A 71,648-nucleotide genomic window follows, 5' to 3' on the forward strand; every position below is an offset into this window, starting at 1 on the left:
GGGTTGTCATTTCAATGAACATGATTTGCTTTGCAATGATCTCAGTATGTTACATCTTCATCAACATTTTGACCAGTGCAGTGCCACTTCCAAAGTGCTCACTCGGGAGAAAGCAGGACATGAGATAAGGACAGGAAAAGGAACAGAATATTACAGCGAAAGATATCCCTAATCCAACCAAGAACTCAGGAGGCAAAGGTGGGTGCGTATACTTTTGGTCTGCACTCTCCGATCCTGTATCACCCTGGATTCTTCTCGACGTATCTTTGTAAAAGGTATATACCTTCTAGTCAATCTCTTGCTACTCCAAGTCCCCTAAGATATCTGATCTAAAGTTCGTGCTAGTTATATATATAGGAAATATATTTTTGTTTGCTTTAATTGATACTAAATTCCTTCCAATCAACTCTGTCATCAACCCTGTACTTTATAATGATTTCTTTTCCGTGCTTTTGGGAAGATTTTATGAAAAAGTGTACGGAATTTGTTTGCAAAAAAGAACCAAAGAACCATCAGTACTGATGAGTAAGATCGTGAAGGTCAAATAATAGAGATGGAAACTATTAAGACCTGTCATGAAATACCACTTGATTAAAACTATACAATTTTTTGATAGTTTTTTAATCAAAACTATCAAACTAGTAGTTTTGAGTACTTTACTATTGAAATGAATCATTAAAAAGGTCATCGGATCCATTACAGATTTAAAGTTTTATCCTTATCTGAATATCAATTGGATGTTGAGCTGGATTGTGGCACAAGGTGATAGTGAATCATTTGCTTTGAGTAGATTATCTTAAACACATTGGCTCTCTTTTCGCCGCTTTTTCCAGAGCTAAAGTCTGTTGTTAACTTATTCTAATCTGTTCTATTGTTCAACCTAATGAGGTCTATACTGCAATAAATGATATAATAAATCTATAATATTATGTTAAATCTGTGAATGTTTGAATACAATTTGTGAATGAATTTTGTATCGTGCTAGTTGAAATTGGAACTATTGGTCTATTTATTTGCTAGATATCTATATTTAGATATTTGCTCTATCTATTTCCCCTATTTATTTGATTTATGTAATTAAATAATCACTCTCTTAATTCCATTTAACTATACAACAAGGTGTATTATTTTGTAAGCAAAGGTATGAATGTTTTTGGATAGAGACACCATAGTATTCCAACTCATAATATGATTTGTCTATATTTGACATTCATTGGTGGCAAGGGATGTCAAATGTCAATACCTTATTTGTCATTCTTGCATTTGTACAGTAAATTGTATATTATGATGTGTGTTGTATGGCAGTTCCTAATTCTACTGTTATAATATAATGTATATTAGCTAAAGACTAATAATGACCTTGTTTGTGGTGATTCGTTGACTAGGATGATTATCATAGTTGTATTTTGGGCAACAATGATATCTATATCTAAACTTATTGTGTACTTCTAATTTGTTATCTGTTATGTTCCCTATATTTCACGGTGAATCTCCTTTGTGAGAATAAGGTGCCCCGCCCCGCCCGCGGCCGACCCCACCCCCACCTGCACCCCAGACCCTTATTGTGAAGGAGAGGTGACTAGGGTTATGTAGGCTGTAGCACACATCTAATTATAATCGTTTTAGGATGCTGGCCTGTGATGATTTCTTGGACGATATTGCTAACATCGAAAAACAGTTAGTATTTTTTTAATCTTTTTTAATTGCTATATAGCTATATAAAGCTTAATAATAATATCTTTAGTTTCAAAACTTATAATTTTGTGTCCTTTTATTGATTAAATGTATTAAGATTGGTAGGCACTCCTAATTTGAGAGGCTTTTGTTGCCCACAGCCTCACCACCACACCACTAACACCACATTACTTCAGTTACTACAACACTGGATACAGTGCCGGATGGAGTGCGGGCAAGGAGGAGGGAGAGAGGGAGGGAGGACCTCTAGGTTACAAACAAGGAGCCCTTCTTGCTAAGGAAATACGTTCATATCAGATATTTGCTGAGACGCTGATCTTAAATATTCATACTCCTAACAGGTACAGACGCTTAAAGGGGTTCTTTTTAATCTTTTGGAATCTTGTTCAATTGTGGTTATTGTTTAATTTTAAGCATCATTTAATTTGTATGCAGAAATATGACGTGGCCATTTTTCATGTTGCAATAACGACTCTTTTTTAATAACTCTTATATGAAAATGTAACAAAAATTATACACAATGACAGATTCATTAACCATAGTGCAATTGTCTATTTATTAATTGTGGCGATATATTAAATGCGTGCAGAATTCATAAAACAAACTCAAATTATGTTTAACGCAATGGTCACGCAAATTCTATAACAATGTAATTAAATTAACTTCGAGTTCTTTTTCTAAGCATGTGAAATGTGAATTTGTCACCGGTAAGGTTTTTAATTCAATCAAAGCATAATGTGAACAATCAAAATGAGTTAAAGAAAATAATCACGATCACATTAAATTATTTAAAATCAAATTATCATGCCAAAACTTAAGGATATGTGGCAGCAGCTGTAGGCTCACATGAAAATCCCTTGTAAGAGCCATGTTAAGGGGACATACACCAAAACCTTTTTTGCCGGGACCCGGGATTTGACTTCATATTATGAAAGTATAGATTACAACTGTAAGATTTGAGGAATTGAAAAATTCTTTTGAGAGTACGCACATTCGAAAAAAAAATTATTTTCTTTTTCGAAAGTTTTGGAAATTTTGAGAAGTCTGTCACTGTAATACCGATATTTCAGTAATTTTAAACGATTTTTGGCTGATTTTTTTACTGAACATTATTAACAATCCGTACAAGAAGCCCTGTAAAGGATTTTATAATTAAAAAATAGATGACGAAGTTACAGACCAAACAAGGTCGAGAGAAGCAAAATTGAAATTTTTGTAAAAATCAAAGTTGTATATTTTACCATTCACCCAGGTCATAAGATATCGCTTCAAAAGTTCTTGTGAGTGTAGCTGATGATCATATCCAACTTTTTGGAACAGGATTTCTCTCAATTTTTAGTTTTAAGGTATGAAATGTGGCCTCAAACGACTTAGTAAAATTCATCGTAAAAAAGGGCCAAACATGGCAGATTTAAGGCTTAAAATGCCTATAACTCAAAAAGCATCCATTTTTTTGAAATAATTTTTACAGAATCGTAATCAGCTTGAGAAGACGAATCTTTTAGTACCAAATAGGTTATTTTAGAAGACAAATTGTCTTAAATAATTTTCTAGTTTGAACACAAGGGTCCCCCCTTGTATAAATTTTGTACAAATTGTACACATTTTTTTATAAATTTTGTGTCTTAAACTATTATAAATTTGGTACTAAAAGATTCGTCTTCTCAAGCTGATTACGATTCTGTAAAAATTATTTCAAAAAAAAATTGATGCTTTTTGAGTTATAAGCATTTTAAGCCTTAAATCTGCCATGTTTGGCCCTTTTTTACGATGAATTTTACTAAGTCGTTTGAGGCCACATTTCATACCTTAAAACTAAAAATTGAGAGAAATCCTGTTCCAAAAAGTTGGATATGATCATCAGCTACACTCACAAGAATTTTTGAAGCGATATCTTATGACCTGGGTGAATGGTAAAATATACAACTTTGATTTTTACAAAAATTTCAATTTTGCTTCTCTCGACCTTGTTTGGTCTGTAACTTCGTCATCTATTTTTTAATTATAAAATCCTTCACAGGGCTTCTTGTACGGATTGTTAATAATGTTCAGTAAAAAAATCAGCCAAAAATCGTTTAAAATTACTGAAATATCGGTATTACAGTGACAGACTTCTCAAAATTTCCAAAACTTTCGAAAAAGAAAATAATTTTTTTTTCGAATGTGCGTACTCTCAAAAGAATTTTTCAATTCCTCAAATCTTACAGTTGTAATCTATACTTTCATAATATGAAGTCAAATCCCGGGTCCCGGCAAAAAAGGTTTTGGTGTATGTCCCCTTAAAGGATGAGGGGACCTTAGAAAAAGTTTTTTTTTTCTCGTGCAAATCCTTTTATTACATTAATCGTTTAAACCACTTTAGTGAAATCCGCAAAGTTGTATTTCATTCGCGCGCCGAGATATCCAGCCAAAACAATTTGAACCTGTGACGTCAATTATGTGAGTTGCTCTGATCCGCGCATATAGAAATACAGGTAAAATGAGCGTGCGGGCCGACTAAATTACTAATTAAGAATAAATTAACAATTTACGATACTAACAAGCCTATAACCAATGGAGAGGAGACTTTTTATGACCGGTTGAAAAAAGAATTATCACCCTACGATAACCATGAGCCGAGATACACCTGGAATAAGATTGAAGTCATACAGAAAGGCATGTAAATTATGTATATATTTATAGCTCCCAACGTAACACCTAGCAACTCCCTGTTCCGTACCACAGTTGATATATCAACATGTCATATCAACACAACACGGTCCTAATAAAAATGGATCGGGTAGGTATGAAATGCATGTCTTCATTCCAGTTGGACAAGCACTAAGCACCAAGCTTTTAAGTTCTAACTCACTATGTGACACTACTTATAACGTAAGCAAGATTTGCAACTATTACACCAAGCAATATTATATTTATACCAAGCATAGCAGACGAACACATCCACATTCGTTACGCTTTACACTCAAGTCACAGCAAACTAAAACGGTAAATTATAAATGAGTGTACAACTAAAGGCCGGTACACGCGCAGTGTCAAACCGCACGTGCGTACTCAGATAGGACTAGAGGCGCCAAGGGCCAGCTAGTAAAATGTCTTCTACTACATCATACATTCTTTTTAATTGTGTCCATATCGGGTTTCAAACAAGTCAAAACAAAATAGCAGTTTGTGGTTTAGTTAGCGAGCAAATAAAAGGGTGCGCGCGCACGTTGGTCTTAACACATAAGTGACGTCACAGCCCAAAATTGCTATCAGCCAATAGGAGCGCGGCGTGATATTGCACGAATTATCGATTTCACAGTCCAGCGTATTTTTTGATTCTACACACTTTCACAGGACTTAAACACGAATATTTGGAAGTAAATTCTAAGGTCCCCTCATCCTTTAAGGTCCGGGAACTTTAACTCTATATTAGTTTATTAGAGTAGTACAACAACTACTGATCTTCCTTAATCATGTAATGATGCATAATAAATCATGTAATGAAATATAATAATATATAATAATAACAACTACACACTACACAGCACTATAAAATTGCAATTGGTGGTTAAAGTCTGATGTTTCTACAGTCTACACACATTATTATCAGCACCACGTGTGTTTCAAACAGAAATAAACAGTTTGGCTTTAATCAGTCATATCTCCATTAGTTCAAACCTCCCCCCCCCCCCCCCCCCCTTTACCTGTCTATCTGCACTGGCCACTGCAGAGTCTTCTTCCAGTACCCAACGTATCTCCTCCTCAACTCCTCCTTCCTGCAGATCAAGATGACTGGATAAAGCACTGCGTATATTAGAGGCAGTGTGAACTCTGTGAATCCCACCAACATTCCAATAACCGCTACCTCTTTATCGGAGTAACTTTTATCCTCGAAGTAATTCAGCAACAATATGAGCTGGCAGATAATGTACGCAGCGTTACAGATGAAGAAGAGGAGAGATACGGAGAAGACGGTGATTGAGACCTGACGGGCGGTATTTGGCATCAGTGGGGAAACTTCGTCTTCTTCTTGTTCCCGGAGTGATCTCCTCAGGTGTTTTACTTGAATTATCATACATGTTAGCATGATTAGCGGGGGGCCTAGAAGGTAGACAGCTTCAATTGAAAGAACAATCCCATTGAAGATACTATCACACTTTTCAGTGCGTTCGCCAAACCCATAATATATAGCCACAGCCGTAATTCCTCCAGGCATAACGAACAAAAACTGGTAGTAGAGATAGATGTATGCACCCTGGTGAACAAGATTTGGTATAAAACTTAGGACAATGGCTGTGAGTATGATGGGCGATGGCATCTGAAACATGAAGCATCATTATGGCAAAGCAAAGGCAAGCTACAATTTTCCGTAAGCGCTGAAAATTGATCCTATGAAAAGGATTAGAGACCTTAATGGAAATGGAAATGGTCATCACTAAATTGAACACTTTGGACCAATTGACACCAGGAAGTGCAGTAAGCATGTAGTAAACCAAGATCTTGTAAAGGACAGTCACATCAACCAGTCCTGTGTACACTAGGATACTGGTCACTGAGAGTACCAACTCTCCTTGTGCTCTGAGAATGTCAGACAAGGCAATACCCATGAACAAATTGGGGATTAATTTGTTTCTGTCCTTGTAGTAGCTTCGAAAGATGAAAATGTTATGGATCACAACTATCACACTCAAAGGTATGGTGAGAGGGGCTAGGTAGAAGAATGCTCCTTTGAAGGCAAAGAAAACTTCACGGTCAGAAATATACTGTATCCGATTCATAGCGTATCTGGTGAGTATTTGAAGGTTATGAGAAAATGTTAAACTTTGTAAACAATAGCTGAATAGCTGCAGTTCAATCGGGAGGTTAAAATGATGAGATACTATTAACGTACTATATCAACCATATCCATAAGTGGGTAGGGGAGGTCTAATACGTATACTTTTTTTTCAGTGACAATAATATGCTGACAATAAACAAAACTCATAATATCAAGTGACTGTATTCTGAGTTATGTCCATAAGGTACAAGGTACGGATTCCACGTAAGGATTCCTGCATCAATAAATCAATGTATTATCTACTCACAGACATGTTTCAACCTTATAACAAGAATGTAAAAAAGTTCACTCATGTACCCTTCAAGAAGTTTTCAAAAGTTTTACACAGGTTTTATTATTATTATTAATTACACCATTAAAATATTCAAAACCCCTAAAAGAAATCAAGTCATCCTAAAATGGTGATCAGTACAGATCAGGACAGCTAGAGTTAAAATTTGTTTCTCCAAGCAACTCTATCATCAGCTAATATCTTAAGCTTATTAAGATCATTCAAAGAGTTAAGTTTTAAACCTCTACGGGTCAAATCATTCACAATAATCTTGAACAAATTCTTACGATGCGCACCGACGCGCCCTTTACAGTTTGTTGTGACAGCAAACTTTAACGCTAATGCAGCGGGGGAGTCATCAGCACTACGCAAGATATGACCTAGGAGCTTCCACCTTGCTTTAGGGACACGATCTGATAGCTTTACTGAGTTACATCTTAGGTATAAGTTTGCATTAGATATTGTTCCATGAGGCCAATAAATGTTCAGTAATGATCTAATGTGTTTTCTATGGCAAATGTCTAGTTTTTCTAGTGACTTTGCAGTAGGGCACCAACTACTGCAATTGTACATGATGATTGATACAATTTGGGCTTCGTATACTGCTATCTTTCTGGTAACGGAGATATTCTGCTGAGACCAGATCTTGGTGAACTTATAGAAGGCATTGTTCCCAGCAATGCATCGAGCAGCTATATCACTTTCACTACACAACAATGACCCAAGAATCTTACTCTTCCGCCAATCTTCATTTCCACGTAACATGGTATCATCACGACCAGGGATTGTTTCTCCAACAGGAGCGAGGAAAACATGGGTAAATTCTGTTTTCTCTGTGTTAATGAACAGGTTAAACTCCTTGAAGACTTCCTTGGCTATTGGTAGGATAGCTTCTAAGGATTCTTTTTCCACGTTCATGAAGTTACAATCATCTGAATACGCTGACTCCAGTGGCATACCTTCTTTTGAAACAGGGGGATTGGGTATGTGTGGGGGAGATTCTGCTAGTCGATGGCGTAGTTCTATAAGAGCTCCTGCAAGGACAAGAGTGAAAAGCTTGCCGGAGAGACTGTCACCTTGAAAGGATCCAAGAAGACTCTCGAATACAGCAGATAGTTCTCCTTCCACTCTGACCTTGAGCATGGTGTTGGTTAAGAGGAGTCTTACTAGCCTGAGGTCGTCGTCTGTGCATCCAGCTTTGACAAGGAGGTCAAGTATTGTCTGGCGTTTGATTGTGTCAAATGCTCGAGACATATCTATGCCCATCTTGTGATACTGGAAGTGTTTACGCGTGACAACCGATATCAACATCCGCTCAGCCCACACTAGATCACCACAACTCCTACCATGTTTGTACCCCGCCTGCGTGCTACCAGTGAAAGCATCAACTTTGTCTTCGATTCTCTTCAGTACAATCATGGATAATATCTTACGAGCACCATTTGATAGACATAGAGGTCGTAGACTAGTGACAGGACCGGCTGGTTTGCGAGGTTTCGGCAAGGGGGTGATGATGGCTTCACCTATAACATCAGGAAATGAATTGGTCTCCAATGCGTTATTGATGATCTCGGCATATTTTGACCAGAATTTTGTACTAGCATTTTTCAACCACTCGTTGTAGACTTTATCTGGACCAGTGGCTTTGTTGTTCTTGAGAGATTGGGCGGCTTTCTTTACTTCATCACATGTGATGGGTATGTCTAGGCAGCGTCCATCCCCTATAAATGCTTGAAGTGGTTCATCCTCACACGTGAACTGCTTTTCGTAGTAGTCTCTGATCACTTGAGCTTTACCAGCATCTGTGGCAACAAAGTTACCTTCTTCATTGTGGACACTGATAGTAGATTTGGGCTTAGTGTCAGCTAGAGTACGCACAGCTTCAAACATCTGTGTCATCTGTTGACATGATGGTTCGAGCGATGTCATCGGCACGTGTGTCAGCAAGGTTCTTGAGATGCTTACGGATGTCTTTCTGTAACCTGTTGATCCTTGTACGGACTTGAGTTCTGTCGGCAGCTTGGTTGTTACAGTTAAGTGCAGCTTGCAGGGTTTGTCTCTCTTTTAAAAGGGCTTCAACAGTAGAGTCACTACTGAAGTTACGGTTTCTGGAGCGTGGTAGGGTCCCGATTACTTCATCAGCAGTTGTTTTGAGGACATCCATCAGGTTAGTGAGATCATCATTAGGGTTTGATGTTACCTGAGAGTTGTTGACTTTCTGTTCGACTGAAAGTTGGTATTTGACTTTGGTGGGAAGGTCAGTGGTGAGCAGGGAATTGTTGTATCTCTTAACTACTGAACTTATCTTTTTTGTAGGAAAGATTTTGTAGTAGGGGGCTAGTTTGATCTTACAAGCAACGAGTCTGTGGTCTGAGTTAGTAGTAAGACCGCCATATGATCTACAATCTTGGAACATGAATCTGCTGCGTGTTCTGCACAGAATATAAACACAGGTTTTAAACCTACTATATATATATACTATACATATTGTTAAATTGATGCAGCTTAAAAAGGTGTGTAACACTACCTCTTCAGTCGAATAACGAGAGCATTGGAGAGTCTACGAGACATGTGCTCTACCTTTGTTATAGAGAACACAGAGGATTTGATAGAGAGGTTTAACTCGGTCAAAGCAAAACACAGGCAGGTTAGCCCACACATGTTTCAATTTAAGGTATCGATGCTTGCAGAAACTTCGATTATTCGTCCTTCATTGTGTAGTTCTGTTGTATATACGTGATTGTCAGGAAAAAGCATTTGTTTCATATGACCTCACAAGTCACAATTGTTTACCCGGCCTTGATAATATGTTAACAATTTAGACTGACGAGTTTCACGAGTATTATATTCGTATTTTGTTTTAATCTACATTTTAATATATTATGACCACGATTTGAGCAAAGTTCTGTTTCCCCTTTTTTTGTATGGTTTATTCAGTGTTGTATATATATAGTTACAAATTACAATCTCAGGTATGCTCTCTACTGAGCAAACAACGGAACAATGATACACAAAGTCCCAGTCCTGACATGTCCTTTTAACACACGTGACTCACACGGATACCCCACCTGGAGTCTCAGTCTTGCAGCAATACCGGTTAGGGTTGTCTCTTTTTAGGGTTGTCTGTTTTTAGGGTTGTCTGTTTTTAGGGTTGTCTCTTTTTAGGGTTGTCTGTTTTTAGGGTTGTCTGTTTTTAGGGTTGTCTCTTTTTAGGGTTGTCTCTTTTTAGGGTTGTCTCTTTTTAGGGTTGTCTGTTTTTAGGGTTGTCTGTTTTTAGGGTTGTCTGTTTTTAGGGTTGTCTCTTTTTAGGGTTGTCTCTTTTTAGGGTTGTCTCTTTTTAGGGTCGTCTCTTTTTAGGGTTGTCTCTTTTTAGGGTTGTCTCTTTTTAGGGTTGTCTCTTTTTAGGGTTGTCTCTTTTTAGGGTTGTCTCTTTTTAGGGTTGTCTCTTTTTAGGGTTGTCTGTTTTTAGGGTTGTCTGTTTTTAGGGTTGTCTGTTTTTAGGGTTGTCTCTTTTTAGGGTTGTCTCTTTTTAGGGTTGTCTCTTTTTAGGGTCGTCTCTTTTTAGGGTTGTCTCTTTTTAGGGTTGTCTCTTTTTAGGGTTGCCAGTTTTTGTTAGCTTAGGTTTCACTTGATTTTATTCTGAAATATGATAGTTGTCGTGGTGTCACTCTTGATTTTGTTTAATTTCGTGAATCAATTTTAGGAGTGAATCAATAGATTTATGTGTAATAAATTCAACCAATACATTGTCTCAATTTAAAACATGTTCACTTCTTAATTTATAGCTTCTATGTAGTATGTACAGAGTTGTCATATGAACTTTACCCCAGATCTAGCCCATTTCTAGGTCAATTATATTCAATCCATGGATCACATCACTAATTGTACGTCACTGATTGATGACGTGATCTGACCCCTCTTTGGGGGCCGGATCAGTTTCCGGTCCCAAAGTCTCCCAGTGGTCAAATGATGCAAAGTTCCCGGGTTTATCCTGTGGCACATTAATGATGGAGGATCTTGAAGCGCAATAACCAAATACCAAATTATTGTACAAAGCTTAACGCGCGGCTTTTACACACGTGTTCACATGTTAGCTTTACGTACGTTCGTTCGCTCCTTGCTCGATGAACAATATGTTACATACCGGTTATGTTAAAATGTGGTTGCGGATAGCTTCTAATTGTCTAATTCCACCAATAATGGAGATAGACAGAATATAAAATTTTCCACAGTTAAATCAGATATTTTTGATTTATTTCATCTATTGCGTGGTATCAAATTTATGTTCCATCAGGCATCATCCTTTAAACTGTTCTGAGATTTAATATTGATAGTAGATATGATGTAAGATTTAGAATTATTATCAAATATACCCAAAAATTAACTCAGTAAGATTATTTGACATTTCAAAGACGATTCTAGTTCATGAACTGATTTGAGGATACTCAAATCAGTTCATGAACAAACAAAATACCTCTTTTCGGACTTAGAATTCCTGTTAATATAAAATATTCATATTCAAATGGGAAATTGAAATCAGAGGCGAGGTGATTGATTGCTTTTCAAGTTCATAAAATATCTTTGCTTCCATTTTAACATTTTGCACAAATCTGACTTTCCTGATGAGATTTCGCACTGTGCTCACAAGGGTCACATTCAAAGTTCAGATTCTTTTTGTTTATGGTTAACTCCGATTTTGTATTCACGTTGTCACAATGTTGTTCTCTACTGTATTAAACATATCATGACGTTGGTGTCAGCATTTAGTAACACATAAAACACGCTTCTTTATAATAACAAGAAATCAACTTCTAGTTTGATAGGTGAAAACATTCTTTGATTTACTCCCAAAGTCGAGATTAAAAGATTTGTATAAAATATTAGACATGTTCGACATCAAAGGTGAAAATAAAGGTAAAATAATGTTTGTCCTTAAATTAATTCCGTACTGATTAATTCCATATAATACTGAAACGTTAATTCCATATAATACTGAAACATTAATCGGTGCTTATTTGGAGTAAACATTCTTTCTAAATATAAAATAAAGAACGTTTTATCTTCCGTACTGACTCCTCTTCTTGAGCACAGTTTATTCCAGGCCATCACGTGTTTTGCAGCATGTCGTTAAGTATATCTTCGTAAGTTCATACCCTTTCTTGTCTCCTGAACATGAAGTGCAGCTGATAGTTACTCCTCGTAAAATACGAAAAAACTGAAACATTTCTCGGTTAGACTATTTTGAGAATGCGTGACGGAAGAGATACTTTTTAGACGGTGGTCAGCAGTTGCCGAAAATATTTTATTTGTAATACTGAAAACTGAATACTCACCTTGTGTACAATAATTGTAAATGCGTAAAACAACACAGTACCAGCAAACAGATGGTTTTAGAGCAAACAAGTGGTTAGCTGCATTCTCAGGATTTCGAATGGCGATATATGGTTGTCGACTGTCGAGATACAGTGTATGTCGATATACAGTGTGATTAGCGATATATTGTTGGGTTTAACCATCTTGCTGGAACCTGTCTGTGGCTTTCTTCTGTTTAAAAAAAGATATCTTGGTTAAGGTACAGAATCCTGTTGTGAATGAGCTCTGAAGTTGTGAAGAATAGTGTCGAGAGTCGGTCGAATTATTGCCTGTGCTTGTATGATCTTACAATTAGTGGTAGCTCGTTGGGATGGTTTGTAATTATAACTGTGTCACAGTGTCACTTGTCGGTCGTTTTCCTGACTATACCTACATTGAGTATTTCCCTGTGATGGAAGGAGAATCAAAACAATCGAAGTAAAAACTGAAAACGGCAACATAGCTACCAGTCTTATAGAGAACTGGTGAACCTAAACGTGTAGGTAGGGGTACAGACAAACATAACGAACAACGTAAAATCAATATTAAGAAGGTCATTCTTCTTATCTTCGCATAATATGCTATCAATTTGCAAAACCGCTTAATTTTATCAGGACATTACTGCACACCCTGAACTCGTCGGTATTTATTCTGGCATATTTTGTGTCTACTTGGGTCATGAAATCTTTGTCCTACAGTCATCTGTACCGGGAATGATGACAATTTTTTATTGTTTCTTGAATATTATCCGCAGAATTTTGATTAACGAGCTCGTAAATCGTCACAAGATGCCTATTAATTTCTGAGCTCCGCTTTGATCTTCTGATTAATGTGATTCCGAAGAATTCCCACTGGTAAGAAAATGCCAATTATGTTGTTAAAGTCGAATTACGTTGAGAAATTTCGGGGATGAGGTAATGTGAGCGGGATTTTTACTAGGTACAGGATTAATAATCCTTAATGTGGTAATCTGTGCCCTTAATAGTTAATACAAATTGCCCAAAATTTATTGACGCTGCCATGTCTTTCACTTCATAATCACTTGATTAAGTTCATTTAAGTTATTGATAAACAAATTTCTTGCACCTAAATTATTTCTTAAAACAGATAGTGATTATGATAGCTATGATTTTATGTAACTCCGGTTCATGTACCTCGGACTAACAGTTATGTATTAAAGCCTGCTGTATCAGTTCTCATAATGGAGATGTCAACCAACACTGATGGTGATGTTGGTGAAGACTATTCACTGCTGGCAAAGGAAGAAACAGAAGTGGAATGCAACAAAGAGGAATATGCTTGCTCTGTCTGTGGGGTGATTTTCTCTTTAGGGGACGACTTAATACGGGTTTATAGGGACAATAACATCACTGAAGTTGACGAATTTTTTTTCTCTGATATGTCGGTGAGAGACGAGCCTCATATTCTTCACGGAAAGAATGTAACAGGGACAAAAGGAAATCGCGGCATGTACGAAATCGCGATTTTTCCCATTTTTTGCGACAAATTTTATATGTCATCTGATGTCGCCTGATTGTCGCGGTATCGCGATTTTTGGCCAAAATAATCGCGATTTTCTTTTGTGATTTTCTTTTGTCAATGTAACGAACGCCAACTTGGTTGAAACTGATTGCTATTCTGCTGAAGAATAGAGTTCGAAATCCATACTCTTAAACCCTCTACAATCTACATCCAATGAGAATGAAAAGAGTTTGTCAAGCGGAAGATAAATTTATGATTCCTAGCTGAAGTGGCTGACAAAAATCATGGAGGAGTTCAACGATTGTGCGAGATTCAGTTATTATACAGCTCAACTTTAATTAATATCAATGAACAGTGCTGACACCTTGAAAATGTATTCCTCGAAATATGGATCAGTGTTTCTAAGTCTACACATAGTGCATCTCGCTGTCTTGGCGCTCACCCACTGAGACATTTTCAACCTTTGTTGTTGTTCTTTCCCTGTTTATCTCGAATCTTCGAACTATTTATGTCAAATACCGAGTTGATTGTTTATAAATTAATAAAGCGGCTCGCTTCTAAATTCTTCTGCGCCGATGCATTCGTTCTCATTTATCATTATCTCATTTTAAAAACAGCCATGCCGTTTATTCGTTTGTTCTGTCTCATTTCCTTTATTTAAAGGACCAGTTAACTGAAAAAAAAGTTATCCTCATATTTTGACAGATTGTGACAAATAGCAAACTAAGCAACGAGTCGAAATTCCTAAATCTCTAACTGCTCTCTAACGCGTGTAAATAGCGTTTGTATTATTTTGGCGATGACGTCATAAAGTCCCTCTTGCGCGCAGAGTAGCTCGTGAGACTGTATTTTACAGGTAAAAAATGGACATAATACAATCTTTTCCCCCGAATAACTCGAAAAGTAAGTAATTTAGGGTACATGTTGCTTCATAAGTTGTATATAAACATGGCCATTCTGCACAATTTGCACACATTCAAAAACCTTTAGGGCCTTCATAGCCCAATTAACAAGATACCCATAGTTTTGCATGATTTCTGGAACCGAAAATCAGTTTTTCGCCAATAACTGAAAAAGTAAGCACTTTAAGGCATATGTTTGTTCGTAAGTCATATATTAATATGCTAATTGCGGTTCTTTTGCATCCTGTCTGAAGACTCCATCACGATCATATCGAAAATGGGCTTAGCACCACGCCCAAAATGGTTTTTGGCGAATTTATCGAAAAGTAAGGATTTTAGGCCATGTGTTGCTCAATAACTCCTATATAAACATGCATATGCGGCTTCGTTCAAGCCTATTTTGAAGTCTCTACGACCTTCAGAAGCAAGGGGTCGGTTACGTTATTGGGTCAATATGGGCGTGGCCCTCCTGGGTTTTCTCCACGGTCAAAAAAATGTCTCCAAACGAAAATCGTTTAATCATAACTTTGGGAAGGTCTGTGCAAAGTTTCGTGAGTATTAGAACATTTGCAGGTTCATTTCCATAAATGTCCATAAATGACTGGACTACACAACTTTAGAGTTAACTTTAGAGAAACTCATAAGTCATTTATCTCAAATTAAGCTGTTAGTGTCCATGATCAACCTCTGGCGACAATGTTTTACCAAATGTAAAAATCAGGAGTAATATAAAAAAGGTGTATTTTTAGATTAAAGTGCTAGCTCATAGTTTTAGAATTGTATAGATTAACGTTGGTCATTTAGCCATCTAACAATCGATCGTGCCGTAATATATGGCCAGAGAATAATAGGGTCTTGGAAATTCCATAGTTGTTCAGTGGGTCGATAGACTGAACACGTTTGCACTTGGTATTTAAACTTACCAGTAGTTTATTTATGTTATGCACCGATGATAATGCAATTAGGATAACAACTAGGTAAGCCGGAAGTCTAATTCAAAACACACCTCACACCGTACACACCTCCAATCAGTAATTTTACTATTTGGTAGACCGGGTATTTTGGCGGGAATTCTGTTCCCACGGCACTGTTCTGATAGAAGCTACTTCTACTAATGGTCCCAGAGGAACGGCCGTAAAGTAGCCAGACTTCTTGTCTCCTGTACTGGCAGACACTTGCAGATTAAAGTTAGAAATTTCGCTATGCTATAAATATAATTGCTCTCGGAATTGAACAAACTCCTACTTATCTGTATCCTTTCTAAATTCGTTAGAGTTTCATGGACTGGGGAAAAATAATCGGTACAGTCTCCCTGCTTGTGTAATTAAGCAATGAAAACAATCCAAAATTATCACATATGACATAAGTTGTAATAGCAGAAACTTTCTAACCGTACATTCACCCGCCACTGTTCAAGAACCTATATCACTGTTTAAAATCATGACGTGAGCACTGTACATCCAATCAGCTATTCCTTTAGTTAGGATGATAGCCAAAACTATAAGGATTTTGGAGAACTAGGGTAATAGTCATAATTCTAAAATTTGAGTGAGTTACACGTGTTTTATTGACGATGATAAACATTTGTAACGTAAATTACGCTATGCAAGCGCGCACTGAGGGACTTTATGACGTCACGAGGCCACAGCTTATTATTGCAATAACACGCGTTACACGTACGCTAGAGAGTTGGTTCTTTCGGCGATACGATTCTTTACCAGTTTGTCACAGCTGATTTAAATCTTAGCCAAATTGGAGACTACAAATTTTTCAGTTAACTGGTCCTTTAATGAATTGGGAACTTAAGAGAAGGTCAAAATTCCTCGGAATCTAACACATTTTGGCATTAAAGGTCTCGAACCGGTAAATGTAATCGTAAAAACATTATACAGTATAAATTATAGAAGCTATTTGAGTATTAATCATACTGTTGATTATGGGTCACAAACCGTTTAATGAAATATTCCAACTTACCTTAAAATTATGACTATTACGATGCATATTTCCAATTCCTGTACGTCGCACTATTATTTAGGTATTAAAGACGGCTGTACCAGTTGTTACGAAGATGTCATCCAACACTGATGGTGATGTTGGTGAAGACTATTCACTGCTGGCAAAGGAAGAAACAGAAGTGGAAAGCAACAAAGAGGAATATGCTTGCTCTGTCTGTGGGATGATTTTCTCTTTAGGGGACGACTTTATAGTTCATTATAGGGGGAATCATACTATAACTGAAACTGGAATTGACGAGGTTTTCGTCTCTGATATTTTCGTGACAGAGAAGGCTATCTTATTAGTTATTGATCTGAACATAAAGTATAATTTTGGAGACGTATGTTGATTTTAGCTGAATTTATCGAGTTTGTTTTCTCGAGTCGACTCAGTGATAAGCAGAATATTTGAGATTTGAAGATGAAATGTAACTTCCAATAACAGGGAGAGTGGGATAATCATCTGTAATCTGTATCTCAATTTAGTTTTTATATTTAATTTGTTATAATATAGTTAAGTAGTGCTTTTTATTAAAATCATATTTTGCAGCTTTATTTTAATCCAAAGTGTTTCGACAAATCTTAACTTGATTTAAAAATACAATCGAGGGCGATAACTAGGACTAGACAGTAAAACCAAGATTTAAATTTAATTTGACCAAATTCGACTTATTTGGATCGGTAGATCTACTGTTTGTGTTGAATCTCGAAATATTTAATGTCAAATCATGTTCTTTAAACCATATTACATGTAATAATGTTTTGCAAATATCTTAGCTTTTCAATTTATACTTTTATCAAAGAAGTATAATCTTTGGCATCTTGATAATTCTATAGGAGTCTTGGGTTCTGTGTGTCTCAATGATCGGTGACAAATAAATAAAAATGATCGTTCCACCAAATTTGGTTTCGTGTTTCTTGTTTACCAGCTTTTTTCTAAAGTTTAAATACTCAAGGAATTCAAATGATTGAAAATGATACACTTTACTTCTGATTTGAACTAGATGATGTAAACGAAGCTGGAAACGAATATAATTAAAAGTAATTTAATTTAATTATCTGTAGAGGATACCAATGGTAAATGGAAGAAATCCAAGACATCCTGAAGATAACGTTTAAAAGTCTGAAGAAGAGAGATGCGGACTTGAAGAATGTGTTGGATACACGTTGTCAAAAATGCTGCCGGAATTTAGTTCTTGAACAAAATTTCAAAAGAGGTACAATAACTTCCAAATGACACGTCATTTCACCATAATACGGAAAATTCCTTGATTTTACCCTCTACTTGCAATCTTACCACCAGGGTCCCCTAATTATCTTATCTCCAGGCCCCCTAATTATCTTATCATCAGGGCCCCCTAATTACCTAATCTTCAGGGCCCCCTTATTATTTTATATCCAGGGCCCCCTAATAATCATATCTCCAGGCCCCCTTATTACCTAATCTTCAGGGCCCCCTAATTATCTTATCTCCAGGTCCCCTAATTATCGTATCTCCAGGCCCCCTAATTTTCGTATCTCCAGGCCCCCTAATTATCTAATCTTCAGGGCCCCCTAATTATCTTATCTCCAGGCCCCCTAATTATCTTATCATCAGGGCCCCTTAATTATCTTATATCCAGGGCCCCCTAGTGACCCACCCTCTGAACACCTCTCCCCTCCATCCTCTTGGTCTGTCTACTCTCACTCCAACTACCCCGGTCTATTGGTTGTGAAGGGAGCGTTCTCACCTGATGGACTTACAGATCTACTGAGCAAACTGCTGTTAGACTACCAAGTCAAGGATACATGTGGGGCTGATGTTAGGTTTTATTATTTTCTTTATCTGAAGACTTTTTAGAGTAGAATAGTTTTTGTCAAGTACTAGGATTTGTAATTTTCATCTTTTTACCAACCTTTATAAAGTTAGCTTACAAACTGTAGCACGAGGCACCCACCCACTTGATTTTAGAATGATAACTTTAGATTTCAAAGATTAATGAACGTTAGAAATCTTGTGCAGGTCAAATCTAAGTTGTCTTGGAATAACTTGCCCTGAAAGCAAAAGTTACTGGTCTACTACAGACGATCAACAACATCTTCTCATTGATAAACTCCGCTGGGTTTCAAATGGGTAAGCGTGTCCATCATAATCCTCCACTTCGATGATATACAATACAGTATACAATGTATCATGTCATCTCAATGTATCATACATCTTAATTTTCTAGATGAAAAAGTAATTTGAGATGATAATTGAGAACTTAAATAATGACTCGAATAATTTTCAAAGACTAGGAGTAGGATGCGTTCTTTTGCGCTTACTTTACAGCTTACTTTACAGCTTACTTTACAGCTTACTTTACAGCTTACTTTACAGCTTACTTCACAACTTACTTTATCTGATCTAAACCTACTTTGCAGCTATCATTTTGACTGGACTAAGCGAGAGTATCGGACAGGGTTCAAGTCTCAATTTCCTGACGATCTGGCAGATATTGGTTACAGTGTCGTGAAAAGGTTACAAGATAGTAATTAAATTTAAATTTGCACTATAAAAATTGATTTCAAAGACATAAGTTAAAATAATATCCTCACTTTACGCACTAACACATTAATATTACTCCAGCTTGCATATAATATTAGTTGGTTCTAAAAGGACTATTAACTTTGATTTAGATAGTAGGAACATTCCATTTGTAAATACATACGATTTGTACAATTTAAAACTTTTAGCCTCTGATAGAGCGGGAAGGAAGAAATTGTTATAGCTTGTGTATCAGTATTTCTTTTTTTCTGGCTACTTATCAGATCTTTAAGATGTTCATTTATGTTCTATTTTTGATTTGAATAAAGTTATATAATAATAATATAATAAAAGGGGGGGGGGGGGGGGGGGGGGGGGGGGGGGGCCAAGTGGATATTTGTAGATATTTGGATAATGTCATCCACTTTTTTCGTGAATTATCCATTACAATAATCTACAAATATCTACATTTATCTACAAAACATGTATATCTCAAATATGTGGCCAGAAATTCTACTGAAATTTTGGAGATAAATTTGTAGAATTTGTAGAATTTTCGTGAATTATCCATTGACAATAATCTACAAATATCTACATTTATCTACAAAAAATGTAATCTCAAATATGTGCCCAGAAATTCTACTGAATTTTTGGAGATAAATGTATAAATTTGTAGAATGTCATCCACTTTATTCGTGGATTATCCACTCTACATTAATCTACAAATATCTACAAATATCCACTTGGCCCCCCCCCCCCCCAATAAAAGAGGGGGGGGTGTCACGTCCGTCTATGTCCGCTTGTCTCATAGAATCCAAAAAGGACAGGACATAGGCGGACATAGGCGGACATAGGCGGACATAGGCGGACATAGACGGACATAGGCGGACATAGACGGACATAGGCGGACATAGGCGGACATTAATGGACACCTAAATTGCTAAATAAAATGTTCAATTTTTGCTGTTATAGGGGGGATCATGTTTTTTGTCCGTTCGGTACCCTATATTTTCAAAACGGACAAAAAATAGAGCGGACAAAAACGGACAAAAATGGACAAAAACGGACAAAAATGGAAATAACATTTAGATGCTTCCTCCTCCTACTCTTCCTCCTCCTCCCCCTGGGTCTTCCTGATCTTCCTCAGTCCTCTTCCTCCTCTCCTCCTCAAATCCTCAGTCCTCCTCCTACTCCTCCTCCTCTTCCTCAGTCCTCCTCATCAGTCCTCAACAGTCCTCCTCCTCCCCAGTCCTCCTCCTCCTCCTGAGTCCTCCTCCTGGGTCCTCCTCCTGGGTCCTTCTCCTCCTCTTCATCCTCCTCCTCTTCCTCCTCAGTCCTCCTCCTCATCCTTCTCCTCAGTCCTCCATCCTCCTCCTCAGTCCTCCCCCAGTCCCCCTCCTCCTCCTATTCAGTCCTCCTCCTCCTCCTCCTCCTTCTCAGTCCTCCTCCTCCTTCTCAGTCCTCCTCAGTCCTCCTCCTCATCCTCCTGAGTCCTCCTGAGTCCTCCTCCTCCTCTTCCCTCTCAGTCATCCTCCTCAGCCATCCCCCTTAGTCCTCCTCAGTCCTCCTCAGTCCTCCTCCTCAGTCCTCCTCCTCCTGGGTCCTCCTCCTCCTCTTCATCCTCCTCCTCTTCCTCCTGGGTCCTCAGTCCTCCTCCTCCTGGGTCCTCCTCCTCATCCTTCTCATCAGTCCTCCTCCTCCCTAGTCCTCTCCCAGTCCCCCTCCTTCTCCTCCTCCTATTAAGTCCTCCTCCTCCTCCTCCTCAGTTCTCCTCAGTCCTCCTTCTCATTTCTCCTAAGTCCTCCTCCTGAGTCCTCCTCCTCTTCCTTCTTAGTCCTCCTCCTGAGTCCTCCTCCTCCTCCTCCCTCTCAGTCATCCTCCTCAGTCATCCTCCTCAGCCATCCTCCTCAGCCATCCTCCCCAGCCATCCTCCTCAGCCATCCTCCTCAGTACTCCTCAGTCCTCCTCCTTCTCAGTCATCGTCAGTCCTCCTCCTCAGTCCTCCTCAGTCCTCCTCCTCCTCCTGGGTCCTCCTCCTCCTGGGTCTTCCTGATCTTCCCCAGTCCTCTTCCTCCTCCCCTCCTCAGTTCTCCTCCTCCTCGTCCTCAGTCCTCCTCATCAGTCCTCAACAGTTCTCCTCCTCCCCAGTCCTCCTCCTCCTCCTGGGGCCTTTTCCTGGGTCCTCCTCCTCCTGGGTCCTCCTCCTCCTGGGTCCTCCTTCTCCTCCTGGGTCCTTCTCCTCCTCCTCCTCAGTCCTCTTCCTCCTCTTCCTCCTCCTCCTCCCTCTCAGTCATCCTCCTCAGCCATCCTCCTCAGCCATCCTCCTCAGTCCTCCTCCTTCTCAGTCCTCCTGGCCTCAGTCCTCCTCCTGAGTCCTCCTCCTCCTCAGTCATCCTCCTCAGGTCTACTCCTCCTCCTCCTAGGTCCTCCTTCTGGGTCCTCCTCCTCCTCCTCCTGGGTCTTCCTGATCCTTCTCCTCCCTCTCAGTCATCCTCCTCAGTCATCCTCCTCAGTCATCCTCCTCAGCCATCCTCCTCAGCCATCCTTCTCAGCCATCCTCCTCAGTACTCTTCAGTACTCTTCAGTACTCTTCAGTCCTCAAAATGTTTGTCCGCTAATGTCCACCAATGTCCGCTAATGTCCACCAATGTCCATCCAAGTCCGCCAATGTCCGTCCGGGTCCGCCAATGTCCGTCCGAGTCCGCCAATGTCCGTCCGAGTCCGCCAATGTCCGTCCGTGTCCGCCAATGTCCGTCCGTGTCCGCCAATGTCCCAAAAAACACGTCCGTTGTCTCATAGAATCCAAAAAGGACAGGACATAGGCGGACATAGACGGACATGACACCCCCCCCAAAAGAATAGTAATTAAACTCTTGATTTCAGTCTGAGAGTCAGTAGTGACGTGAAGCCAGACTCAGCAATAATGAACTTTTATCATCCAGGAGATACTCTCTCCTTCCACACAGATGAACTTGAGTGGGATCTGAGCAAGCCTCTTGTATCGATTAGCTTAGGTATGCGGGCTTTTCAAATATATTTCTTATCCAGATCAGTTAAGAATTTACCTGAACAACAAGCTCTGATATTGATCCTAAAAACGTATAAAATACGAATACGACCGTGAAAATTTAGTGTTGTCAATTATATTCGACTCCTCAAATAACCCCTCAAATAACCCCTCAAATAACCCCTTAAATAACCCCTCAAATAACCCCTCAAATAACCCCTCAAATAACCCCTCAAATAACCCCTCAAATAACCCCGCAAATAACCCCGCAAACAACCCCGCAAACAACCCCGCAAACAACCCCTCAAATAACCCCTCAAACAACCCCTCAAACAACCCTTCAAACAACCCTTCAAACAACCCCTCAAATAACCCCGCAAACAACCCCTCGAACAACCCCTCAAATAACCCCGCAAACAACCCCGCAAACAACCCCGCAAACAACCCGGGCTCAAATAACCCCTCAAATAACCCCTCAAATAACCCCTCAAATAACCCTGCAAACAACCCCGCAAACAACCCCTCGAATAACCCCTCGAATAACCCCTCAAATAACCCTGCAAACAACCCCGCAAACAACCCCTCGAATAACCCCTCGAATAACCCCTCAAATAACCCCGCAAATAACCCCTCAAACAACCCCGCAAATAACCCCTCAAATAACCCCTCAAATAACCCCTCAAACAACCCCTCAAATAACCAGGTTTACCGGGAATACTGTGTGTGGGAGGAACAACAAAGTCTGACCCTCCCATCTCCCTCCTCCTCACCCACGGAGATATCATCATTCTGTCTGGACCCTCTCGTCTGGCATACCACGCTGTACCTAAGGTCTTCACCTCATACCATGTGAGAACATGCGAGCATGAGGTGGTTAGTAGTTCAGACTTGAAAAGTGAGGAGGATCACAATGTTGGGTCGGATGTACCGATCTGGATAAGTAAGTTTGTTGATGGCTTGTCTTCAGACCGGTTAGAGAAGATTGATAAGTCCTTATCTGCTGAAGAGTTGAAGGAGAGGATCAGAAAGTTTTTGCCGAGGACAAGATTCAATATCAGTATTAGGCAGGTAGAAAAATATGAGTGAATAAGCTACTTTGCGTCGAAAATAAATCTTTCGTGATTCCATTTCTTTATTTGTTGGTAAAATTGTTGCATTTTTGATCTTCGATATGTTATGCAGTTTTGTATGTTGAATATGATTATATCATATTAAAGTATTAAGTTCTTAATAATGTAATATACAGATTTAATTGATATTTTATTAGTTCATTTTCTTATCACAGTTCAATGTTTCATTACACACACTACGCAATGTATCCCAACTTAAAATGATAGTTACCCTGTTAGTAAAAACAGCGTAGGTATCTTTAACAGAACCATGTCGTGCAACTTCTAATACCCTTTACTTTATAAGCAGAATGGTTCCATACAGTTGCAGTATTTCTTTACCCTATACTTTATAAGCAGAATGGTTCCATACAGTTGCAGTATTTCTAATACCCTATACTTTATAAGCAGAATGGTTCCATACAGTTGCAGTATTTCTAATACCCTTTACTTTATAAGCAGAATGGTTCCATACAGTTGTAGTATTTCTTTACCCTTTACTTTATAAGCAGAATGGTTCCATACAGTTGTAGTATTTCTAATACCCTATACTTTATAAGCAGAATGGTTCCATACAGTTGTAGTATTTCTAATACCCTATACTTTATAAGCAGAATGGTTCCATACAGTTGTAGTATTTCGAATACCCTATACTTTATAAGCAGAATGGTTCCATACAGTTGTAGTATTTCTAATACCCTATACTTTATAAGCAGAATGGTTCCATACAGTTGCAGTATTTCTAATACCCTTTACTTTATAAGCAGAATGGTTCCATACAGTTGCAGTATTTCTTTACCCTATACTTTATAAGCAGAATGGTTCCATACAGTTGCAGTATTTCTAATACCCTTTACTTTATAAGCAGAATGGTTCCATACAGTTGTAGTATTTCTTTACCCTTTACTTTATAAGCAGAATGGTTCCATACAGTTGTAGTATTTCTAATACCCTATACTTTATAAGCAGAATGGTTCCATACAGTTGTAGTATTTCTAATACCCTATACTTTATAAGCAGAATGGTTCCATACAGTTGTAGTATTTCTAATACCCTATACTTTATAAGCAGAATGGTTCCATACAGTTGTAGTATTTCTAATACCCTATACTTTATAAGCAGAATGGTTCCATACAGTTGCAGTATTTCTAATACCCTATACTTTATAAGCAGAATGGTTCCATACAGTTGCAGTATTTCTAATACCCTTTACTTTATAAGCAGAATGGTTCCATACAATTGCAGTATTTCTAATACCCTATACTTTATAAGCAGAATGGTTCCATACAGTTGTAGTATTTCTATACCCTATACTTTATAAGCAGAATGGTTCCATACAGTTGTAGTATTTCTAATACCCTATTACTTTATAAGCAGAATGGTTCCATACAGTTGCAGTATTTCTTTACCCTATACTTTATAAGCAGAATGGTTCCATACAGTTGTAGTATTTCTTTACCCTTTACTTTATAAGCAGAATGGTTCCATACAGTTGTAGTATTTCTAATACCCTATACTTTATAAGCAGAATGGTTCCATACAGTTGTAGTATTTCTAATACCCTATACTTTATAAGCAGAATGGTTCCATACAGTTGTAGTATTTCTAATACCCTATACTTTATAAGCAGAATGGTTCCATACAGTTGTAGTATTTCTAATACCCTATACTTTATAAGCAGAATGGTTCCATACAGTTGCAGTATTTCTTTACCCTTTACTTTATAAGCAGAATGGTTCCATACAGTTGCAGTATTTCTTTACCCTATACTTTATAAGCAGAATGGTTCCATACAGTTGCAGTATTTCTCTACCCTTCCCCTCGGAGCGACTAGCCACTATAGCTATGAGAAGTGTTGCAGCCGACAAGGAACCCAGAAAATCAGGTATTTGACACGTCATGGTATCCCAGAAAGAGACGCTCGGTCTTTTATTTTAGACTTGTTTTTAAGTATTTGTGATCATGGAAATTTCAAAATAGCATTAACATTAATTGTAGGTACATTGATTAATAGTAGGTACATATTCATTTAAACTGTGATACTTGCTAGCTATAGTATTTAAGTAGCAATGATTTAAGTAATTTATTATGCTTTTTTTAAATAAAATATTAAAAATACCAAACCAGGCGTAACGCGTGACCTGAAGGTGAGCGGACCAGTGTTACAGGTGACAATATCCTCATCCGAACTCAGATGTCTCCGAGTATCTGTCGGCTCGATCCTGGAGCTGCTCAAACTGTCGTGTAACACAATGGAAATGTTTGATACTAAATCATGACGGTAACAAAAGGCTCTTAATTATATTTATAACTACAGTTCAGGTACAAAGGATACAGATTTAGACAGCTCTAGCTCTGTTATCGTGTGTTATTGTGTACGAATTTCAGTGTACGAATTTCAGTGTACAGATAAGCGAGACATTCAGCTTTTCTTTTTGTCACACGAAGTCATAAGATTGAGTCGCATATAATATGACGTGCGCGAAGAACTGGTGCTGTATGTAATTTAAGTGACATATTCATTTGTTTATTTATTCGTTTATCTATTCATATTCATTAATTTATGACTGAACGTATTGATTAAAAAGTCCCTGCTATTGTATACTTTTAAGATAAATCGTGTTTGATTGCCTAGCGTCTAGTATGGGTGGGATCTTATAGAGACATTAAATCTCAACCTTTTTAATTTCATTGCAGGTCGAGTCTTGATCATATTACTCAATATTACCTTTGTCTCTTGTAATTTCATATTTAATCCAAGATTGCTGTTTCCATTTTCCATGCCTTTATTTTGAGTCTGAACATCTCTCTCAGGCTAATGTGATGTAATCTGGTTCACCATGTCAGCAAACAACACTCCTCTCACCAATAAATCCAGAAGGAAATCTCTCGCTCAAAAACAAGCTAAGAAGCCTGAGAGACATGTGCTGGATAATCCTTTTAAGATTCGGTGGCCGAGGCATTCTGAAACTGCCATAGAATCTTCACTTTTAGTTATAAAACATCACATTTGTCAGAAATACGGTGCAGCCTGTGTTGTAGACTCATCTTTGAATGAAAACAGAGGTAAACGTAACTTTGGGCATCGCCTGGAAAAGGATCGTGAACTTATTTTCAGTATCAACTGTGTAACGAAACTGTTCGAAAAAGATTTCAAATTTCAGGCTGTTTTTGTGGAAGAAAGTTTGATCCCGACGAGGATATTCGATCACATATTATATTTGTGTGGGTTGAGAGAGGTTCCACTGGTCAAGGGACAAGTCTCTTTATATCTATCATCTTGTCTGGGCAGGAAGAAGGTTGCTATAGCAGGGATACCTGCTGACACAGATGTAACATTCAGTGTGCTAGTTTCACCCACCTTACCGTTTGTTAATATGGATGAGTTGCCAGAATTGGTTGTGCGAATTGAAGATGTGACACCGTCTGCAGAGGCTGTTAAAAGAAAGAGGTTAAAACAGGAATCAAAGGAGAACAAGAAAATTGCTAAGAAAATGGAAGTCGATTAGAATTGATCGAGTGATATGCAAGAAGATCTAAGTTTGTAGGGAACTTAATCGCTTCTTGCTTCCCTTTTTGACAGTTTTTATTCAATTACTCAACTCTTGAGTGATTCTCCACTCTCCAGTTTCCGCAATTTTAGAAATTTGCATCGATCTTGATCCCTATTCTGATTCGTTTTTCTTCTCAAAGGAATTGTATTTGAGTTTCAGATAGTGCCTTATACTCACCACCTCGCTTTTAAGTATGTGTGATAGGAGACCCCCACTAACCCCACCTTTAAGTATGGGTGACAATAGACCCACTAACCCCACCTTTAGGTATGGGTGACAGTAGACCCCACCAACCCCACCAACCCACCTTAAGGTATGGGTGACAGTAGACCCCACTAACCCTAATACCCCACTTCTTGGTATGAGTGACAATAGACCCCATTAACCCCACCAACCCACCTTAAGGTATGGGTGACAGTAGACCCCACTAACCCCACCAACTCACTTTAAGGTATGGGTGACAGTAGACCCCACTAGACTAACCCTAATACCCCACTTCTTGGTATGAGTGACAATAGACCCCACTAACCCCACCAACCCACCTTAGGTATGGGTGACAGGAGACGACTGTACAACCTCCAGTCGTCCAGGGGAGACGGTCACCTTGTTCAGTCCGTCAGTGACGACTATGACGACGAAGACCTCCTCCTGTCTGGCTCCCGACGACAATCACCTTCTTTCAACTACATCAAACTCTGCGTCATAGTCTTTTCTATTGTCGCTATTTTCTCGTCTGGCTTTTTCTCTCACATTTTGATAGTCAGCTTCGGTAAACCAGCCTCAGAACACAAGATAGACAATATAGCCAGCGTTATAGACCCCGCCAAGATAAGGGAGTATCACATTGAACTTACAAAGAATACTCATCTCGCTGGCACGCCCAGAAACTACGAACTTGCCCAGTACATCGCCAACAAATTCCACGACTTTGCCTTTGACAGTGTCGAGTTAAAAAACTATTCAATCCGGTTACCATATCCAGACAAAAGCAAGCCGAATGTGGTAAAACTGTTTGATTCGTCAGGTGTTGTGAGGCACACTTGTAGAAGGATAGAGAAGCCATTGACCGACTTCGAGAAGAATAATCCCACCACACCCCTGTTTAACGCTCACTCTAAGCCAGGAACTGTGAAGGGGCCTGTTGTTTACGCTAACTATGCTTCTAAGTCTGATTTTAAGTTGCTGCAAGATCAAAACATCACTTTAGAGGGCAAGGTCAGTGAAAACATTGCGGGTATTTAGTTTGAAATTTTGGCTGAACTCAGTTTTTTGTTAATTATGAAAGTTGATAATAATAGCAGAAGTAAAATACTGCCCATATCCAAAAACCCGCATTCTCGCATTCTAAGAATGTAGGAAATTTTTAAAAGTAGGAAATTTTTGACAAAAAGTAGGAAATTTGAGAGCCAACTCTGAGAATTTTCGATAATATTTCAGTAGGAATTTAAGTGAAAGATCAGACTAAAAGTTGCTGGACCGTTATTGAAATGTCCTCAGGGATCCACTGATCCAGTCTATCAAATTTCGTTTCACAGACCAAAGTTTGTTGCTATTAGCTACAAAATCTGTGCATCAAGTAACCACTAACCAGATGCTAATTATTGGGGCATTTTCGCGTACACGACATAAATAGTTGTCATTATTACTTTATTAACATTTTACTATCTACTTATCTAGTCTATGAAACCGGATATGTCTACAGAGTACAGTGTCACCCGATATCTGTATTGGCAAGCAGTAGCATATACACATCACGTCTTCAATGTGTGTATCACACTGAAAAATTGAAATCAGAAAATAGTATGCTAAAATCGTTCTCCATTGTCAGATTCGTTCCAGGAGGCCAAATCTAGTTTAAATTTCCAAAATTTTCGGGGGCTTCGCCCCCAAAAGTAACCTAGGATTATCTATTAAAAAGCATTCCGGGCCCTAAAAAAGTAAAATTGAGAATCTGGAATCCGCCATGAAAAATCTTTGAACCGCGCGAATACAAAGACTTTTCATGCGAGCGAAGCGAGCGGGCCACAGAAAACGAAAAAATTGAGAATGTAGGAAATTAAAAATTTTTTGGATATGGGAAATACTGAGCACACGATTTGGCACCAACATAAAGTTGTATACATGCATTGATGTATATACATATAATACATAATGTTATACCTAATATTTACATAATACGCTCCGTCCTACATGATTATAACATATTATCCTCCAACACTACCCTCCCTATAGGTAGTTCTAGCACGATACGGTGGAATATTCCGTGGGAACAAAGTGCAGAATGCAGCTGAAGCTGGAGCCCTGGCAATTGTCCTGTTCAAGGATCTAGCTGACCCTGGAAACAAGGAACGGTTTCCTCTGTCTGAGTTCGCCCCTAGTTCCTCCGGGGAGCGGGGCACTGTCGGCCTGTGAGTTTTATTTCTTATATTTCAGGTTTATAATACATATGATAATCGGATTATAATTTAGATTTGGGAACAGATATTTACCCTTGTGTCTGTAATTCTGTTCTACAAAACTGTCTACTAGATAATATTCGGATATTTTCTTCTACGATCACATCTTCAGTCTGCATTTCTTACATTTTCTACATTCCCTACATTTCCTTTCAGCTCAGACGGAGACACAGACACACTCGGCTGGCCCTCAGTGGAGAACAGTTTCATTAAAGCAGACGGAGAGTTGTATTCAGCTGCTATCATATCACAGCCTATAACTGGAGACGATGCTATGGTGCTGCTCCGAGCCTTACCAGTGAACATGGGTTAGTAGTGGAGATCAATGCAGAGTTAATTAATATAATGCAGGGTTAATTAATATAATGCAGGGTTAATACATCTTTGAATTTCAGTATGAATTTCCTGTATGTTACAATTTTTAGGGAGTTTGATTATTTGCATCTGTCATACATTGGTAATATTTTATCTAGTTAAACAGTATTTTCTGATTAAACAAGAGATTTCAAGATGTCACAATGATGTCACAATGTCACTGCACCGCTCAAATTTCAATTAAAAGAATATCACACACTCATTTTTGAAATTACGTTTAATCACTTGAAAAGTTGAAACGTGGTCTGTGGAGACATTTTTCAAAGTAACTCAAAATGCAGATAAGTCATAAAAGTGATGGTAGAAGTATAATTCTTTATAAAAATAAACCCAAGACTAAGATTACATTACACATACAAACTGGAGAGGACTATAATCCTTTACAGTCTAAGCGAAAAGGTCTTCCGGATCATAAGGTCCTGAGCCCCAGACCTGAACTTCAAGGATATGTAAGTGTTTAGCAAGTTCCTGGTGTAGAATTATCTCTCTGGCATAAGTCGGGTCATTCTCCGGTACATCAAACTGGTAAATGGGTTTAGTACTTATTGCTACACCTATCATTTGAACGTCAGCAAAAATCCGAGTTCCAACGAATTGCTCTGGCAGCAAAATCTTTTTTCCAATTTTACTCGGGGGCACTTGTAATGTTTCTTACCCGAGTGGAGACGCTGATTGTTCTAACAGGTTGTATCCGAAGGAGAAAGACAGAATTGCATGCTCACACTTAAATGTTTATCTGTGGGCGTAGGTGTGGGTCCACTGATGTTTTGTAAGGTGAGATGAGTTCATTAAATGAGAAATTAGCATACTTGGACATTGAAAACTTTTCTCTTTGGGAGTTGTTTCTGGGGAACTCCCGTTTCTTCAAATTTAGAGGAACCTCAAGGGTTGATAAGTATTATGATTTTGAGGGGCATGACAGTGTGGATTTTCTGGTAATGTGTTCGAAAAATGAATCCTCGCACAAAAAATAGGGCTTCACAAGGTGGACAACAAAACCACTCAGCGGTTTTTGTAACTTACGGAAAAAACTCTGTTTATCTCCTTTTTAATTGGCTTCATAACTACCAAAGACATATTGTTTACTTATCAGGAACGCTCGGGATCTTAAACTCCGTCTTGACATGAACCACTTATCTGCAAATTATCGTTATCAATTAATTTGTGTAATTTAATTAATTAATTTTGAAAGTTTAATTACGTAACACTCGAGAGGATCAACAATTTAAAAAATAAATGGCAAGACTGCGAAACGTAAAATCATTCGAAATTTTGAATTTTAACATAATATTCCAGAGAATCAGTTACTGTGTATTTCATAAAACATATAATATCACATTAATTTTTTCTGGGTCTGACATCCATGTTTATGATTGTGAATCGTACAATGTACTTTGTACCAGAAGAAAATTTGGCGAGAATTTGTTGTAAACTAGGTAATAAAACACAAATTCGTTAACTTGATAAAAGTCTTGGATACTGTTAAATGTAAAAGATAAAAATTACATTCAAAACAGAATCCGTTCATTGATAACTTAACTGAGTCAGTTTACTTTAGTACTAAACCTACACACAGAAACTGCAAATATCACTAAAATTGTTAACATTTTGTAGTGATTATACGTACCAGCCCTCAGCAGCTTTTTTCCTCCATTCCCTGTTTCTCAGCCAAAAAACCTTTCCTGGTCCTGCTCCTAACACTCCTCTTTATGAACCACCATCATAAACGGCTTCATCTTCCTCTTATCAGACTTGGTGGTACTTAGCGGTTTGTGGGGGTTTTTTTTTTTTTTCCCCAAAATTTCCCCAAATAATTTTTTTTTTTTTTTCGCTTTCTTCACTCCAAACTTCTTCTTGTCAGGTCTACCTTCTCTAAAACGGTTTGAAGTCGCTCTTCTGGTTTTGCTTCAGTGTTTGTTGATGTGTTCGGATGTTGGTGGAGGGATTCAAGATTCTCCGTCTTCAGCTCGTTCTGGAGAAGCCTTGTCCGTTTTCCTTTTCGCAGTTGTTTACCTGGTCATTTGTACATTTGAGATGTTTGTGTGGATATGGTGTAACCATCATAATTCATAACTGTTGATTATTGGCATATTGACCCAAATATAGATAGAAGTTAGAACATTGAACGGTGACCTTGCTCAATTTGTCACTCGATTTCAATGTTGTGAAATGTTTCACATTTTGGTCATTTTCTTGCAAACATTGAGGGTTCTGAAAACATTGGTTAGTTGTATTCATGACTCCTTATTGATAACGTACACACGGCCGTATAACCTCTGCATCCAGCCAACAGATAAATTATTTCTCCTCTATTCTCTGTATCCACGTCTGTCAGGCTCTTCTCTGTCATCCATTCTTGAGCGTTTCTCTTTACTGAAAATAAGTATCATTCATTTAACCTTAATTAAATGATAATTAAAATTATTTAGGTAGTGAAAACATTTCCAAAAAGGTACTATTACCGGCGGAGAGCTTTTCCGATTTTTTATAAACGGAGACACTACATGCCAAGACTCCTATACTCTTCTATCGCATAAAATAGTGTTTCAAATAAGAAACGAGTAACGATGTGTTGAACATCCATTACAGGATTTTTAAATAGTATTAACAGTGAAGTTATTAACCTTGCTACTGGTTATAGAAGTTGTCTAGAGATCGTTGCCCCGTAGAGGTAGCAGTTTCTTCGTCTCGACGAGGAAGAGTTTGGTACGTTGCCGCTTGCCGAGCAACACATTATTCTTGAGCAGTTCGCCGCCTCTTCTTTGGCATTGTTGGAGGAGGTGGAGGAGAGACGTTTCCCGTTTTTCGCGTGGTTTTCTGCGGTTTCTTCTCCTTCTTATTCTTCTGCTTCTCGTCGGACGAGGCGGTTGAGGAACTCAATTACTGACAAATAAGATGGGAATTCGTGACAACAAACATTAACGCTACGATTTTGAAGTAATGTATTATTTTAAAATCATAAATGGTGGTCGCTAACCAAGATTTGCGTGGCATGAATGAATCTACAACTTTTATAAGTCATTATTGTACATTATCACAGCATCGAATAAGTCCATGACTCGATAAGAAAGGTGGGGTATGCAACGACTTTAATGCCATTAATGACCTTATTGCCATTAATGACCATTAATGACCATTACATGACAATGCCAGTTTTGTCAAAGATTTCATTACTGACATTATGGTCATGTTTTTCCGGCACTCTTAGAGCGAAAAGGACGGACGCCTGCCAGCACTTAGACCCTCACCCGTGAGGTAAGGTTAACTAACTACAAGTATATGTTATTATTTTTCATTTACAAATTAGAGATTCGACAAGAGAAAACTTAGAATAGAAATCTTCCGTGGTTAGGCACAGACCTTCCAGACATATCACTTGCGTGGATTCCAGAGTGAGTTAGGGATTTACATTATTAAGTTCGATTGTAATGAGAACAAATTTTGCGGCCACGGATTTAAACCAGATAACAGTTGGGTGACTTATAGTATCAATAATAATAATTCAAGGGCAATTTAGGAGTATCTGATCGTGATCAATGTAAAATAACAATCAAATAATCAAATAATAATAACACGGGATTAAAATTAAATACTTCGTACCCGGTTTTATATCATATCAAGATTTATATTTTAGCCAAATCATTATGCTAGTCGATTATATAGTATTACACAGTAGGATGAAACTTATTCAACTTTAGCACTTCATGAATACTCGTCATCAGTCCTGGAATCGGACCAACAAAAAAAGCTGATCTTTTCTAGGGATTAGAAAGAACACTCGTTTACAGAACAATACTTGCCTTTGGCAGTTTAAAGTTTTGACCCAAATCGAGCACTGTCATCGTGATAGGGGGACAATTGAGCGGCAGGAATTCGTCTAGATTGCAGTTGTCCTTTTTTGAAGCAGAGACACTCATTGAATAAGATGGTTATCCGAGGCAACGTAGGGGACGGGTTAGCATTTTTTGGAACCAAATGTAGCCACTTACTGACCTTTTCGAATTGTTCGACGTTGACAGGGACTTAGAAGAATTTTTGCAGCCCCGGTTGGTATGGCACTGAAACCCTCGAAACAGCCGGTACCAAAAAATTTTCGATCTCCGACTTTTATTTCCAAATATCGTCTTACGATGGCATGAAGGTACTGTGAGGACGGTATTGAAATCCAAATTATCAAAAAGCAACTCAACACCAAATAAGGAAATCAATACAATGTACAAATCCACGCAAACACTGCAACAGCATGTATACAGTCAACTGCAAAACAAGCATTTGACACTAAGTTCAACTGTAAACAAGCATTTATATACGTCCAAACAGCAGACAGGCCATTTATACTAAGTCAATGGGCAAACAGCCATGTTACCAAACCGTAATAACAGAATGGTGCTTGGCACACATTACGAAACCGGGTCCCGCGAGCTCTATTAGGCGAATATTAATTCGTTTTTCTCAAAACGAGACTCTGGCAATCGATATGTAGGGGGATGTGAGAAACTTTATAGAAGTGATTAAAGTGATCAGAATTGTAAATTTCTAGGCATTGTTGCTTCCAAGATAGTTTCAGAATTTCAATTATTTATTGGTCCATTAATGACCATTAATGACCATTAAAGACCATTAATGACATTTCAGTTTTGACAAATTCCATCTACTGTCATTACTGGTCGTTGCATACCCCCCATAAGGAAATTCCGAGAAATACAGGGAAATTCAGTGATTCTGATTATCTAACCAGAAATAGCCTGCGAGGGCTTTTGAGGCTCCATAGTTTGATGTCCTCTTCTACCCAGTTCTCTCCGGGGCATTCCCCCTGTTATGTGGAGGTTTACAGATACATGCAATTAACAATAATTAACAATAATTAACAATACTTAACATTAATTAACAAAATAATGAACAATAATTAAACAATAATTAACAATAATCAACAATAATTGTTGTTCAAGGCTAATCAATAACATTTAGTCATGGATCACATTATAAAAGAAACACTGAGGACTATTCAAATTGTTGGAAAACGACGAAAAACTATAATAATAACCAATTCACCACTGGCCATTATCAACCCATTTTTGAAACTTTGGTTCGCTTTACGGGCTAAGCGGGTATACAAATAAAGCGTTATTATTATTATTAACCTGATCAACTTTAGTAAGCATTGTTCTGTTGATGGTCCTGAACAAGTGAAGATAAGAGATCTTGCGCCATACGGACACCTTATCCGTTGTGCTTCTTGTATGAGCTAAAACTCGAGGACAGGGCCATGTGATATTGAAAACATGTTAACATGCTTAACCTTGTTTACATTTGTTTACATATGTTAACATTGTAACAGTGTTAACATTGTTAACAATTGTTACTTGCTAACATTGTTGATAATATGATGATGAAATCAGTAAAGTGGTTACATCGTTATACTGCCTGAAAATTGAAATGATTGAAGATGATTAGGTCCATCTAACTGTCAAGTATGTCCTTCTCCATAGCAAAAACACAGAGGACATCTGGAAACATATTCTCCTGACGGAGTTTATCCCCATGCCATCTCCCTCGTTTGGGTCCTGATGGTCTGAAAGGTTTTAAACTTACAATACTACCAATCTATTACATTTATTGAGGACGTACAGAAGGAATTAAATTTAACTGTTAGTTTGAGGAGCCCTCACTCTTCTCCCGTTCCTACAATGGCGTTTCTCTAGTCGCTAATATTTAACTTGTCGATTTGATGCAGTTTTTTGAGAGGATTCGAAACGGTGGAATATTATCTTTGTCGAAGTGAGAATAGACTACAGTTCCAAAACCATAGGAAGCATATTAAGGCAGGTGTTGATTTAATAATTGAGAAGTGATTTGATATTGTAATATAAACATTTAAAGGTGTTAGGCTACATCAATAAGGATGTTTAAAGGTGTTAGCTACACCAGAAATCAAAAGGTTTTTTTTTTATTTTTTTGTAATAAACTGATATGAAAGTTTTAATATTCAAACACTACTATATAACGGGTCATAATTTAGGCTTATGTCCTGAAGATGACGCCTCTGCAACATGTTTGACGATAGCTGTAAATTGATCTCAGTATTTGCAAACAAATCATCTTAGCTTGATTGATTCCAACGGGAGAATTTGAAATTTCCTCACCTGATATAGAAAGTATCTAGCTATGTGTTTTAAGGCGGCTCGTTGACTTCAGGGGGGGGCACTATGCATGACGAAGCTTGAGGCCGGCAGCGCAGCCAGGATTCTTAGTGAGTGCACTTGGGGTGACTAAGATACTGGTATAATTGTGACAATTAAAGCGAATATTTTTTATTTGAATATTTTAATTTGAATTTTTAATTTGAATATTTTAATTTGAATATTTTATTTTGAATATTTAATTGAATTTCTACCCTGACTGATATATTCAGTCACTAATGTCAACAACGGCAGTAATTTTGATAGGTAACATGACAAACTCACTTCTGTAGATAGGGGTAGAAGTTGAAAACAAGAAAAGTTGATGGATTCCCACACTCTAGTCTATAAGCTGCATCACCATCAGCTTTATTAGACTTGTAGTTTGACGCCCTAGCTCTTTGTAGAGTTTCTCGGAAAAACGTTCCTCTCTGGCAAAAATAACATTAACATTAAGGTAAAAGAGCTTTATCTCCAAACTTGTCGTTTAGACGCCCTAGCTATTGTAGAGTATCTTGTTAGGCTGCTTACCGAGTGCATTGGGTTTTTAAATTGGCATGGTGCTTGAAACAAACCAACGATCAGTGACCTCCTTTTAACACAGTTACACAACGCACTGACCAGATGGCTAATCTACCATATCACAAAATGCATATTTATACTAAAATCCACGCTCTATTGGGCCTCGCGGCAATCCCTTATGTCACGTGACGCTCGTATAGCTATGTCACGTGACAGATTACTACAAGTGTCATGTAATTAGAAGACATAATAAGTAAGCCGGTTTAGAAGACTGCATAAGTAAGCCGGTTTAGAGGTAGGGCTTGGAGAAGCTTATTACCACATAATAGCTGTGTGTAAAGTGGCCGAGGGAGGGGAAGAGGAGTTTAACATGGCCACAGAATGGCTTGCGTAATATTATGTGAACAATCCCTAAGTTAATACTCGCCTGAGAGCGGGCACAGTTCTCAGAATAACGGTTATTGAATATGGTGTGGAGGCACACTCTCGACGAACGTTTTGGCGTTGTTAATTTCATATCGTCTCGAATTTTGTGGAACGTCTCCCCTCCTTGTTAAGAATAAACTTTAAAATCTAAAATGTACAATTGTATATTGCAAAAAAAAACTAGTCCTGACCAATTACTCGACTGTCAAACTTTAAATCAACAGACGGTACCGAAATATTGGCTATTTTTGTTACTTTGTTATAGTTATATTTGTCATTAGTTCCTTTAGTCGCAGTGTCATTGGTGTACAGAAAATTCGAGATAATATGAAGTTTACAAAGTCAGATTAACGGTTATATTATCACAAAACATTCTACAATCTTTGTGACTACACGTGTGCGTTCAACCTTGGGGCTTGGCCTTCGTTACTATGATATCTTTGTTAAGAAACTGTTTTTAAAGTCTATATGCCGATTGCCGAACATCATATCAGAGCAACCCCTAATCTATAGATAGGGTAGGGGAATTTGGGGTGCTATTTGGGTTGGGCGAGGATTTAAAACTGACTATCAAGTCCCTGAAGAACACCGCCTTTAACTCACCAGACTCACAGTCCGGACTTGTATCGTATGTTTCTCCACTGATACAAGTCACAGTGACACTCCCTCCCCCCGCACAGCGCACTGTCACACTTTCTCCTGACTCAAGTGGAAAATCAGTTCCAGCAAAGAGCACTTTCCAGTGGTCCGGATACTTGGCACATTCCTCTCCTGGGGGATAATTAGGATAATGATTTTGTGATGATAACGCGGCCGTGTGAAAGTTATTGGAGCGGCACTATGAATTTTAATCTGTTTTGTCTCTGAACTTACGAGGAGTTGAATTGTCGAAGACACCGAGATCCAGTGATCCTCCGTAGTTCCAAACTTGTGTTCTGATAGATTTTGTAGGTTTCCGACAGAATGCGTCGTTATCAGTGAAAGCCTGATTGTGCAAAACTTGTCCCTTGTTCATGATGGTGATCCTGTCGACTGTTTTCTCCATCCTGATTATCGTAATTAATTAGATATGATTACCTGGTACCCACTACTTGGTGACACGATGAAACGAGCTATTGTTTCCGCTCATATTGATTATGGATACTAAAAGTATGTTAAAAATATAAAGCAGCTATAGCAAAACTTGTACTCACACAAGGATGATGTTTACCCCGTTAGATTCACATTTCATAGCACCATCATCCATGTTAAACCAAGTTAACTCTCCACCGTACTGCTTCTTAGCTCCAGCACCATTACAGTAAACGTTCCCTCTTACCTAGTGGAGAATAGAGGCGAATGAAACGACGCTTTTCCCAAAACCGTAAAAAACAAACCAAGCTGGCCCAAAAAAACTGAAAACGAGTGCTAGCCGGGAAACCTTTGAGTTAAGCTGAATATGGCCGTTCTTATCATCTTGATCATCTCGGATGAAGAGCTTGAAATGGACGGATGTTTCGCAAGGGAGCCTGACGTAGAATCGCTCCACGGCTAAGTTTGAGAAATCAGTAGGGACGATGGCAGTTTCCGAAACCGAGAAAGGTATCCATTCCACACCACTCGGCACTGTCAGTGTAAATAGTTAATTAGTTCGTCGCTTAAATGAAGAATTTTATTGGCATATTTATTATTTATGGATAACGACACAAATACAATTAGAAAAGCCATGAAAGGTTATAGCAAAAGTTAAAACTTAAATATTTCGAGATATAATTTTTTTAATGTTAAAACAGGTAAAATAAAAAATTCTATTATAGTTTTTTGTAGATGGCCCCAGATTTGAATTAGTTCACTGATTTAAGGGGTTAGGTGCTTTCATTAAATATAATTCATAAAATTCTATGAATTTTCTTACCGAAAACATTTGCGAGGGAAAGCTGTACCATCATAATCAAACTTATTGTCAGTTTGATAATTAATATCAATACCATCTTATACCTGCATGTCAACAGTAATACAATTAATAAAAAATGTATTTTTTAATGGACAAAATCATAAGCCAATAATATTTCAGACAAATATGCTATTGGGTGTGTAATATCCGGATCGGAACATTCTTTAAATACTATAGGGTGGTACAACCTCGCCGGCCGTAATAATTGAGCTCTGTGATAAAGAGTAATAAAAACAACCCGTCAGCTAACTGTACTATCTACAATTTATAAATTTGAATTTGAATAGAAATGGGAATACTAAGCTATAATTATCTGCACCGCTTTGTTGGCCAGTATCAACCCCACTTTGGGGATATTGGTCGCTTTAACGGCCTAAGCGGTATACAAATAAAGCGTTATTATTATTGTTACTACCGACTTTCTGGCTCATATAACCAAGATAAGATACAATACGACAAGAATGATTTGGAAACGTGCTTAACCATTTCCTTAGACAATTCTAACAGTCCTGTAAATGTGACCATGTAAATGTGATCATGTTCTGAAAGTTCCTTTCATATCGCGTATAGAATAGTTTAACTAATACTGGTTGGTTAAAATTAGCGCTCAAATTAACGCACGTGTTATATGGAGACCTGCTGCCATTTGTTTAAGACCCAACAGTTTCTTGTCAAGACGAAGATGGGGTACTAAGAACCGATTTAGTAAGGTGATTATGCTGATATTCAAACTTATAACATAAACGGCCTATTGATTTATACTGGTCTAAATATAGACAAGAAGAGATAACTAGTACTACGAAATAAAAGAGAGTCAGCCTCATGTAACTGGGCCGGGGGGGGAACTGGGGAGCTGTCATTTTCTACTGACCGTTGTCATTCGTTTCGCCGCTTACGTAAACTTTTGTCCAAAGAAACGGATCATTAGTGCGCCGAGACTAATTAAAACTATACGGGGGGCTTTGCTTCTAAGGGTAGTTAAAAAGCCATTAGAATATCAGCTAGGACAGATCAATGATCTTGATGGTTTCTGCAGCATGTGTTATTGGAGATCAAAATATCACTATCTTATGTATACTATATATAAAGCGAGACGATATGTAGGTATAATGTATATACATGATATATATATATATATATATATCCGTACCATTTTACTGGACACTACGGCATCAACTTTAACACGACGTTCCGCAAAAACCTTTAAAGATATAAAACTGAAACTTTGTTGACTGGTTCAAATGCTTTAATGGTCTTCAGCATGAACAAATAAAAAACTGGCCAAGGAATAAGAATTTTTGTGCCCAAAATTTGGACCCCCAAGTGGTGTCAAAAAACGCGAATTAGATGCAACAACAAGATACAAGGGTAGGTCTCTCCCACCGAAATCAGAAATACCACATCGTTCACATATTACGTAATCAGCTGAGGGGGGGGGTTTTCCGAATGATTACGCTAGTGTAATTTTGACACAATAGCTATGTGTTAAACTGATAACGGAGGGGAGGGAGGTAAAAATTTTCCAAAAATGATTACTTGATATGTGAACGACCCCTCAAAGTTAATAAGGTAGACTGATTGGGTTTAAGATTATCTTCCCAAGCTACCCTGTCTAGAAAAAGTCCAAATTGGGTTCAATTGTCCGGTAGCCCCGAGGCACTATACTAGCTGTAGGGGGGTTAGTACTACGAGCCAGAGAGTGTGTATCACAAGCCGAAGCTGTACCAAATCACAGCCGACTTGCATCCGACCGGATTTGAAGCCGGGTCTTCTGCTTGGGAGGCGATCGTGTTACCACTACACCACCCCGGCCGACGCGAACTAAATAGGTAATAATTATTTTACTCTCTTGAGTCTTGACACCATTTAGGGTTAGACGGGTTCCTGCTCGATACGCTATGGACTCCAGATACTCCGTATTTTTGACCGTAGAATTCGTTAAAAGTGGTCCTGAATAATTAGACTGATTTTACCCGGTTTAAAACCCAATTTTCGGTCCAAAGATAGGCCAAAATCATGTTTGTTTATTTTCGAGCAAGTTAATTTCGTTGGCATATCAGCAAAATTTGCATAAAAGTGTATTAGAACTAGCTGCACAAGCTGATGCTATTAGTATTATTTCATGATTTCCCTGGTCAAAATCCAATCGAATGGCGATATATGGATGTTAGAAAGCTATGTTAGGCTGTACCGAGTGCATTCGGTTTAAATTGGCCATGGTGCTTGTAACAAACCAACGATCAGTGACCTCCTTTTAACACAGTTACACAACGCACTGACCAGATGGCTAATCTACCATATCACAAAATGCATATTTATACTAAAATCACGCTCTATTGGGCCTCGCGGCAACCCTTATGTCACGTGACGCTCGTATAGCTATGTCACGTGACAGATTACTACAAGTGTCATGTAATTAGAAGACATAATAAGTAAGCCGGTTTAGAAGACTGCATAAGTAAGCCGGTTTAGAGGTAGGGGCTTGGAGAAGCTTATTACCACATAATAGCTTTGTGTAAAGTGGCCGAGGGAGGGGAAGAGGAGTTTAACATGGCCACAGAATGGCTTGCGTCATATTATGTGAACAATCCCTAAGTTAATACTCGCCTGAGAGCGGGCACAGTTCTCAGAATAACGGTTAACACAATGATATGATCGATATATATTTATTTGTATATCAGCCATTGGAAACATGTGATATTTCAGCCAAACCAACGCAAAACAAAACCATGAGAGAGAAGTGAGTGGGTGCAGCCACAACCAATGCCATCCTCCATAATCGATACACTCAGGCACGCCGCAGTAGTACCATTAACTAATTAAACTTTGTATGTCAAGTTTATCTTCTTACTTATAATTCAAAGAATTATCTTTGTACGACCGCCCACGTGCAAATCAGATGAGAAATAGGAAGTCGCATAGTAACCATGGTTACACGCACGTGCAAAGATTTGCGAGCGACATTTTAATTGGTGTTGTGGTAATTACATTGTGTTCAGTGCGAGCTACATTTTAATCGGCTGTATCTTCGGTCATGACGGATATTTTTTGATGCGATAAAAACTGACTACCACAGAATACTATTAACTTCCTCCCTGTGACCACGGGCTTTCTAGTACTTATATAGGATCGATATGGTGTGTTGTTGGTTATCAAAAAGTATCTGAGTTCTGACTTTTCTGAAGTTCCTCAGAGGAAATTATGTTTATTACAACTAAAATTTAAAGGAATCCCCCACCCCCTCCCCCCATTGCTAGCACCCCGTGTCTAGTGCCGCTGAAAAATAGACACATTACTTCTTTTGGTGACATGTTAGTACATTAAACTAATGGTCCTTAAATTATTCCAACTTTTATGCAGGGACTAGTAAATATTCACTGATGATGACAGAAAATATTCTGCCCATGTTTCAGAGATTTTGATAATAATAATTTTAATAATTGAAACTTTTTAAAACTTATTCGTTGTTTGATTGCGGGAACTACCGATCTTGATGTTAATGTAATTCTACTCTAAAAACAAGTGCTTGTTAACGATGGTTAACTATTAAATAACAACATTCCATGATTTCAGCTATTTAAGAGGATAGCGGCAGCCCTACCTGGAATGGACTCTGGTAATGACGGTAAAAACAACGAGGATTTAATAGAAGTGAAACTGAAGGACAAGACTGAGCCGTCAGCAGCGGAGGGGGGTTGTTATTGCTAGGAGATATACTGTATCCAGGTTCAGCTGTTGGAGAGTCCCAACCACATCTCATGCAAGATTGCTACCGAACACAGATTTATTATACCGAGCAGACAGTCTGGCCGCGATCAGGGTTTTTAGTGAGCTTATTTTGTATGAAGAGACCGCTACTTCACTATTTTACTTTACCATTCGTGTTGATCCAATAGATTGTTCATATCACAAGCTTGTTGATATGCGGAATGTGAAAGTATGGTCCTGAACAATTGCTGTTTTGTCAAATTATTGAAATGTTGCAGTGCAACGATGTCTCCTAAAATTTTCTTGTTGCACATTGGCCTGTCATGTTTTGACATAGTGCGATAAATATCATAGGTGAGCCGGGCGGCGCCCTTAATAAATTTTGTTATCTTATTTTATCAAAATCTATCATCTTCTGTATAGGATGATTTAGGTTACCCAAGTATATCTTAAGACTGTTATCATTATTGTAGAGTTGTATCAAAATATCGTATTGAAATTTTCTTTGGTGACTGTTATTTTAATTTTAAAATATAAGCCATGATACGACATGAATTTGTTAAAAGTGATACGTCTTAGTCTAATCTTGTATATTGTTGTATGTCATGTTGAAGGATTGGTGAATGATAAATTTACTATCAATTTATTCAGAATTAAGTTGTTTTAATAGTTTTGTGTGTACAGTATATGTCATGCAGTCATGGGGGTGATTCGGAATCAGCGTTCGAAAATACATTGGTCCCAGCTGCAGTTAGCTTCAACTATCAGGGGCCCTTTTATAAAAATCTCGAAGATCGGATCGAGATGTAGAGTGTAGACTTAGAGTGATTTCAGATTTAGCACGCCCAGTAACATTTAACAAGTCGATTTGTAGCGCGATGCACTACTGTGTACTGGGCAGCGCCGTGCATCCAGTAATGCTTCTCGCAGATAGGCGAGATGTTACCTAGCTGGGGACCCCAAGCTATTATGTATTATATTTATGTTCATAAACATACATATTCGGCGGAATGACAGGCTGATCAGTGCCGCCCAGTCACCACTACCAGTAATGCGAGATGCACCACTGGGCCAGGGCGCCACTGTTTATACTATAGTGGTACTAGTATAATGAGCCCATGTCGATCTATTCCACTTCAAATAACACCCGTTACTTTGATTTCCTAACTTCAAACTTAACCTTAAACCTTGTAGCGCGATGCACTACTAGTCGACTGGGCTGCACCGCGCTTCCAATAATGCTTCTCGCAACCACTGGGCCTCATCTTACGTACCTGGAGACGAGCTGCAAAGGATTGACATATATCGTCAATCCTTATTAATGTAACCACAAACCAACAAAGTTGCACAATAAAACATAATTAACTGAATTGAAACGCACAATCAACACCGTGTACAGTGTACACACTACACTGCAACATGTACTTAATAATCAAGCGCTATCGCTTTAAATATATTTACAGACTGGGTGGCGCTGCAAATCACTGCATTAGAATTTTTGTTTAACTGAATTGTTCATATCAAGTGTGCCAAATCATACATATTACATTGCATTTAAGTTCAAAACTGAGTAAAATTATGAAGCGCATTGATCATTGATTCACGATGTCAATCCTTCGCAGCTCGGCGAGGCCCAGTGGGGCATTTCGCTGCAATCTACCGAAGTTGCGAGAAGAATTATTTGATGCGCGGCGCGGCTCAGTAGTTCATCGCGCTATAATGTAGCGCAATGATGCTTTAATTGACGACGCGATGTCAATTCATCTCAATTCATCTCATATCAGATCGGCGCGGCACAGTAACGCATCGCGCTACAAAATGATGCTCAACATTGATTTAATGTCATTAACAATCTCTACCGTCAATATTTTGGAATTTTGTAAACCCAGCAAACCTTACCGGCTAGCGATATTACTGCAGGGTGATCGCCTTTTCACAGCTTGTTGAACTCCGCGCGCGCTCGTTAGATCATTGCATTTGCACGCTTCAATTGTTCCAAGAATGCAATTGTACCACGTACCACGTGATACGATTCAGCCAATCAGAAAACAAGAATCCGCAAAGTTTAAGTTGCGCAGTTTTAAAAGGCCCTTTTATAAAGCCTTGCAAGTGATGCAAGTTCACATTACTGACATGACAGTAGGCAGAATATATGTCCTGTCAATAAAAATATTAGAACCTACCAGGACACGCACCGGCCACCGAGTTGGACTTACTGGGCCGCGCTCAGCCTGTCATTCCGCCTAATCTCTATTCATATGTTTATAAACATAATATGTTTTATAAATATAATAGCCTAAGGTCCCCAGGTAAAGTTGGACTCGTCGACGGAACAAACTATTTTTTAAGCTCCTTGTTGAAGTATCCTGTCGCAAATTGTATTTAATCCGATCCTAAGTTCAAATATTGTATCACGTGGTGACCCCCACGGTCGCTTCACTATAGTAGCGTCTTCGACGCTACAGAAGGAGCCGCGCACTTCGTGCGCGGCGGGTCATACAACGTATGACAAGTTCAAATATAAGTTGATTACAAAAAAGGTTTGTTGATTGTTCTGAATTTGTTAAAATCTTTTTTGTTTTTAGGTAATTATTTTGCTCTATCCAGAGCCCTTGCGCTTGCAGTAGCGCGCGCCCGCCTCACTTTCTTGACTTGTGAAACAAGCGCGCCCGAAGTGGCGCGAAAGCACATGGTTAGGTGAAGTAATTATTTATTGTGTTTGGTGTTACTTGTTTTCATTCTTTTTTTGATTTCCCCTTCTCTTTTATTTTGTCTTCTGAAAGTTTGCTGCGACGTTTTGTACTTTTCTTTTTGAATTTGTATGCCATAATGTGATCATTGCGACCTTTTTCACCACCTAGTGATTGACGGATGTTACTCGTCTAAATTTCTTCGAAGTAGCGCGCGCCGCTTTCTTCTCGAAATATTGGCCCGATGGCAAGTGCTACGAAGTAGCGCGCGCCGGGCCAGACCATTAACAATGGTCAACCTAGTGAGAGCTCTTGAGTTATAGATAAATAAATAAATTCTAACAAAATATAGAACCCCTACATCACTATTATACTCCCTCTTTGAAACATCTGGCAGACTTGGCAAAGAGACACTCATTCTCACACCTAAACCATCAGACAGCTACATATACAGAGCAGGGACAATATGGAACACATTACGACAAAATCTCATTCTAACTACATTCACCCGTAAGCCCAATCACCTCAAATCATTTATAAAAATAACCATCGCTCACACTCAAAAGAAAGGAGAACCAAATGACTGGAACTTAGCCTTATAAACAGTGTTCGACAAAATTCAAAAACTTTCAAAAGGAGAGAGAGGGTTTAAAAGTTAAGTAGTAGTGCAGTAAAAATAGCAGAATTAGATATAAATTTGGAGCCAGTTCTTTAAACTGGCTTACTTATACTACTTAAAGGGTGTTCAAGGGTTTTCTATTGAATTTATATTGAATTTTATATAGGGTAATTGTTATATTATGTGTATATTGTTTGAATAATTTCTACAAAACTTTCAAACTGAAACACCTAATCAACACACCAACCTTACAACACAAACACCTAATCAACACATCAACCCTACCACCCAACTTTCATTTAATGACTCACTCATATCACTATTTGGACAGCATGCATCCACACTGGCCAAAACCACCTCTCACAGCATAGAACACATGGCCATTAACTCATGTCACATATCATTCCTGAAAGCCTGCCGTGATCACTCACTCATCCCTAAGGGACTCAGACTCACCAACCCACTATCCACCAAACGCTCAACTGAAGTCCTCACTCACGCATCTAACCTCCTCATCACTGAAAGACTCAACCACTATCGCCTCAAATATGCACAACACAAACGCACTTATGAGCACAACCTCAGACACATAGAATCACTCATAACCCCTCAATATTTTCAGAAACTAGGACACCTCAACACCAAAAAATCCTCATACACCCACAGAAAACAACTCCTTACTCACCAAAAGAAGTTCGCGGTACTACTCTCAGAATACGACACCCCGTTCCTCTCACCCTACGACACTCTTAAAACGCTCGACATACCCTCTCCCACATTTCATGGTCCCCTCCTCAAGACCTCACCTACCCCCAAGAAAGACACCACAGCCAAAACAGTGATCAACCTCTCTGGACAGACCCTCTCCACAGCTGAAACTGACGTCCTCTCCCTTGGACTGAAGTTCGTCCCGACACCCACCTCAGATCCTACCCCCGACCTGGCTCCCCTCATACAGAATATCACTAAACAACTAGGAGAAGGCATGGAAGCCTCAGCCACATATCAGGTCACCTCTGTATTATCTAAATTTGACAATAAACGTGACATGACCACCGACAATTTGACTCCACAACAACGTACCGCTCTTAAATCTTTAAAATCTAAGAAATCTGAATTGAAATTTCTTCCTGCTGATAAGGGCAACGCCACTGTTGTACTGACTCACGATCAATACATAACCAAAGTTACCGACCACTTATCCTCAGGTAGTTACACCCTCTTAACGAAAGACCCCACTCAATCCGTTACCACTAAACTACAGAAAGTCCTCAAGAAACTACACACCGACAAGAAGATCACGACCGACCTATACCACAAGATGCGCAACCTACATCCTAGATGGCCTCAACTTTACGGACAACCTAAGATACACAAACCCGGCGCACCTATCCGTCCCGTAGTCAGCTTCTACAACACCCCCCTCCAAGCCCTCCACAAAGTCCTCGCATCTTTCCTCAAACCCCTAGCCCAGAACCCCTTACGCCTCAAAGACTCTTCCGACTTCAAACATCGCTTCGACTCCTCTCTCAATCCCTCCTTCCACTACCACGCCTCCTTAGACGTCCAATCCTTGTACACCTCCTGTGACATGCGCCTAGCCCTCAAAACTGTCATCTCCTCCTTTGAACAGAACCCCTCTCGTCTTCCCTCCAATGTCACCACCACCACCATAGGCTCCCTTATCAACTTTTGCCTTGACAACTCATACCTTGAATTCAACGGCTCCTTCTACTCCCAAGACGAAGGTGGTACAATGGGATCCCCCCTCATTGTTGAACTAGCTGAAATCCGCCTTGCTGAAATCGAGACCTTAGCTTTATCCTCATGTCCTGACCCTCCGAACACTTACTCCCATTTCGTTGACGACGGCCTTGGATCTTTCAGAGACAGAAACCACGCAGAATCCTTCCTTACATTCCTTAACTCCCTTACTGAAGACCTCAACTTTACCCAAGAACATCCCTCTACAGACGGAACTATACCCTTCCTTGACGTTCTCATCCACCCTGACAAATCCACATCAGTCTACAGAAAACCCACCCACACCAACCTCTACACCAAGTACTCCTCCTGCACCACCAACTCATCTAAGAACGCAGTCATCCGATCACTGACCAGAAGAGCCCACAACATCTGCTCACCCCAACACCTTGACGACGAACTCCAGACAGTACGACACGTTTGCCTCCAGAACGGCTTCCCTCCTCACCGCATCACCACCATCATGGACGAAGTACAACGGAAATTCACCAACCCCTCCCGCCACCAATCCCTAGCCTCATTCAACCGACAGACCCGTGATCATGCCCTTAGTGTTTCTCTTCCTTTCCATCCCTCCCTATCCAAACCCATCTCCAAGATACTCGGACAACACGACATCAAAGTCACCCACTCCTCTGCTACCTCCCTCCGCAACCTCCTCACCAAAACGAAGACCACACCCCCTACTCACCTCACTCCCAACACCATCTACGAAATTTCCTGCTCACAGTGCCCCTCCAAATACACCGGACAGACCTACAGACCCTTGGTCCACCGCATGAAAGAACACGAACGATGTTACAGACTCAACAACGCCATCGACGAATCCACAGACAGAATCAAATCAGCCCCTGCACATCATGCCCTGACCACCGGCCACACCATCTCCTGGAACAACATCGAAGTCCTCAAATCCCTCACCTCACGCTCCCAACTTGACCTCACAGAACACGCAGCTATACAAATACGACAACCAGCTATGAACAGAACAGACCGCGCACCCAAATGTAGTTCTCTCTGGGACCCCATTCTTCCTAAAATTGCCAAATCCTTAAAGTCCAGACCATCTGGCATTTCCTTCTCAACCTCAACAGAAGACTAAAATTTTTATTGACATTGTACTGTAATTTTCACTTTCCCACCCACACTTCCCCCACCCTCCATCCCTGACACCACTCACTCACATATAAGCATTGTCCACCACATCACATTCAGCTGACGACGATTAACACATGTTTATTGAAAGCTTCTACAAGTTAAATCATCGTATCTCTTATATGTTTTTAACCCAACTCCACTCAGTTTCAAACTGACCTTGCCTCACATTGAAGACGAAAATGATTCAGTTGCACAAAGGTTTAATTCACTACTTAAGTCTTGTGGGTGGGTGCAACAAATTTCAGCTGCAACACACAGAGATGGGGGCATATTAGATCTTGTAATTACCAGGGATGGTTCTTTTACTCACGATTGCATTGAAATTCTAGATCCTGTCATTACTGATTCTGGTACATCGTCTGACCACTACTTTGTTGCTTTCAATTGCAATGTATCTCCAGCACCCATAGGCACTCTAGAACCAATTACTTACAGAAACATTGCTTGCATAGACCTAGATGCTTTTGTTGAGGACATTCTTAAGTCAAAACTATGTGACACTGATTGCTTCAATGACCTCGATAGTGCAGTTGATATCTATGAGTCTGAGTTGAGCAGTATTTTGGACAAGCATGCTAAAGAAAAAACTTTCATCCCAAGAAAAGATCATAACGCTGAATGGTGGTCTACACACTGTCAACAAGCAAAAGCAATGAGAAGAAAGATTGAGAGACTGTATCAAAAGAATCATGATTGCCCAGATTATAAACGACTGTACAGGAAAGCATCAGAGAGAGCATCCTCAGTCATTGTATCCACAAGAGATCACTTCTACAAAACAAGGTTACAAGATAGTGCAGGTGATGCTAAAAAGACTTATTCCATCGTTAATAAGTTGCTCAATAAAGAAAAAGTTAGTACTACTACACCTTCTTGCTCTTCAAATCTTGAGAGTGCTAACAACTTTGCACAGTTCTTTAAATCAAAGGTCGACAACATATACAACAACATTTATTTAGAACAACAATCGCAAGATTCTCCTAACTCAGATGAATTTGTTCCTTTTTCTAATAGCCCAAAGATAGTACAATTCCGTCATGTGTCTGATGAAGAACTAGTAAGCATCATAAAGAATATGTCTAACAAATTCTGTGATCTTGACCCCATACCTACAAAGATTCTCATCAAGTGTCTCCCAGAACTCCTTCCTCTGATCTCATTTATAGTCAATGAATCATTAGTTAAAGGTGAGTTTCCTATAAAACTGAAGGAGGCTCTCATTCGTCCAAGTTTGAAGAAACGTGGCCTTGACGGTGAATCTCTATCTAACTATAGGCCTATTAGCAATCTCTCATTCTTGTCAAAAATCATTAAGAAATGTGTATCTATACAGCTCACCAGTTATCTTGAGGATAACAACTTGCTTTCTAAAGTTCAGTCCGGCTATAGGAAGTTTCATAGCTGTGAAACTGCAACAACCAGAATCCATAACGACATCTTGATAACTATTGACAAGAAAACTAAAGTTGTTCTTTTACTTCTAGATTTGAGTGCTGCCTTTGATACTGTCAATCACCCAAGATTAATCAAGAAGCTAAGATCTGCTTATGGCATTACAGGCATTGCTCTTACATGGATCAGGTCCTACTTGGCTAACCGTTCATTTTGTGTCAAAGTCGAGGATTCGTCTTCCTCAGCAACTGTTCTTGAGATAGGTGTGCCACAAGGTTCAATCCTTGGCCCCCTGCTATTCATATTGTACACCAAAGATCTTGAGAACATTGCAAGTATGCATGGGTGCTGTATTCATTTGTATGCTGATGACACCCAGCTGTATTTCACTCTTGATTCTGATGACCCATCACAGCTAGAGCACAATATGGAACACTGTATGTCTGATATCAAGAAATGGATGACAAACAATTTCCTTCAACTGAATTCTTCTAAGACTGAAGTCATCGTTATATCCTCTAAATTTGACTCAACAAATATTCCAGCCTCTCTACAGATTGTTAAGGATCAAGAGCCACATGTTGTTAGTGGAACTGTGAAGAGTCTTGGGCTGTATTTGGACAGTTATCTTTCAATGAGTGATCAGATTACGTCAGTGGTTCAAGCATGTAATATTCAGATCAGAAATTTGTGGTTTATTGCATCAAAACTGTCTTTTAACCTTAAGATTCAGCTTGTTCATGCTCTAGTACTCTCTAGAATTGATTATTGCAATAGCATATATTTTGGACTGAGCTTTTATGATTTAAGTCGTTTACAGAAGGTGCAAAATTCTGCTGTAAGATTTATTTTCGGGAGAGGAAGAAAGGCACACACTACTCCACTACTTAAGAAAGTTCATTTTCTACCAGTTAGATTTAGAATAGATTTTAAGATTGCCCTACTTGCCTACAAGTGTTTAAATAATATAGCTCCTCCTTACTTAAAAGAGTTGATATCTCCTAGGCAGCAAAGTTTTAAAAATGTACGTCTTGATAATGATTATTTTTACCTTAGTTTTCCGCCCTCTCCTAACTATGTAAACACAGAGAAAGCTTTTAGTCACTGTGCAGTTAAAGTATTTAATTCCTTGCCATACGACATAAGATCAGCTGAGTCAGTTACATCTTTCAAGACCAAACTTAAAACATACTTCTTTTCTCTAGCATTTGATTGATTTTGCATTTACATAGGTAAAATGAACTTGTCATGTCTAATTATCAATTAAACTAAGCTCAGTTAATGTAAGAGCCGCTTTAGAAAGCACTGGAGTTTATCTCCAGGATTAAATTATATCGAGTTATATGATTTAGCTATAAGGCGGTTTATAAATGTTGTAATTATTATTATTACTTAAGCTTACAAAAGCTGAAATATCTTAGCAAAATATAACTTGCAGCAGCCCCATACCTTGTCATGAACATAATATCGAAACTATGTGATCTCATCTTTCTCTGGGTGCAAAATGAATATAATATATAGGTTTATTAGTTTTATAGAAATTTAAAAGTTCTATAGAAATTTATATATGGATTATAAACTTTTTTTTTTGTGTGTTTTGTGTTATGCATCTCTATACACCTATTTTAGAAGAGATTTTTATAGAATTTCAGAAGTGCAGTAGGGTCAGTTTCAGACAAATTAAGCATAAATGACATCAAATTGCCATGTCTGAAATGGTTTGTAAATCAATGAAACAAGAAATTCAATGAAACAAGAAATTTAATTTTAGCACATTTTTACAGAATAAAAAGATGTAAAACAATTCATAAAATATAATGCCCATTTGGTGTATGACTTTTTGTCCTGACTGCTAGTTTGGTTTATGAAGGACAGGTACCTAACGGGGCAAGGAATGCGCGTGCCTGGAAGCTTTTGCACACACCGAAACGCTAGTTCAGTTAAGTTTTTAGAGACAAGGCTCAGATTAGGACTAGAAGAAAAATTGTTAGCAGACATTAGAGGTTCTGTTTATAATTGTTACTATAGGTTGCAGTCTTGTTGTGACAAAAAGTCTACACTAAAACATGATTTAGTTTATATTTAGGATATAAAATGCAGCTTCAAGGTGGATATTGGAGAGCTGGTGAAAGATTATGGCCTTTGTATCAATTGTTATAATAAGCTATAAATATCTTAAACTAACATACAGTGCTAATTAAAAATTTCTTTAACCTTCATTCTCAAATTAGATTTTTAAAATTCAAAAATTAATATACAATGATTTTAGCCCCAAGCGTTTTGGTCCCTCATTCCTGCCACTCAGCATTGCCTACTGTAAAGTAGAAATTTTTCTAAGACTATATAGAGAAACTGACCTTGTCTCACTAAATTCAACCACTTGCAATAATAAAAATACTAACAACCAAATAAAGTTTTAAAAATAATTATATACAATCACCAAAGAATATTTCCTCAAGTTTACTTCTAGTTAACTAATTCGTGGTTTAAGCTCTTATTTTATTTATATGATTAAAGGAATGTAAAATAAAACTTATTGTTTCATTGAAAACTTTTTGTTATATTGGTATAAAATCACCAAAATTATGGGGGGTATTATTATATAACTTTATTCAAATCAAAAATAGAACATAAATGAACATCTTAAAGATCTGATAAGTAGCCAGAAAAAAAGAAAAACTGATACACAAGCTATAACAACTTATTCCATCCCGCTCTATCAGAGGCTAAAAGTCTTAAATTGTACAAATCGTCTGTATTTACAAATGGAATGTTCCTGCTACCTAAATCAAATGTAATAGTCTTAAGCAAGTTCGACTGGTGTCTACCTACTCTACCCTTTTTAGTACTCTGACTCTCTACTGCAAAGTGTAATGCAAGCTGTGCAGGTGAGTTGTTATTACTGCGAAGGACATGTCCGAGCATCCTCCATCGTGCACATGCAACACGCTCACTGAGTGGAACCACTTCACATCTCTTGTAAAGGGTGTCGTTTTTGATTATATTAGGGTAAGTCATTCTGATGATTTGCCTCAGATGCTTTCTGTGGCAAATATCCAGTTTACTCAGTAGCTGCTTTGAAGCTGCCCAGCAGCTACAATTATACATTAAGATGGGGGGGGTAGGAAGCTCAATCTCAATTCTGAAACATGCTTTTTCCGAAATTGAGATTGAAAAAATTGAAAAAATTGAAAAAATTGAAAAAATTAAAAATCTTTTAAAATCATTTTTCCGTTTAACTCAGTTCACTGATCAGTCCATAATGTTCCGATTACTGTTAAAATTACGTATACAGGGGTACAATAATCTGTATGTATCGCTGTTACTAGGACATTATAGATGATAAAATTGACTCTGGTAGCAACCATGATCAAAAAACTTAATAAAATTCAGTACTTAGACACTGTAAGACCAGATGGATCTGGTAGATGCAATGCAAAAAAACCAAAAAAGGTTTTTGTGTCCGTTTTCGTCCGTTTGGTACCCTATATTTTCAAAACAGACACAAATTAGAACGGACAAAAACGGACAAAAATTGTCACGGAAATAACATTTAAATGCTTTCTCCTCCTCCTTCTTACCCTCCTCAGTCCTTCTACTCATCCTCCCCCTCATCCTCCTCTTTCTCAGTCCCCTCCTCCTCCTCCTTAGTCCTCCTTCTCCTCCCCTCCTTATCCTCCTCAGTCTTCCTACTCATACTCCACTTTCTCAGTCCGCCTCCTCCTCCTTCTCCTTGGTCCTCTTGCCCTCCAAGTCCTTCTCATCCTCCTCTTCCTCCTTCTCTTCCTCCTCATCCTCCTCCTCCTTCTCTTGATTCCTCTTGAGTCCTTCTCACCATACTCAGTCTTCCTACTTATCATCCTCCTCTTTCTCATTCCGCCTCCTCCTCCTCCTCCTCCTCCTCCTCCTCCTCCTCCTCCTCCTCCTCCTCCTCCTCTTCCTCCTCCTCTTCCTCCTCCTCCTCTTCCTCCTCTTCCTCCTCCTCCTCCTCCTCCTCCTCCTCTTCCTCTTCCTCCTCCTCTTCCTCCTCCTCATCCTCCTCCTCCTCCTCCTCCTCATTTCTCCTCCTCCTTATCGTCCTTCTCAGTCCTCCTACTCATCCTCCTCCTCATCCTCCTCTTTATCATCCCTCCTCCTCCTCAGTCCTCCTCAACCTCTTCCCTCTCCTCCTACTCCTCCTCCTCCTCCTCCTTCTCCTCCTCCTACTCCTCCTCCTCCTCCTCCTCAGTTCTTCTCCTCCTTATCATCCTTCTCAGTCCTCCTACTCATCCTCCTCCTCATCCTCATCTTAATCAGTCCTCCTCCTTACGGACATATTATTTAAATGCTTCCTCCTCCTCCTTCTCCCCTCCTCCCCTCCTCCTTCTCCTCCTTCCCCTCCTCCTCCTCCTCTTTAGTCCTCCTCAGTCCTCCTCCTCCTCAGTCCTCCTCATCCTCAGTCCTCCTCATCCTCCAGTTCAGTATTACACTAATTGCATATGTTGCTCTTTTCTTACTCTCTTATCTTAGTGCTTATCTCTGTTGATTGTAACGTGCAGCTACAGTGGTTTGTGTATCACCGTGTTACACGACCATGACCATCCAGCCGAGCAAGTATGGTGAAAAGGAGATCAACATGTTTAGGGGTGACTCAGTTGAACTTCTCAGCAAGGCTATGTACGAGATGGAGATCACAGCAATTGGGCAACTATCCCCTTCGACCGTGAAGAAGATGAACAAGGACACTGCGTGTAACTTGTTGCACGAGGCATTAAGATATTTGGAGGAGTTCACTGGTGTCGTATCCACGGACTACAAGATGGCCTCAAACTCAGTTAAACATCAGATCCCCTATTAAGATTCTAAAAAAAGTGCGATGAGATTGGATTTTGACACTAAAAGTGCGATTTTCACGAAATGTACTCCCCACCCCCCCCCCCAACCCCCAAGATTTCTTGCCCCACAAATTATTTTCTATTTAAAAAGATTTCGCGAGTCCCTTTGTAAGCGAAATTGTAAGTATGTCGCTTTAGGTCGCTCGATGTTTATTTCTCAGAATTGTAAGTATGTCACTGTTATTGGATCCATAAATAACGAAAAATTTACGTGCGTATTTTTATGAATTATATTATGTTACATATTGTAAGTATTGTAAGCCCCTCGTAGCACGATGGTTTAGGGCGCGACTGTCAAGCAAGTTCGAGTCTCGTCAGCGGTCATTCTTTTGGCAATTATTAATTATTTTACTAAAATTATCATCAGAGCACCTTGTAATATACGTTATCCGATAGATTATACTGTTCGTACTTCATCTAGAGAAGACTGGCATTTAAGGATTTGTCCGGGGAAGGCCTTGTTCACACTGGAACATGTCAAATTATTGTAAACGGAGTTATCTGGTAATTTTTGTTTTGTTTATGGCTAGAATTTAGAATGGAATCAATGTGATGAGGATCCAGAGTTAATTATCTGCTAGGATTAATAAGTCAGTTCTCCAGTTGAAGAGACCCTTTCTCAAACTTTTAATGAAGAAATATTCACTATGCCTATGGCACTTCGAGATGGCCAGGCCTACTCTCATGCTGTCTATATGTGATGATTAACTCTGAAAAACTAGGGACAACTGGGGAATGATCCCAGAACCTCGAGATTTCGCGTCTCTTGCTCTACCAATTGAGCTACTGACCCTGATTCTCAGAGCGAAATCACCACTCATATACAGCACAATTTCATGCTTTGTGTGGAATATCATTTATCAGTTATTTAGAATACCTTACTCGGGATTATTATGACCGGGATAAAGTGGTGGGTTTAGGGTAATTTCGCCATATTTTTCCCGAACCACATTTTCACCGGTCGTTAATAAACCCGCCTACTCAGCTTTTAGGGTTCCCAAGGGGTATGGGTGCTCATATATTAATCGTTGTCTTATATTCACTAAAGAAGACTATTGGGACACTTGTTGTAGGTTTTTCGACTTCATTTGGCTAAAATTGCAAAAAATTCACCTTTTTGCCCAATTCTTGTCATATATCCTTATTGTCAAATTTGATTTAAATAGGCCAATTTTTAATTTCTTAGGTATTGACTATCTCTACATAATGAAATAGGACTCAAAGTAAAAGTAACAGTTAAATTAAAACTTGAATTAATTAAAACTGATGAAAGGGATGATCCAGATGAAGATAACGAAGATGATTACAACTTATTGGAAGACTAAACAGCTCTCCCTTTATCTTAATATCGATCTGGTTGTTACGCTTCAAATGTTAAACATTATTTTCCATCTAGTTTGATTAACCACGAGTCATTATTTCTGTCTACTTTCAACAATTATTGATAATTCGACTTGTTTCACAAGTTTTAGCAATGCGAAAATTTCTAAACTTGCTTATCTCTAATAAGGAAATTTACATCTGAGACAAAATTTTTGAATCTAAAATTGAAAGGTTGGACACCGGTAAAATGGCGACCGGGAAAATGTGGTGGGTTTTGAGCAATTTCGCCATATTTTTCCCGAACCATATTTTAACCGGTCGTTAATAAACCCGTCGTAATAATCCCGAGTAAGGTATATATTCGCATTTATCCACACTATATTTACATTACACGTAGAACGTGATATCGTTATCAGTGCAGTGTGTACAACACCAACTACACCGATTAATTGCCAATCTGCGAAACATTTAATAAAAATTTAAAAAAATAGAAATTGTGCTGTATTATATGAGTGGTGATTTCGCTCTGAGAATCAGGGTCAGTAGCTCAATTGGTAGAGCAAGAGACGCGAAATCTCGAGGTTCTGGGATCATTCCCCAGTTTTCCCTAGTTTTTCAGAGTTAATCATCACATATAGACAGCATGAGAGTAGGCCTGGCCATCTCGAAGTGATAATAATTATTAAATGTTTCGCAGATTGGCAATTAATCGGTGTAGTTGGTGTTGTACACACTGCACTGATCACGATATCACGTTGTACGTGTAATGTAAATATAGTGTGGATAAATGCGAATATATATTCTAAATAACTGATATATGCCTATGGCAGTATCAAGTATATTCTGAGAAAGATGGAGTAGACTGTAGCCAGGAATAGTACCTTGATATTTAGACCGTTACCGGACCTCCTTTAATGGTAACCATGGTAACTATAGTAACCACTGTGAATCTTGATCTTATAACAACTAGTAATAGTATCCTTTAAGACTTAGACAGTACAGTGAATAAACACGCTGAAAAGCGATGAAAATGCAAGCGCGCGACCGAATATGTAGTGCTGAAAGAGGGTGCCGAAATCTCGCGGAAAATCTCACGATATCGTGAGCCTAGCTATGAGATTTAAACGAAACTAGCAAAAATCTGGCAAAACCTCGCGCGCGTTACGTCGAAGTTTTCACGCTATAAACAAGTGATAAAATACACGTTAAGTTCCTAATTCCCTCAACTTTTAAGTTAAACTTTTTCTGTTTCCTCATTTATTTACAAATTTTGTGCGATGAGTCTGGCTCGCAATCTCGCATAAATCTTGAGCTGGGCATCAGATGTTCGAGACACAGGAGACTATCATTAAGCTGCAGTCAGAACTACTAGCCTGCAAAAATGAACAGTTGGAATCGTTGCAGACGTCAGTTAAATCGTCAGTAGGAGAGTCTGTCAAGGCTGAATTCCAATCCTTCAGCTCGGTATTACAGGGGCGAATTGTCCAGAATCTCAGAAGCCTGTCAGTTCTGAAATGATCAAGAAAGCTGTGAAAACTGTGGTACAGGAGGAAGACCGAAACAAAAATCTGATGATTTTTGATTTATCGGAGCAGGACAATGAGGAGCTCAGCACCGTGGTCAGTGAAGTGTTCTTTGTTGGAACCCTGTTCTTGGGTTAATTAAATAACAAATAATACTCAATTATTATAAATACAAATTAGATGAATAAAGAGGTTATACAAATAAATGGTGTTTCAAATGTAACCTTGTTACTCTATGTACTCACCCTCAAATAGTGAATGAGTGATTAAAAGGTGATTGGTGCGACTCAGCTACTCACACTGCTATAACTAATACACAAATCAATACTAAACTAAATAATGTCTTTTTACTATTAGATTAAACTACTATTAAATTAAAACTACTACTCCTGATGATGATGTTCTTCTTACTATATGAGGTACTTCTGAATGATGAGGACTTCAACTAAACTGGAACTGATAACTATAATAAAAACCCTGGGGGAAAACTACCGTGAGTAAAGTGAAAGGTAATCCACGTGAAACTATAAATGAAAGTGAAAGAGGAAGCGGGAACTCCTAGACTAAACTACTAAACTATAACTATAAACTACTTACCACTCTTTCCACGTCACAGAACACAGATAGTATCTGTCGACTGGAATCTGTGGGATCACTAAAACAACGTCACTCCTCTCCCTTCTGCTACGCTAGAGTCTGGAGTCGACAACGTCACTCCTCTCCCTTCTGCTTCGCTACGTTAATGTGGCTCTTGCTATGTGTTGGTTCAGCCGAATTAATTATTATGTAATCAAGTTTATTTTTCTCTTTTAGTTAGTTGTCATCCGGCCAAACATTAAGCAACTTATATTGCAGTTCCATTTATCAATTAGTATATAAAAATATGTCATTGTAATTTTGCATGGCTGAAATGTAACGCTTGATTTATATATATAATAATTAATTGAATTTTCAAATAAAAAAAAGAGTCTGGAGTCAACTAAACACTGGACACTCCTGGAGTCTGGAGTCGAGCCTTGTCTGCCTTCTGGAGTCCCTTTACCCCAACACTGTATATACAATCACTGGAACTAAACCTTTGCTAAAGTGAGATACAGGGTTAGTAATATGAAGTACAATAACAAGCTACAAATAGAATTAAGATTCTAACATTCTTAGCAATCGGAGAGAAACCCAGAATCGAAGCTAGTAGAGTCGGAAAGCTCAAACCTGGCAAGGCTGTGAGACCAGTTAAAGTGACTGCGGCAAGTGCAACAATTGTTAATCAGATTCTCGCTAAATTGAGAAACCTGCGAGCAACGGAAAAGTTTAAAACTGTTTTTATCAGCCCAGATCGATCTCCAGAACAGAGAGCCAAGCAAAAAGAACTCGTCAGGGACATGAAACGATTGGTAACTGAGCAGCCTGATAAGCTACACTTTATCAGAAACGGTGCTATAAAGAGTACTGATAAGACTAATAAGACTGCAGAATAAGCCTGTGTGTTTTTAATAATTGATTATTATTAGTGTATTCAAGTTTTTGTTGTATGGAGGATGTTTTAACTCACTCTTGTGTGCCCAGTCTTGCACTGTCAGTATTTCTCGACACTTTGAGCACACAAAACTGTCAGTTTTCGCGACAATTGTCAGATTTCGTTTTCAGTTCTGTCAATTTCAAGCGCTACTAGCTCTACTACTAGTAGTCTACTTCAGCTCACATTAAAGGGAGTTTTCGTCGTGCGTGTAGCGCCCTTCAAGTTTAACTTGGACGGATAGGATTTATAAAACTTCTGATTATAACATTTATACTATATTGTATTTTGTATTTTAGTAAATGGTCATTAGAACCACCGGCACCGTCCGGGCCCAAACAAACAATCCTCCTCCGCATCCTCCACAGTCCTCCTCAACCTCCTCCTCCTTATCCTTCTCAGTCCTTCTCTTCACAGTCCTCCTCAACCTCCTTCTCTTCAGTCCTCCTAATCATCCTCCTCCCCTCAGTCCTCCTGATCCTCAGTCATCACATGTACGATACCTTCTCAGTCCTCCTTCTCCCCATCCTCATCAAAAACGGACTAAAACTGACAAAAACTGTTACGATAATAACATTTAAATCCTCCTTTCCCCCCCCCCCCCCCTCCTCCTCCTCCTCCTTCTCCTCCTCTTCCTCCTTCTCCTCCTCAGTTCTTCTCTTCCTTATCATCCTTCTCAGTCCTCCTACTCATCTTCCTCCTCATCCTCCTCTTTATCAGTCCTCCTCAACCTCTTCCCCCTCCTCCTCAGTCCTTCTTTTCCTCAGACCTTCTCAACCTCCTCCTCTCCAGTCCTCCTACTTTTCCTCCTCCTCCTCAGTCCTCGCATGTACAGTACATTCTCAGTCCTCCTTCTCCCCACCCTCATCCTCCTCTTCCTCCTAAAAAAACGGACAGAAACGGACGTAAATCGACATAAACGGACATAAACGGACAAAAACTGTTACGATATTAACATTTAGATCCTCCTTCTCCCCTCCTCGCCCTCCTCCTCCTCAGTCCTCCTCCTCAGTTCTCCTCCTCCTTAACATCCTTCTCAGGCCTCCTACTCATCCTCCTCCTCATCCTCCTCTTTACCAGTCCTCCTTCTCCTCAGTCCTCCTCTACTTCTTCCCCCTCCTCCTCAGTCCTCCTTTTCCTCAGACCTTCTCAACCTCCTCCTCTCCAGTCCTCCTACGCATCTTCCTCCTCCTCAGTCCTTCTCAGTCCTTGCATGTACACTGTACAGTACATTCTCAGTCCTCCTTATCCCCACCCTCATCCTCCTGCTCCTCAAAAACGGACAGAAACAGACGTAAATGATCATAAACAGACAAAAACTGTTACGGAAATAACATGTAGATGCTTCCTCCTCCTTTCCCCTCCTCCCCTCCTCTTCCTCAGTCCTCCTCCTCCTAAGTCCTCCTCCTCAGTCCCCCTCCTCAGTCCTCTTCCTCCTCAGTCATCGTTCTTAGTCCCCCTCCTCCCCATCCTCATCATCTTCTTCCTCAGTCCTCCTTCTCCTCAGTCATTCTCCTTCTCCTCCTCCTTTTCCTCGTCAGTCCTCTTCCTTTTCAGTCCTACTGATCCTCCTCAGTGTTCGTCCTCCTCAGTCCCATTCCGTCCTTCTTTTCCACTTTATCCTCCTCCTCCCCAGTTCTCCTCCTCCTCCACTTCTTTCTCAGTCCTCCTCTTCCTCAGTCCTCCTCCTCTTCAGTCATCCTCTTCCTCCTCAGTCCTTGTATGTACGACACATTCTCAGTTCTACTCTTCTTCAGTTTTCTCCCTTCTCTTCCCCCTTCTCCTCCTCAATCCTCATTCTCCTCCTCAGTCTTTCTCAGTCCTCCTCCTCCTCCTCCTCTTCGGTCCTCCTACTCATCCTCCTCCTCTTCCTCTTCATCCTCCTCCTCAACAGTTCTCCTCCTCCTTTACCTCTTACTCAGTCCTCCTCTTCCTCAGTCATCCTCTTCCTCCTCAGTAATTGTATGTACGGCACATTCTCGGTTCTACTCTTCTTCAGTTCTTCCCCTTCTCTTCCTCCTTCTCCTCCTCAGGCCTCAATCCTCATCCTCCTCCTCAGTCTTTCTCAGTCCTCCTCCTCCTCTTCCCCCTCTTCGGTCCTCCTACTCATCCTCCTCCTCTTCCTATTCATCCTCCTCCTCCTCCATCTCTTCCTTGGTCCTCCTCTTCTTCTGTCCTCCTCCTCCTCTGTCCTTGTATGTGCGACACATTCTCAGTTCTACTCTTCTTCAGTTCTTTCCCTTCTCTTCCTCTTCCTCCTCCTCCTCCTCCTCCTCAATCCTCCTTCTCATCCTCAGTCTTTCTCAGTCCTCCTCCTCCTCCTCTTCAGTCCTCCTACTCATCCTCCTCCTCTTCTCTTCATCCTCCTTCTCCCCAGTCCTCCTTCTCCTCCACCTCTTCCTCAGTCCTCCTCTTCTTCAGTCCTCCTCCTCCTCAGTCCTTGTATGTAAGACACATTCTCAGTTCTACTCTTCCTCTGTCCTCTTCCTCCTCTTCCTCCTCCTCCTCCTCAATCCTCATCCTACTACTTATACTCGGTCCTCCTCAGTCCTCCTCCCCAGTCCTCATCCTCCTCAGTCCTCCCCCTTCTCCTCAGTCCTCCTCCTCCTCTTCCTTCTCCTCAGTCCTCCTTCTCCACAGTCCTCATTGTCCTCCTCCTCTTCTTCCTCCTCAGTCCTCCTCCACTTCCACCTCCTCCTCCTCCTCAGTCCTCCTCCTCCTCAGTCCTCCTCAGTCCTCCTCAGTCCTCCTCAGTGCTGACAGTGGTGTCACGTCCGTCTATGTCCGCTTGTCTCATAGAATCCAAAAAGGACAGGACATAGGTGGACATAGGCGGACATAGACGGACATAGGCGGACATAGGCGGACATAGGGGGACATAGGCGGACATAGACGGACATTAATGGACACTTAAATTGCTAAATAAAATGTTTAATTTTTGCTGTTATAGGGGGGATCATGTTTTTTGTCCGTTCGGTACCCTATATTTTCAAAACAGACAAAAAATAGAGCGGACAAAAACGGACAAAAATGGACAAAAACGGACAAAAATGGAAATAACATTTAGATGCTTCCTCCTCCTACTCTTCCTCCTCCTCCCCTGGGTCTTCCTGATCTTCCTCAGTCCTCTTCCTCCTCCCCTCCTCAGTCCTCCTCCTACTCCTCCTCCTCATCCTCAGTCCTCCTCATCAGTCCTCAACAGTCCTTCTCCTCCCCAGTCCTCCTCCTCCTCCTGAGTCCTCCTCCTGGGTCCTTCTCCTGGGTCCTCCTCCTCCTCTTCATCCTCCTCCTCTTCCTCCTCTTCCTCCTCAGTCCTCCTCAGTCCTCCTCCTCATCCTTCTCCTCAGTCCTCCATCCTCCTCCTCAGTCCTCCCCCAGTCCCCCTCCTCCTCCTCCTATTCAGTCCTCCTCCTCCTTCTCAGTCCTCCTCAGTCCTCCTCCTCCTCCTGAGTCCTCCTCCTCCTCCTCCTCCTCTTCCCTCTCAGTCATCCTCCTCAGCCATCCTCCTCAGTCCTCCTCAGTCCTCCTCCTCAGTCCTCCTCCTCCTGGGTCCTCGTCCTCCTCTTCATCCTCCTCCTCTTCCTCCTCGGTCCTCAGTCCTCCACCTCCTGGGTCTTCCTCCTCATCCTTCTCATCAGTCCTCCTCCTCCCCAGTCCTCTCCCAGTCACCCTCCTTCTCCTCCTCCTATTCAGTCCTCCTCCTCCTCCTCCTCCTCAGTTCTCCTCAGTCCTCCTTCTCATTTCTCCTAAGTCCTCCTCCTGAGTCCTCCTCCTGAGTCCTCATCCTCTTCCTTCTGAGTCCTCCTCCTGAGTCCTCCTCCTCCCTCTCAGTCATCCTCCTCAGTCATCCTCCGCAGCCATCCTCCCCAGCCATCCTCCTCAGCCATCCTCCTCAGTACTCCTCAGTCCTCCTTCTTCTCAGTCATCGTCAGTCCTCCTCCTCAATTCTCCTCAGTCCTCCTCCTCCTCCTGGGTCCTCCTCCTCCTCATCAGTCCTCAACAGTTCTCCTCCCAAGTCCTCCTCCTCCTCCTGGGGCCTTTTCCTGGGTCCTCCTCCTGGGTCCTCCTCCTCCTGGGTCCTCCTCCTCCTGGGTCCTCCTTCTCCTCCTCAGTCCTTCTCCTCCTCCTCCTCAGTCCTCTTCCTCCTCTTCCTCCTCTTCCTCCCTCTCAGTCATCCTCCTCAGCCATCCTCCTCAGCCATCCTCCTCAGTCCTCCTCATTCTCAGTCCTCCTCAGTTCTCCTCCTGAGTCCTCCTCCTCCTCAGTCATCCTCCTCAGTTCCCCTCCTCCTCCTAGGTCCTCCTTCTGGGTCCTCCTCCTCCTGGGTCTTCCTGATCCTTCTCCTCCCTCTCAGTCATCCTCCTCAGTCATCCTCCTCAGCCATCCTCCTCAGCCATCCTTCTCAGCCATCCTCCTCAGTACTCTTCAGTACTCTTCAGTACTCTTCAGTCCTCAAAATGTTTGTCCGCTAATGTCCACCAATGTCCGCTAATGTCCACCAATGTCCATCCAAGTCCGCCAATGTCCGTCCGGGTCCGCCAATTTCCGTCCGAGTCCGCCAATGTCCGTCCGAGTCCGCCAATGTCCGTCCGAGTCCGCCAATGTCCGTCCGTGTCCGTCAATGTCCCAAAAAACACGTCCGTTGTCTCATAGAATCCAAAAAGGACAGGACATAGGCGGACATAGACGGACATGACACCCCCCCCCCCACAGTCATCCTCTTCCTCCTCAGTAATTGTATGTACGGCACATTCTCGGTTCTACTCTTCTTCAGTTCTTCCCCTTCTCTTCCTCCTTCTCCTCCTCAGGCCTCAATCCTCATCCTCCTCCTCAGTCTTTCTCAGTCCTCCTCCTCCTCCTCCCCCTCTTCGGTCCTCCTACTCATCCTCCTCCTCTTCCTATTCATCCTCCTCCTCCTCCATCTCTTCCATGGTCCTCCTCTTCTTCTGTCCTCCTCCTCCTCTGTCCTTGTATGTGCGACACATTGTCAGTTCTACTCTTCTTCAGTTCTCTCCCTTCTCTTCCTCTTCCTCCTCCTCCTCAATCCTCCTCCTCATCCTCAGTCTTTCTCAGTCCTCCTCCTCCTCCTCTTCAGTCCTCCTACTATTCCTCCTCCTCTTCTCTTCATCCTCCTTCTCCCCAGTCCTCCTCCTCCTCCACCTCTTCCTCAGTCCTCCTCTTCTTCAGTCCTCCTCCTCCTCAGTCCTTGTATGTAAGACACATTCTCAGTTCTACTCTTCCTCTGTCCTCTTCCTCCTCTTCCTCCTCCTCCTCCTCAATCCTCATCCTACTACTTATACTCGGTCCTCCTCAGTCCTCCTCCTCCTCCTCCCCAGTCCTCATCCTCCTCAGTCCTCCCCCTTCTCCTCAGTCCTCCTCCTCCTCTTCCTTCTCCTCAGTCCTCCTTCTCCACAGTCCTCATTGTCCTCCTCCTCTTCTTCTTCCTCAGTCCTCCTCCACTTCCACCTCCTCCTCCTCTTCAGTCCTCCTCTTCCTCAGTCCTCCTCAGTCCTCCTCAGTGCCGTCTTCCTCCTCAGTACTCTTCCTCCTCATTTTCTAAAAACGGACAAAATCGAACGGACAAAAACAAACATGAGCCCTGAAATCTCTCTGAAAATTATATTAATGATATATTGGTGTAACAAGGCTGTCTCAACCTTTACTTTTTTATATATCTTGTCATCACTCCTGGAGTAATGGATATTATATCTTTATTTCAATAAATATAATAATCAATAAAATGGAATAGAATCTTGTCTTCTATTCAGCTCACTCTTCTAAAAGCTCTCCCTCTACATTCTCAACCTCATTCTCAACTTCATCATCTTCCTCATCTTCCTCATCAACATCATCACCCCTGTCTTCATCATTGGTGGTGTGTGCAAGATTGAGGTCGAGTTAAGTAGCTCAAACCTCAGACGACGTCTTAGATTCGCCATGATGAGGCTTTTGTCCCGGCTGGTCTTGGCTGCCAGAAGTGTTGCTACTCTTTTAAGGAACATGGTAGCCTGTGGGCTCATACCTCCGTTGGTAGAGAATACAAGACCATTGCAGGTTCCTTTTTCAATCTTTACACAGCGGTCTCCATATTTCCTTTCTTTCTCTCTCTCATGCTTACTGTACAACTTTTCTGGGGTGTCTTGATTAGTGTTGGATTTGGCTCCGGGCTGTAAAACCCTAATATCAAAAAATGCCATCTCCATCGGTGACCACAGACCTCTAGCTAGTCTCAACCTTTACTAGTTACTATTTCCTTCGAAATAGCTCAAAATGAATTTTTTGTTTTTTCTGTTATGGTTAAAGTAAATTTTTGAAAAAAAAACAAAAAACAAAAAAACCGTTATCTCCGCCTTATACATTACCTACTAACAATCATATCTGTCCCCTTTAGCAAAACCATGGGTCGTTCACGTGATGATTACTTTGATCATATTTTACCTAATCATTTCTACTATTTAATATTATGCATGCTTTTTTTTGCTCAGCAGCTGTTCAAAAGGATCAAACTCAAATATAAGATAATTAATCATTTCACAGTAATAAGTTTGAAACATATTTTAATCATACATTTAGCTCGTGTATGAATTAGTTACTTGGAAAGATAAAGATGTCCATTTTTCAATTTTTTCAATTTTTTCAATTCTGAAACACGATTTTTCCAAAATTGAGATTGAAAAGATTGAGCTTCCTACCCCCCAATTATGCACTTTCATACCAGTTCAAACATTATAGACCCTTTTAAAATCTCTAAAAAAATGTGTTTCTAGATCAAAACATGCAGTTTTGCTAGTACCTCAGTTAAGTTTTTCAAAATTGTCCCAGATTCAAACGACGATTTGGTGCCCCCCCCCCCCCCCCCCCCAGATGGCGCCCCCCCCCCCCCCCCCCCCCCCCCGCACAGTAGGTCAGCGGGGCCCTACGTTACGCCACTGATAATACCCAACTATCAAACAAATCAATGGCTGGTTAGGTGAACCATGTTCTTTCTGACACGTGATAGTGAATTTTGAACAATTAGCTTCCAACGTTGACCAATTGAAATCCAGGACCACTGTCACTTGACAAAGATGAGTCAGAGGCTAGTTTTGTAGCATCTAACTTGGAGAACATGCTGAGCTAAATACACAGCAAGGGATTTGCGTTTGACTGAAGCAGGGGTACGGTTGCTCTTATGAGTGATTTTGTTGGGTGATGATTTTCCCTTTGATTGAGGGTTCAAGTTTCTCTGCAGTAACGAAAGGGCTTACTGAGGTATGGGGGAGCAGAACAAGGTTGCACTGCCATCAATCTGGCGCAGAGTAATGCTAATTCATCTGTCTTCAGTATGGTCCTGAATAAGGCTGTGTTCCAAAGCTGTCCTGAGATTTTCTGGTCATATTCATTATGTCGCCTGGGAGAGAGTAAGATTGGCAACACGGGACTTTGTTTACGTCCTAAAATGAGGACTCTTGTTGTCCTTACGATATGGTGGAAATCATGGAGCCTGGTGATATGGACCTTCTCTTCATTGAATGGAATGGTATTTCCTTGCTTGCCCATTTTCATACTTTAGTGATCATGGCGCTGTTTAGTTTCAGACTTGGGAAAACTGTGGCGTAAACGTTCTAAAATAGAATTATTATAGGGCTTGTTCATTTAACGGCCTTGTGTTATGGAAGCCTCCATTGTAGGCATATGGGAAATACCATTAGGTATGCTACAAGCCCTATGTTAAACGTTTGTGTGTATTGTTGTTTCAATATCCAATCTTTGAGAGTATCAAACAAAACTGAATACACTTGAATCAATTCATGATCATGGATTGATGGACTTACAAACGTTAACACTGGTTAAGATTGTTTGTTAACATCAGAAGAATTCACAGAGATGGGTTGCTATTAAGTTCAGTCACTCTGCTAATCTCACAGTTTTGAGTTTCTGAGTCATGTCAGAGATAAGTACATTGGTCCACGCAAGAGAAATGGAAACGCATTTTTGTCATGCCTGAGCCTGGAGTTAAGTTTGGGTAGACGATGCAATTTGTCTCCTCAAATTGGTCGTTTTCATGACTTAGTGATACACAGGCTAGAACATTTTGCTTTTGCACTGTTAGGTCTGTCACGTAGGCTGTAATTTCTGATGGGATTACCGGACATTGTTCAAATAAACACATTAATGCAAGAATTCAGGATAGGTGTCTAAAAACCGTTGCTACGTTTATAGTTATTTAGTTGTTGATAACAGTACCCCCCTTTGCAGCAATTCTGAAGTTGGGAATGAGTGGGGTCTGATATTCTTTACGTAATAGATGGGTGATAGGTGATAGATGGAGTTAACAGCTCTTAAAAACGATGTCTGATAGTTTTAGGATGTCTTTAAAAAAAGTTTCAAGCAACAACCATTTACTTCGAAATACACAAACCTGTTAATGGTTGCACTTTGTTTGAGGTGTTTATTCCCATAGGGGTCCTTCAAAATTATTTGTTATAATAGTAGTGTTGTAAGTATTTTACTCTTGTAATAGACTCTTTATCTTTTCTATTTATTGTGTGTACCAACAACATGAGTCTTCGTTGTTGATGAGCTTCCATGGCCTGCTCATACTTTTCCCACCATCTTCTAATCCTACATTAAAAGCCTTTTCATTTTCAGATGGTTCTTCAGACTTTTTTCCTCGTTTTAGCTTCTCCTGGATGACACGAGCTTCATCATGAGGGAATTGTGGTCGCCATCCTTCCACTTTTTAGTCTGTCTTCCAGGTACTTGGCATTTGTCTCTAGCTTTTGACTTAGATGTAGGCTTCGGTAAACTATAGGGTAATTATATGACTTACTGCAATGAAAGACTCTCCCAGGCCGTTGTATTCACAAAAGGGTACAAAAAGTGTGTCAACGCTTTGATAATTCTCCCCCACTCTTACCCCTTGGCACTTAAACAAAATTCCTAACCAAGTATTTAATTCATCAATTCCTGTATGTTTGACCGTATAACCCCTTCCCCATACCATGGTACCTCGTCAAATTATTAGATATGTTCAACTGGCAGCAGTCCACATTACCATTCATCTTCTGCCACTGGTTTAGGTCCTCATACTCTTCATCACTCATACACAAGCAGCCGTATGATCCAAACCTCGCACTCCTCACACTGCAATGCTTCTACATGCCAGTCAACTCTGGTTTTAACATATAGGACCCCTCATATGTCTTCTATCTTCTCCTTCTCATTTGGTCTACACATTTTTTCTCTTATCAACTCTTGTTTTATGTGTGATGTTTACTTCTAGGACTTGAGGTCTTTTAAACAAGGGTTTCTCGGGTCTGATGTTGGCGCCGATATGTCATATCTCGAAGATGATGTTTGAGGTTTGATGAATTGGTGGAGTTTTAATACTTTCTTGTTTATTAGGATTTGGGGAGGCCATATTGGGCGGAACATTGGTTCATTGGACATAGGTTCGTTAGTACTTTCTTCTTCAGCTGGTCCGTTGGTCTCTACAGGTTCTGTACTGGCGGGGCACTATCAGTGTGCCCCGTTGAAAATTTACAAAAATAAGTCACATGGTAATTAGTTTCCTTCAGGAAGAGATGGCCTATGGGTTTTTGGATCACCCAATGGTGTACTGCCGTTTGTCTGAGTGATATAAAACTACGGAAATGAAAATGTGAGCATTCAGTTTATTTTAAAAGATTAGTCACCCCTCAATGAAATTTTCAAATATGAATTTTTCTAATATGGCTCCAGTACAAGCCAATGGTCTGTGGTTCTGCGTGACGCGCTTGTAGCGGCGGTCGCGCTACTGCAAGCAAGAGGGACTTGGTTTGAGTTTGGTACTTTGGTCATGGTCTTCTGTACATGAGCGTATAGGTGCGATTTTGACTGGGAATACCGAAAGCTTCTAGAGCTTGAGGCATTTTCCAACGATGTTACACTGTCGAAAAGCCTTCTTAAGTCTATAAATGTCAGTAACTGATGGCAGTTTTCTGATCTTGACACCCTCTATAAGACGTCTCAGTCACCAATATCTGCTGAAGAGAGTGAAAAAGTCAGTGACAGTCGAGTGTAGTGTGATTAATCATCATCGTGAAGGGATGCATCAACAACACTCTATTTTGCAATAAAACCTTGGGGAAAAAGTATGCAATGTGGGGGGGGGGGGGGCAACCATATTAAAGTATTTTTTAAGTAGGATTTTCCCGTTTTGGACCCGGCCGGGGATATACTGTTATTATACTTTAATATGGTTGCCCCCCCACCCCCCCTATCATTTTACATAGAGTTTAGTCTCATTAATAAGTATTGAAATTTCATCGAATTAGGGTAAAAGCGATTGTTGTGCAAGAAGCGTATGCCCAATATGGGTATCTTTTTTAAAGCTCATACGCTCAGCCAATTTTTGACCAATCTGTTGGATATTCATGTTACTCGTCCTAAAACAGGCTTATCTTGCGAATTGATGAAAATATAGTTCATCCTGTAATTCTTAACGAAGTATATAAAATCTTCTATTGTAGGTATATTAATGATATTAAAATGAGATTTTTTCGTTTTGACCGGGTTATCCTTATTATACTTTTTATGGTTGGCGCGCATCTGGTAGGTTGTAAACCTACAATGCACAAGGGTGATTGCATTGGGGAATCTTATTGAATTGTTTGTGTTAGAATTTTGATTAGTTGGTTTTCATTTTCTTTTTTTAATGGGGGACCCCAACCCATGTAGCTGAGACTTGTATCACGTTGCGACACCCCTCATCGGTCGTTCACTATGTTCGTCATTATTTGACGATCAGGGGGAGCCGCGCACTCGTGCGCGGAGGTCCTTACTTGTCATCGTTGTAGGACCGCCGCGCATCGAAGTGCGCGGGGCTCCCCCTGTATCGTCGAAGCGACAGTGGGGTCACCACGTGAGACAAGGTCTCTTTGGTCAGCAGTAGACCAAAGTGGCTCTTGCTGGTGATAGGTGCGCCGAAGGCGGTGGGTTGGGAAGTTCCCCCCCCTGGGATCATTTCATCTGTAAAAGTATACCAACATTGGTAGCGCGATGCACTACTGGGTCGCGCCGCGAATCAAATAATTCTTCTCGCAACCACTTCGGTAGATCGGCGAAATGCACATTGTGCCTCACCGAGCTGTGATGGATTGACATTGTGATCAAATACAACATAAAATAAGTACAGTGATTTCATTTATTGATTGTCCTAAAAATTAGTGTTTCCCTGTCAAGCTAAGTAATTATCGGTATCCAATCAATGTGATCAGGTCGAATATCCCCATTATGTTTGTTAAGACCAAATGAACCTAATTAATCACGCTTCAATAGCAATGTGTATAAGCGTTACTGCGTGACGCGAGTTGTGTAAGAGGATTTTTTTTCGAGTACGTTTACCCCTTAAATTGGGGTACATTTAGCGTTAGCCACAGTTGACTAATCTGCCAGATGTTTTAGCCGGAGATTACAAGTTCGAATCCAGGTCGAGGCATCTTTTCTGCTTGTTTGTGCTGCGTTTCATGTCTTTTTCTTCGGCCAGTCACATGATTAGTAGTCACGTGATTGTGTAATTGAAGATGAAGATGACATTTATTAATTAGATGATTCGATTCTATTAGCCTGGACAATAACGTGCCTAACGGCTTACTACGGCGGTCGCGCGCTACTGCAGTGGAGGGCTCACGGTTGAGCAAGATGATTCGTATTCTATTCAGATAGTCTCTAGATAAATGAAACACAAGTTATCACTATTCAACAGCGTTAACATCTGGCAGCGGCGACCTTTTATTTGTAATGGTGTGCTGATAAAGTGCAGTTAATGAATAATGAGTTTCTAAATTTTAACTAGGGACAGTGTGTACCTTTCGGAAACACTGCAACTTTGCTTTCACTATCATTCAGCGTTCAGCGGTGTGTTGCGTAAATTTTGACTCTTGATTCAGCTTTTAATTGTTATTATTCTTTTAATTTAAGGTTAAGTTTTTAATTCTTTTACCGTAGTCGGTCCACGTAACACTGACTGTTTGCTATGAATTTAAGTTATAAAGGAGCACTTTCAGGTATGCAGGATGGTTACTTATACAGCAGCTCAAGAAGCTACGTCATTGTATAGCATAAGGCCTTGTACAGATAGTTTACAGTAACATCTGTGCAATGTATTTGACACATATCCTCTTGTCAAGAACTGGTCTAGATATTTTCTTCTTTCTAAAATTATATCATATGAATGAAATACTGAATGATATTTATAATGTATTATTTAATATAGTTATAATGTAGACAAGAACACACTGTTTAGATTTTTGAAGTTAACTTAAACAAAAGATATTCAATAACTCTATATCATATAATTATATTTTGTCCAAAATACTTTCAAAATCGTTAACAACGTTTTGGTTTTAAAGTTCATGAATCTGTCCTACGTTATTTTTGTCTCGTTCATTAGTTTGTTGACATATGATAGTTAGTAGTCATGTTATCTGCTTCCATAGAGCTCGCTCTTCCATACCTTAAAATTGTGGTGATATCTTGT

General features: G+C 39.8%; 5 protein-coding genes and 1 long non-coding RNA gene across 6 annotated transcripts; 4 read left to right on the plus strand and 2 right to left on the minus strand.

Moving 5' to 3' along the window:
* The first annotated feature begins 1,621 nt into the window (after positions 1 to 1,621).
* LOC134817286 (uncharacterized) lies at positions 1,622 to 17,128 on the plus strand. The gene is made up of 5 exons (XM_063826419.1): positions 1,622 to 1,677; positions 1,872 to 2,036; positions 9,321 to 9,432; positions 9,758 to 9,881; positions 16,557 to 17,128. Exons 1-4 carry the CDS (start codon positions 1,628 to 1,630, stop codon positions 9,824 to 9,826), a joined length of 396 nt encoding a protein of 131 aa, XP_063682489.1. The 5' UTR covers positions 1,622 to 1,627; the 3' UTR covers positions 9,827 to 9,881; positions 16,557 to 17,128.
* A 372-nt stretch (positions 17,129 to 17,500) lies between these two features.
* On the plus strand, positions 17,501 to 23,311 carry LOC134816962 (uncharacterized). The gene is made up of 6 exons (XM_063826023.1): positions 17,501 to 17,732; positions 18,138 to 18,321; positions 18,518 to 18,628; positions 18,919 to 19,014; positions 21,905 to 22,035; positions 22,732 to 23,311. The coding sequence occupies exons 1-6, from the start codon at positions 17,597 to 17,599 to the stop codon at positions 23,112 to 23,114; spliced, it is 1,041 nt and encodes a 346-aa protein (XP_063682093.1). The 5' UTR covers positions 17,501 to 17,596; the 3' UTR covers positions 23,115 to 23,311.
* Positions 23,312 to 27,240: 3,929 nt separating this feature from the next.
* Positions 27,241 to 29,460, plus strand: LOC134817511 (glutamate carboxypeptidase 2-like). The gene is made up of 3 exons (XM_063826652.1): positions 27,241 to 27,906; positions 28,924 to 29,099; positions 29,304 to 29,460. The coding sequence occupies exons 1-3, from the start codon at positions 27,241 to 27,243 to the stop codon at positions 29,458 to 29,460; spliced, it is 999 nt and encodes a 332-aa protein (XP_063682722.1).
* A 1,899-nt stretch (positions 29,461 to 31,359) lies between these two features.
* On the minus strand, positions 31,360 to 37,907 carry LOC134817512 (uncharacterized). Its single transcript, XM_063826653.1, has 5 exons — positions 37,843 to 37,907; positions 37,523 to 37,695; positions 37,253 to 37,420; positions 31,797 to 31,895; positions 31,360 to 31,535 (listed from the first exon to the last, which is right to left on the minus strand). The coding sequence occupies exons 1-5, from the start codon at positions 37,893 to 37,895 to the stop codon at positions 31,360 to 31,362; spliced, it is 669 nt and encodes a 222-aa protein (XP_063682723.1). The 5' UTR covers positions 37,896 to 37,907.
* Positions 37,908 to 45,975: 8,068 nt separating this feature from the next.
* Positions 45,976 to 48,465, plus strand: LOC134817513 (uncharacterized). Its single transcript, XM_063826654.1, has one exon. The coding sequence runs from the start codon at positions 45,976 to 45,978 to the stop codon at positions 48,463 to 48,465; it is 2,490 nt and encodes an 829-aa protein (XP_063682724.1).
* Positions 48,466 to 57,793: 9,328 nt separating this feature from the next.
* Positions 57,794 to 58,364, minus strand: LOC134817302 (uncharacterized). The gene is made up of 2 exons (XR_010160517.1): positions 58,231 to 58,364; positions 57,794 to 58,110 (listed from the first exon to the last, which is right to left on the minus strand). It is a non-coding gene; the product is annotated as an uncharacterized LOC134817302 (long non-coding RNA).
* Between the last annotated feature and the right edge of the window lie 13,284 nt (positions 58,365 to 71,648).

The sequence above is a fragment of the Bolinopsis microptera genome, chromosome 6 (genome assembly GCF_026151205.1).
Source record: "Bolinopsis microptera isolate Bmic1 chromosome 6, MBARI_Bmic_1.0, whole genome shotgun sequence".
Taxonomy (NCBI): Eukaryota; Metazoa; Ctenophora; class Tentaculata; order Lobata; family Bolinopsidae; genus Bolinopsis; species Bolinopsis microptera.

What these genes read in the sequence shown, in the direction of transcription:
- LOC134817512 (XM_063826653.1), bottom strand. Translation starts at nt 37,895, where the DNA reads ATGGATGATGGTGCTATGAAATGTGAATCTAACGGGGTAAACATCATC. An exon ending in CTTCGACAATTCAACTCCTC is followed by an intron (nt 37,421 to 37,522) that starts GTAAGTTCAGAG and finishes ATTATCCCCCAG; the next exon opens with GAGAGGAATGTGCCAAGTAT. An exon ending in AAGTCCGGACTGTGAGTCTG is followed by an intron (nt 31,896 to 37,252) that starts GTGAGTTAAAGG and finishes ACTTATTTTCAG; the next exon opens with TAAAGAGAAACGCTCAAGAA.
- LOC134816962 (XM_063826023.1), top strand. Translation starts at nt 17,597, where the DNA reads ATGGAAGAAATCCAAGACATCCTGAAGATAACGTTTAAAAGTCTGAAG. An exon ending in ACATGTGGGGCTGATGTTAG is followed by an intron (nt 18,322 to 18,517) that starts GTTTTATTATTT and finishes AATCTTGTGCAG; the next exon opens with GTCAAATCTAAGTTGTCTTG. An exon ending in CTCCGCTGGGTTTCAAATGG is followed by an intron (nt 18,629 to 18,918) that starts GTAAGCGTGTCC and finishes CCTACTTTGCAG; the next exon opens with CTATCATTTTGACTGGACTA.
- LOC134817513 (XM_063826654.1), top strand. Translation starts at nt 45,976, where the DNA reads ATGGCCATTAACTCATGTCACATATCATTCCTGAAAGCCTGCCGTGAT.
- LOC134817511 (XM_063826652.1), top strand. Translation starts at nt 27,241, where the DNA reads ATGGGTGACAGGAGACGACTGTACAACCTCCAGTCGTCCAGGGGAGAC. An exon ending in ACATCACTTTAGAGGGCAAG is followed by an intron (nt 27,907 to 28,923) that starts GTCAGTGAAAAC and finishes CCCTCCCTATAG; the next exon opens with GTAGTTCTAGCACGATACGG. An exon ending in GAGCGGGGCACTGTCGGCCT is followed by an intron (nt 29,100 to 29,303) that starts GTGAGTTTTATT and finishes ATTTCCTTTCAG; the next exon opens with CTCAGACGGAGACACAGACA.
- LOC134817286 (XM_063826419.1), top strand. Translation starts at nt 1,628, where the DNA reads ATGCTGGCCTGTGATGATTTCTTGGACGATATTGCTAACATCGAAAAA. An exon ending in AATATTCATACTCCTAACAG is followed by an intron (nt 2,037 to 9,320) that starts GTACAGACGCTT and finishes CTACCTCTTCAG; the next exon opens with TCGAATAACGAGAGCATTGG. An exon ending in TCAAAGCAAAACACAGGCAG is followed by an intron (nt 9,433 to 9,757) that starts GTTAGCCCACAC and finishes TTACAATCTCAG; the next exon opens with GTATGCTCTCTACTGAGCAA.